Below are 72,089 nucleotides of genomic sequence, written 5' to 3'. Positions count from 1 at the left end.
AGGTGGATGAAGGGTAGGTGACTGGGGTGAATTCACAAGTTGCTAGGCAAATGAATGGATTGGAAGGATGGGTAGAAGGAAGATTAGATGTATGGGGGAATGGACGGGATGAGCTGGTGGATGGGAAGCTATGTGGAATGGATAGTTTGGAGGAAGTAAGGAAGGAGGAAGGAAAGAAAGAAGAATAGAAGAAGGGTGAAAAGGAAGGAATGGAAGGAGAAGATAGTTGGATAAATTTCAAATGGAAGCAACACAAATACATGACCCTAGTACCCATAAATCAAATACCAATTCAGTAAAACTAGAGTCATTGAGATGCAAACAGTGGCACAGTAAGTCCATTGTCTCTTGCCATGGCCAAGTCTTTGATAACTCATCCATATTTGTGTTTTCTACCTTTCATTCTCTCTCTCTCTCTCTCTCTCTCTCTCTCTCTCTCTCTCTCTCTCTCTCTCTCTCTGTCTCTGTCTCTCTCTTTGTCTCTCTCTGTCTCTCTCTCTGTGTTTTAAATAGCTATGACACAGAACTGAAATCACTTTCAGTAATTCCACTTTGTCATTACTGACTCAGTGTAAATAATGTTTCTTCATTCTTAATGTCAAAGTCCAATGGATGGAACATTTTTGTAATGTCTAAAAGTAAAATCCAAAACATAAACACCTACAATTCTCTCCCTTGGATTTATGATGTACAGTAATTTTTTTCCATTTTTGTTTTTGTGAGTCAGCAATCATCAGAAGAAAAAGAGAAAACTCTCCAACATTGTTCAATGTAGTAGTCATCATGATTTCAGCAACTACTAAGTGCAATCTCTCTCTCTCTCTTCCACCCACCCCCTGCACCCCCTCGCACGTGTGTGTGTGTGTTTGAAGATGGGAATTCAAAGAGACCTTGTAACTGTCTCAGCACTCCGAGCCAATAAGGAAAAAGAGAGATTCAAACACAGGACTCAAGCTTTTGTTTGGTCCACAAAATTAAAGAGGATTTATGGGTAGAAGAAAGAAAACAATTTCCAAGATCTTGCCTTTTCAGCAAGAGTTCAAGTCTACTTGCCAGGGTGTTGTAATTGTGGTATAGAATAGGCATGCCCACATTTCCTATGATTCAATCCTGCCGTGGATGTTTAAGAAGAGGAAACCATAATAGGTTTATAATTTCTGTTTCATATAAAACATATATGCAACCCCATAGGATGACATAGATTTTTATCACAATTTCAAGTAACAGAAATGTTGAGTGTGAAAACCATGAGTTACTAATTCCAGAAACAAAACTTTCTTTGCTGGTTCTGGATGCTGCTCACAAGCTGTTTCGCAGCCTACATACCCCACGCCTCCACCCCTGAGGTGTCTGCCTCTCCTTCCTCCCCCAGTCTAAGCCGTGAGCCCAGTGGCGTGCCCAAGGGAGTGGAGGGCAAGGAGACAAGAGTCAGAGCGCAGACCCCTTCCTGAAAAAGCATTTCAGAAAACTACAGACCATGAATCTCTGTGGTCTGCTCAAGCTGAGCTGCTGAGGCAGAGTAAAGAGAAAGTCAGACAGGATGTCAGCTCTACTTGTGTTCTGAGAATTATTGCTTGGCCACAGGTTTCTCTGGCTTGAAGCATAGCAGTGGGCATGATAGAAAGTGTAACTGTAGAAAGTGCAGTCAGTGTTGTTGGGGATGCTACCCAAGTGAAAGTTGGAGGGGCCTCAGCCTTAGCTAAGAGCCTACCTGGCCCATGGTCTACCTGTGGACCAGACCATGTGAGTGAGAGCATCCATAGTCTTTACACATCTCGTTTGGTACCTACAGCTTTGTCAATCTTGAGAAGGCACTGGCCTTGGTAAATGTGAGTTTCCCCCAAAGCAAATCCCATTCTCTGTTCCTTCGGACCTCGAGATGATAAACTTTTAGTCTATACATGCTTGTAGTCACCCTTGAGTTGTGGCCTTAGGCAGGCCTGACTTCTAAGGTTCTGAATCTGCCGGTTGCCAGCTACATGAACCTGAGAGAGCAATGACATCCCTTCATGTTATTCTCTTTCAAATTCTCATCCACATTCCCATGCTCTACTAGGTGTCTGCTAAACATTTCCACTTTGGTGTTTTCTCATCGCCCCTTATAGAAGAAGAAAATCCCACTTGTTTTCCAGCTCTTCAAACCCTTTACCATGGCTCTTCCTTTGTGTCCCTGCAACCAGCAGTTACTGAGAAGCATCTGGAAGTCTCAATACTGAGCCACACCCTAGGTCCTGTTTATTGTTCCTCCACAAAGTCTCTGCTCACAAGTTCACAGCATCATAATCCACTACACGATACTCCTTGAAAATAGCCTTCACACCACAGACACAAAAAAAGGTCTTTCTGACTCATTTCAGCTGAAACAAATGACGTGGTCATTTATACCATTGACGAGATACTGTGCACGGTCTTTTCATAGTGACAGATCCACTGTGTCCAGTCTGGTATGCTTCGTCATCTGAGTTCAACTTTCTAATTCAAGCACCTTCTCCCAGACTAGTTTGTCATTTGGCAGGGTGGTGGTGGCACACACCTTTACTCCCAGCACTCGGAGGCAAAGGCAGGCAGATCTCTGTGAGTTCAAGGCCAGCCCGGTCTACCTGAGCAAGTTCTAAGATAGGTATCAAAAATTACACAGAGAAACCCTGTCTTGAAAAACAACAACAACAACAACAAATCATTTCACTTAATGCATGTTTGTTTAATCAACACACGGCTGTGGCTCACTCGTCTGCCTACAAGAATGAAACCCTAGGTTAAATTCCCACCTGCTTTTCCACTCACACGACACACAGTCATATGATGGCCCCTTGGAGTTGTTATGAAGAATGTAGTGGGTGAACTAATAGCACAGCATCTTGCTGGGAGAAGGACGAAAAGGCAGACAGATTTTAGGTAAGGACACTCATGTACATAAACTTCTAGTAAAATACAACAGTTTTAACACCAGCATTTATTTTTTTTTTGTTCACCTGAGAAACTAAATCCCTCAAAAAGTTGTTTTAAGCATGAATGGTCATGCTTAATGAGATTATGGCACACGGGACACATAGACATATAGATAATGATTGATGGTAAAGAAAATCAGTTTAAAGGGCCCAGAGGAATATTCTGAACAAAGCCACTCTATGTTTCAGGGTTCCCAGGACCTGGTGTCCCACAGAAGCAAGGACTAAGCCATGAACACAGGAAAGCTGAAGCCCATAGATCCCTTCTGCCCAAGGCTTCAAAAAGCCCAGCAGCCAATCATAAGCAGAAGGCAGAGGAGCTAGAAACCTCAGCTCATCGGTCAGACACAGAGGACACAGGGCTGGAAACTGCCGTGCCGCTAAGATGTCACCAGGAATCTCAGAACCCAAGAAGTGGGGATGGAGACAGAAGAGTTAAAATCATGAGCAAATAAAATCAGAACGGCAATTAGGCCTCTCTCAGAAATGCTCTAAGTTACAAAATAGCTGGAGAAAGCCTTGAAAAATCCAAAGGAAATATTTAATCAACAGTCCATCACTTATATAAACTATCTACAAATATCATGGGAACATTTAGACATTTTCAGATATTTTATCTCCTAGACAACCCTTATTTTCAGGAAGTTGCTAAAAAAAAATCCCCCAGCTGAACAAAGAGCGAAGCTAGAACCAGGAAGACACAGAGGCTAAGAGCCGAGTCGTGAGCAGGAAAGCAGTGAACTCACAGGATGCCAAGAGAATGAAAAACACCAGCAGCAACGGAGTGGAGGGCTCCCGAAAAGACCTGCAGAGAAGAGAAACCAAAGCAAAATTAATAAGACCAACTTTAGTTATCATTTAGAACAGCCTCAGGAAACTCCAGGTTATAGGCTAAACCTTGCACATTGTTTGTACAATGTATCTTTAAATAAAGTTTTACTATGTTGATCTTACCCATCCAAGAGCATGGAAGATCCTTCCATTTTCTGATGTCCTCTTCAATTTCTTTCTTCAAAGCCTTAAAGTAGAGGGGTGGCTGAACTGTCCTTGCCCCACTATCACAGTGATGATTATCTTGAATATCAACATAGAGTCTTCGTCCAGCAACGGATGGAGATAGAGACAAAGTCCCTTATCAGAGCACCCAAGGTCCAGCTGAAGAGCAGAAGGAGGGAGAAGATGAGCAAGGAAGTCTGGACCGCGAGGGGCGCACCCACCCACTGAGACAGTGTGACTGATCTAATGGGAGCTCACCAAATCCAGCTGGACTGGGATTGAATGAGCATGCGATCAAACCGAACTCTCTGAATGTAGCTGACAATGGGGGCTGACTGAGAAACCATTGATAAAGGCACTGGGACTTGTTTCTACTGCATGTCCTGGCTTTTTGGGACCCTAGTCTATTTGGATGCAAAGCTTCCTAGACCTGGATGTGTGTGTGTGTGTGTGTGTGTGTGTGTGTGTGTGTGTGTGTGTGTGTGTGTCGGGGGAAGGGGTGCTTGGACTTCCTACAGGGCAGGATACCCTGCCCTCTCTTAAGTAGGGAGGGGGAGGGAGGGTGGGTGGGGGAGTGTGAAGGGAATGGGAGGAGGGGAGGCAGTGTACATTTTTGAATGGAAAAATAAATAAAAAAAGCACAATACATAAAAAAATAAAGTTTTATTGGTACATCACCATGTTTGTTTCTTCCTGGAATACAATTCAATTACATATTATTCATTACTTTTTCTCCTCCCAACAGTAAAATCAGTATAGCTGTAACTGACTGTCTGAACTAAAATAATTCTAGAACTATTTGCCAAATTAAGCTGAGATAGAAAGTTAAAATTAATGAGACCTTAAAAGGGAAAGGAGTCTCTCACTCTGGAGCCTAGTTGAAGTCTCTTGTCAACTGAGAGTCAATTATTCCAGAATAGGGAATATTCCAGCAAAATAAAAAGAATGCTCCTTTTATTTAAGGTATTTCCAAATAAGTGTATTAAAATAACAATGACCCAAGCGTAGAGTCTAGCATGTGTGACCATCCAGAGAGGTCAATAACAGTGACCCAAGCATAGGGTCTGAGCATGTGTGACCATCCAGAGAGGTCAATAACAGTGACCCAAGCATAGGGTCTGAGCATGTGTGACCATCCAGAGAGGTCAATAACAGTGACCCAAGCATAGGGTCTGAGCATGTGTGACCATCCAGAGAGGTCAATAACAGTGACCCAAGCATAGGGTCTGAGCATGTGTGACCATCCAGAGAGGTCAATAACAGTGACCCAAGCATAGGGTCTGAGCATGTGTAACCATCCAGAGAAACCTTATTCTTTGTCACTTGTGAACTTGTAATTTTCTGGAAATTTCAATTCCTTGTGAAGTCAGGTTTTCCCTGTCAGCTGAAGTCTATCCAGTGAGGAAGCACTCTGTAATTCCATCTATCTTTTCAGCAACCATTGAAGTTGTAGCTTCTGTAGCTTCCCAAATCTAACACATGGCTGTTCCTCATGCTCTTGGTGTGTGCTCTCCTGCTGCGCTTAGGTATGTGGACTCTCAGCTACATTAACTCCAATTCATTTAAAAAATGTTTTCTGTAAGAAAGTGAGGGCTCCTCGCTTGGCCCAGGATTCCAGCTCTTACTGGCAGCAGTGTGGAGCTGTGTCTTTGGCCTCTATCTACTTCTGTGAACAGTATGGTCCTTTACAAAGGAAAAAAACGTAAACCTCTTATTTAAAAGAAAAACAACATTAATTGATAAAATAATAGTTTTAAAGATAAGAAGAAAATTTTAAAAAATTAAAACCCCATCTTTGGATAAAGAAGGAGTTTTTAGCTTAATAAATAACTATGTAAAATTAGCCATAATATTCCACAAGGGTAAGTTGGTATATAATATTTATATTAAAGTCAAATCATGAATACTGATTCTTATTTATCCAAAATTTGTGAAATGAATATTTAGGGAAGATGGGAAATAAAAACACTCATAAAAGGACAGTTTTTCATCTTCTCTAGCTCAAGGATAAAGCTCACAAGTATTAGAGGTTATTTATCCAATGAACAGAACCAAGTAAGGTGGGAATTAATATAAACTAGTATTGTTTCCCTCCGAAATAATTTACATTCTTAACTATATATACATATTATTTGATAAAGTGACAATTAACTTTCAGAAATAGAGTCTCAAAAATAACAGTATAAAATGTTCCATGAATTCATATTGCCAATTTCTGTGAGAGAAAGAATAACGACGGCAGACACATTAAGACTTCTCTGTTGCTGTGAGAATCACCATGGACAAAGACAAAGTATGTAAGAAAGAATTTATTTTGGCTTCTGGTTGCACAGGGGTAAAAGTCTGCTATGGTAGGCAAAAATGACACTGAGTAGCAGACATGGTGACCAGAACAGAAAGCTGAGAACACACATCTTTAACTATGAGCATCAATGAGGGAGTGACCACTAAGGGAACAGGACCAGGCCTGAGCCAGCAACCTTAGAGGGAGCAGGCTTGAGCAAGTAACCTCTGAATGACCTCCAGGATTGCAGAGCAACCTCCAGGAGCAAACAAGCAACCTTCGAGAACACTGAGTGACCTCCAGGGTATTTGGAAACGTGGCTCCGACTGTACCACGTGAATCAACCATTTGAACCTTGGCTCCACTGGCACCTGGAACATTGATCACCAGAGACACAGACAGCCCCAACTGCACCAATCAGAGTAAAGGATGGGTAGACAAGGAAAGAACACACTCGACATTACAAACAGCAACGTGACATCAACAAAAACTAGTGGCTCTACAACAGCAAGACTTGAACACTCCAACATAGATGAAGCAGAAGAAAATGACATAAAAATAACTTTAGGAGAATGTTTGAATCCCTTAAAGAGGAAATGAAAAATTCCCTCAGAGAAATGGAGGAAAAGACAAACAAAAAATTGGAAGAAATTATCAAATCCCTCAAGGAAAATCAAGACAAAGAAATCAAACATTAAAAAATGATTCAATACTTGAAAACTGAAATAGAAACAATAAAGAAAACACATACCAAGGGAATTCTGGAAACAGAAAATATGGGAAACTGATCAGGAACTACAAATGCAAGCATAAACAGAAGAATACAAGAGATAGAAGAGAGAATCTCAAGTGTTGAAGATACAATAAAGGAAATAGACTCATTGGTCAAAGAAAACATGAATAAAAACTTAACACGAAATATCCAGAAAATATAGGACACCATGAAAAAAACCAAGCCTAAGAATAATAGGTATAAAGAAGGAGAAGTCCAACTCAAAAGCACAGAAATATATTCAACAAAATCGTAGAAGAAAACATTCCCAACCTAAAGAAAGATATGCATATGAAGACACAAGAAGCTTACAGAACACCAAATAGACTGGACAAAAAAAAGGGGGGAGTCCTCTCTCCACATAATAATCAAAACAGTAAAGATACAGAATAGAGAAAGAATATTAAGAGCTGCAAAGAAAAAAGGCCAAGTGACACATAAAAGCAGATCTTTCAGAAATACACCTGACTTCTCCAAGGAAACAAGCTCTTGGTCAGGGTTATACAGTCATTAAGAGACCACATAGGCCATCCCAAAGTACTATACCCAGCAAAACTTTTCATCATCATAGACAGACAAAACAAGATACTAGGGAACTAACAGATGTTATGACTCAAATGGACTTAACAGACATCCATAAAATATTCCATCCAAACATAAAAGAATATACCTTCTTCTCAGCACCTCATGGAACCTGCTCAAAAATTGACCACTTACTAGGTAACAAAGCAAACCTCAAAAGATAGAAAACAATTGTAATAACTCTATATATCTTATCAGATCACCATGGCTTAAAATTAGAATTCGACAGCAACATTAATTTCAGAAAACCCACAAACACATGAAAATTAAACAATGCTCACCTAAGTCACCAATGGGTAAAGGAAGAAATAAAGGAAGAAGTTACAGACTTCCAAATTAAATGAAAATGATCACATAACGTGCCCAAATTTATAGAACACAATAAAAGCAGTGTTAAGAGAAAAGTTCATAGCACTAAATGCCTACATAAAGAAGCTGGAAAAATCCCACACTAGGGAGTTAACAGATCACCTGAAAACTCAAAAACAAAAAGAAGCAAGCTTACCCAGGAGGTCTAGATGGCAGAAAATAATCAAATTGAGAGCTGAAATCAGCAAAATAGGAACAAAGAAAACAATACAAAGAACCAATGAGAAAAAGAGTTGGTTCTTTGAGAAAATCAGGAAAACAGACAAACCTTTTTTCAAACTAACCAAAAACCAGAGTGAGAATATCAAAATTAACAAGATCAGAAATGAAAAGAGGGACATAACAACAGACACAGAGGAAATCCAAAGAATCATCAGGTCATATTTGGAAAGCCTGTGCTCCACAAAATTGGAAAACTAAAAGAAAATGGAATTTTCTTGATAAATATTACTTACCCAAATAGATCAGATAAGCAAATTAAATAGACCTCTAACTTCTAAAGAAACAAAAACAATCATCAAAAGTCTTCCAACCAAAAAAATCCCAGGACCAGATGGTTGCAGCACAGAATTCTACAAGATTTTCAAAGAAGAATTAATATCAATATTCCACAAATTGTTCCACACAATAGAAACAGAAGGAGTATTGTCAAACTCTTTTTATGATGTTACAATTATCCTGATATCCAAACCACACAAAAACATTATTAAGAAAGAGAATTACATGGGCACATGAACATTGATGTAAAAATACTCAATAAAATACTGGAAAATCAAATTCAATAACACATCAGAATAATCATCCACTGTGACCAAGTAAGCTTCATCCCAGAGCTGCAGGGATGGTTTAACATATGGAAATATGTCAAAGTAATCCACCATATAAATGAACTGAAAAAAAGTCCACATGATCATCTCATTAGATGCCAAAAAATCCTTCAACAAAATTCAACATCCCTTTAGGATAGAGGTCTTGAAGAGAGCAGGGACATAAGGAACATTCATAAACATAATAAAGGCAACATGTAGCAAGCCAACAGCCAACATCAAACTAAATGGAGAGAAACTCAAAGCAGTTCCTCTGAAATCAAGAACAAGACAAGATTGTCTATCCACTCCCTCCATATCTATTCAATATAGTACTTAAGGTTCTAGCTAGAGAAATAAGACAACAAAAGGAGATCAAGAAGATATAAATCAAAAATGGAGAAGTCAGACTCTGTTTTCTGATGATGTGATAGTTTGCATACGTGACCCCCCAAAATCTACAGAGGAACTTCTACAACTTAAAAACAGCTTCAGTAATGCAGCAGGATACAAGATTAACTCAGAAAAATCAGTAGCCCTCATTTACACATTTGATAAATGGGCTGAGAAAGAAATCAGTGAAACAACATTTTTCACAATAGTCAAAAATAACAAAAAATATCTTGGAGTAATTCTAACTAAACAAGTGGAAGACCTGTATGACAAAAACTTTAAATCTTTGAAGAAGACACCAGATCTTCCCATGCTCTTGGATAGGTAGAATCAACATAATAAAAATGGCAATCTTACCAAAAGCAATCTACAGATTCAATGCAATGCCCATAAAATCCCAACAAAATTCTTCACAGACCTCGAAAGAACAATAGTCAACTTCATATGGAAAAGGAAAGAAACCCAAGATAGCTAAAGCAATACTGGAAAATAAAGGAACTTCTGGAGGCATCACAATTCCTGACTTCAAGCTTTACTACAGAGCTATAGTACTGAAAACAGCCTGGTATTGGCATAAAAATAGACAGGGGGGACCAATGGAACTGAATTGAAGACCTGGATACCAATCCACACACCTACAAACACCTGATTTTTTGACAAAGAAGCAAAAACTCTAAAATGGAAAAAAGAAAGCCTATTCAACAATTGGTGCTGGCACAACTGGATATCAACATGTAGAAGAATCAAAATAGATCCTTATCTATTGCCACACACAAATCTCAATTCCAAACCGATCAAAGATGTCAACATAAAACCAACCACACTGAACCTCATAGACGAGAAAGTGGAAAGTACACTTGAACTCATTGGCACAGGATCCCACTTTCCAAATATAAACCAGTAGCACAGACACTGAGAGAAACAATTAATAATTGGGACCTTCTGAAACTGAGAAGCTTCTGTAAAGCAAAGGACATGGCCAAGAAGACAAAACATCAGCCGACAGAATGAGAAAAGATTTTCACCAACCCCACATTTGACAAAGGGCTGATCTCCAAATTTATAAAGAACTCAAGAAATTGGTCATTGAAAGAACAAATAATACAATAAAACAAATGGGGTACAGAACTAAACAGAGAATTCTCAACAGAGAAATCTAAAATGCCTGAAAGGCACTTAAGGAAATGCTCAACATCCTTAGCCCCCAGAAAAATGCAAATCAAAACAACTCTGAGATTCCATCTTACACCTATAAGAATGGCCAAGATCAAAAACACTGATGACAATTTATGCTGGAGAGGATGTGGGGTAAAGAGAACACTCCTCCATTGCTTGGGGGAGTGCAAACTGGTACAGCCCCTTTTTATATCTATTGAGATAGGAGCGGCGGGGAATGAACTGTGTAGCACAGGTCTTACCAGAAAAGATTCAGCATGTCTGACCTGGCAGCTTGCTTCATAGCATGTGCCCCCGAGAGATGAGCTATGGCGTCTGTCTGAGGCGTCTTACCTCACTTCCTCTTCCTCCCAGCGTTCTGTTCTGTTTACTCCTCCCACCTATGTTTTAACCTATGAGGCCAAGCAGTTTCTTTATTACTTAACAAATGACCTTCCTCCGTCATTTCCCCTTTTTCTGTTTAAACAAAAAGGAAAGGCTTTAACTTTAACATAGCAAAATTACATATAACAAAACAGTTATCAAGTAAAAATTACAATATTTATATCTATTTTATCTTTATCATAACTAAAGAAAACTATAACTATCTATATATTCTTTAACTCCATCAAAGACTCCAGAAGGATATAATATTACCTAATTTAACAAGAAATAAGCAACTTCCAAACTCTAGAAATGACAGAGACATCTCGCTGCCTGGACAGTCACCCAAAGTTCCTCTGTACCGTTGGGGCATCCATCTTCGGCCTACAGGTCCAAGGTATCCAGCAGACATTTCCATGAAGCAGGAAAATTCAAAGGCAGTCACTATCTGCTTGTCCGGAAGAATATCTTGCAGACTCTTTCATGAATCAAGAACCCCGAAATATCATCTCACCTTTAGGCAAGTTCAGTAGTCCTCTCTCGGTGGGTTCTCTGTGTCCAGTTTATGTAATAGTCCAGGCAAGAGCAGTTTTCTTGCCCAAATGGCTATCAAACTCCATAACGATCCTCTTCGATGCCCATCTTCTTCTTGAAGTGGATTGGTGCTGCCAGGAGCAGACATGCTGAATCTTTCCCGGTAAGACCAGTGCTACACAGTTTATTAGAGATGGGTTAGTATGGTGATTTCTCAGAAAATTAGGAAACAATCTATCTCAAGACCCAGCAATATCACTTTTAGGTATATACCCAATCATACTATAAGGACATGTGCTCAACTGTGTTCATAGCAGCATTGTTTGTCATAGTCAGAACCTGGAAACAATTCAAATGCCTCTTGACCAAAGAATGTATAAAAAAAATGTGATACTTTTACACAATGTAGTACTACACAGCAGAAAAATAATGACATCTTGAAATTTGCAAGCAAATAGATGGATCTAGAAAACGTCATATTGAGTGAAGCAACTCAGATCCAGAAAGTCAAATATAATATGTACTTACTCATAAGTGGCTTTTAGACATAAAGTGAAGAAAACAAGCCTACAAATCACTGTCCCAGAGAACCTAAACAACAAAGAGGATCCTAAGAGAAACATACATAGATCTAAACTACATGAGACGTAGAAAAAGACAAGATCTCCTGAGTAAATTGGGAGTATGAGGGACCATGGAATAGGGTAGAAGGGGGTGGGGAGGAGGTAGGGGAGTGAAAAAAAATGTATAGCTTAATAAAAACAGTTTAAAAACAAAGAGCATCAAGCAGAGAGAGGAAGCTGGGAGTGGCACAAGGCTCTCAACTCTCACTCACTCACTTTCTCCAATAATGCCACATCTCCTAAAGCTCCTGGCATCCTGTGACTTCATTGCTTTCCTAATAACAACACCAGCTATGGAACAAGTTTCAAATATCTGAGCCTGCTGGGGACACTTTTTCAAAGCACCACACTAGAGGAACTACAGACTCACTTCCACCTTCAGAGAAGATGGCTCTAAGAAAATGAGACTTAAATGAGAATTTCAAAACTAACCGGCCTTGTTGAGAAAGGAACCATTCAAGTAGAGGGGCAAATGCATGCCTATGGAGTGGAGCATCAATCACTCGGAGTAAGGAAACTTCATGTGATTGACTGGCTCAAAGGGAAGTGTGAAGGTGAAAGGCAAAGAGTGCTGGTCCTCAGCCCAAAGTCAATCCTGTGTCTCTGCATGACTATATCAGTGGATTTATTTAAAAAAAAAATGCTTGCAAGGTCGTTAACAGCATTTGTAGCCTCTTCCTTTCATAGTCTTAGTTTAATTATTTGTTATGAAATATATCCTAGCAAATGCAACTTCAGGAAGAAAGAGTGTATTTTGGCTCACAATTTGAGGGTACAGTTCTTCATGACAAGGAAGTCCCGGAAGCAGACGTCTGAACTGGTCACATTGCATCCCCAGCCTGTGCTCAGTTGGCTTTTCACTTTACAGATAGTCTAGGACCCAAGGGCAAGAAATGGTGTTCACTTTAATGCGTCTTCTACCTCAGTTAACCTGACCAAATTAGTCCCTCACAGGCATATCCAGAGGTGTGTCTCCTAGGTAATTCTAGATCTTGTCAAGTTGGTAATATCAACCATAGCATAACATTTTTACATTTTAACAGAATCAAATACACAACCTAACAGGAGAATCTACCAGCCCATGAGACACAGCCAGTCTGTCTCTCTTTCCCAACACAACATATCAAACTCAACCGCAGCTGATGAACCATTCTCTCCATGTCCCTGACATCTTTTGGAAATGGTCACTCACTCCTGAGGAATGTCTTCTTCCATTTATGAGTGGTGGATCCTTTGGAAGCTGCTTTTTCAAGTAAATTCCAACTGTGTTGCTGTCCCACCTGCTCCTGTCACTTACCCCTCTTGGAGTGTTGCGTACAAGATTCCCTATAACCTCTCTTGTGTTGATTCTTGCGCCCTACAACAGCAGCAGTGAGCACCTACATCACCACCACTGGCTTTTTGTGTTGGAACTATTGAAGAGAAAGTATGTTTTATTGTACTGGGACTAGAGAACAATGGATTAATAACATAAGCAGTGGCCCTCAGTTGTTTTGGTCTGAAAATTCTTTTTGAAAACAAAGAATCCAAAGAACTTTTATACTTATGACTTTAGCTATGTCATATCAAGAAACTTTTAATATTTTGTAAACTGGTTTTAACATAACAATATTGATCCCATTATTATTATTATCTGGGCCCATATTACTATGACGCCCAGACGTGTGGCTAACTGAGTCCACAGAAAGCCTGAGAAAGCTTGGAAAAGAATAGAGTAAAGCATGTTTCTTATGGCAATTTCTTGGGTCTACTCTGCTTGCTAGAGGCAAGCAAACGCCTCATCTAAGAGAGGCTTCCTGACTCAGCTTTAGCTGCAAAGCCTGCAGCTCATTAAGAGGTCCTGCCACGAAACACTTAAATGGTGTTGACGAAAAGCTGAACGCATGCTTTTCGTTTTTAAGCCGTAGCAGGAAAAAAGCTGTGCCGTTTAAAAATGCCGGCTTTCTGGGCCATCCTGCCAGGGCAAACTCTGACTGTTTGAGGCAGGAGGGCCAGCTACCGAGAGAGGACTTGAGTGTTGTCTGTTGTAGCTTGCTGGCTGGCAGGGACCTTGAAATGCCACAGAGGTGTGGCTATAAACACGGCTACAGCCAGTACCTCAGCCATGAGGCTGGAAAGCTAAGGATCCAGCCATCAAAGCCACGGCTTTAGCCCTATGGAGATTGCTTGGTAAATTAAAGACTCATGTGATCAGAAAAAGAGAGATATACAGTAAAGAGAGATTCAAAGACAAAGAAAATTTCTAAATGGTTTAAAGTGTGTTAAAAATATATGCAAGCAGAAAGTTGAAGTTCTTAAAGCAAAAAACAAAAAAAAAGGAAGAGAGTTGTTGTGTGTACACACCTTTAATCCCAACACTTCGGAGGCAGAGGGAGATAGACCTCTGTGACTTCAAGGTGTGGTAGCACACGCCTTTAATCCCAGTGCCTAAAAGGCAGAGACAAACAGATCTCTGTGAGTTCCAGGTGTAGTAGCAAACACCTTTAATCCCAATGCCCGGGAGGCAGAGACAGGTGGATCTCTGAGAGTTCAAAGACAGCCTGGACTACAGAGTTGTTCCAGGTCAAAGATATACGCTCAAAAAGCAAAAAGTTAACCTAGGAATGTCACAGCTTAGATTCTTAAGCGCCTAGTGATTTAAAGGCACTAATCAAAAGTGCTCCTGGATAGCAAAAAATTGCAGATTCACAATAGGACAGATTCAGACCACTAAATGAGTCACACTGTTGGATGAATGTACATAGGCTTGGGAGAGAGAAGAAAAAGAATATAGAAAATAAAGTTAATGTTAAAAAAAAGGTAAAGTCTTTAAAGAGACAGAGTACAGATAGTTAAGAGATTAAGAGAAATAAAGAAAAATAAGCCATGTAAAAATGAAAAATTCACAAAGAGTCTGGATTATGTACATTGTGTTTTCTTTAAAATTTTTGACTGTGAAGGAGCTAAGTACAGAGAGACATTTCATTACATGGGCTGCCAAGCTAAACCAGAATGGATATAAGGGTATTACGATTTCAGAATTTGGGTCTAAGGATATGATGCTTTGGAGAGAGTCTTCTTTTGTTTTCACAGAGGATGAGACCCTGTTCATTTCTTCTATTCCGATTTGGTATGATGGACCACGTCCTCCTGAAGGTTTGCTGTGAACATCTTCAGAAAATTGCTTTGCTCAACTGCCAACTGAGATGAAACTAGCACACAGGTTATACCATGAAAGATCTAATTAACGACGCCCCCATTCAGCAGGAAGCAGTTTGGAGAGAAAAAACTGCGCCCATGTTCCCAAATATGGTTTATAAATCTTCTTTTACATTTAAAGGGGGATATGATATAGATATGAATAATTTGCATTAGTATAGATTTTGCTTTATTGATAGACATTTAAGGTCAATTTTGTTATATGTATAAATGTTTCTGATGTAACTTTTACTTGATAACTGTTTTGTTATATGTAATTTTGCTATGTTAAAGTTAAAGCCTTCCTTTTTTTGTTTAAACAGAAAAAGGGGAAGTGATGTGGGAGTGTCATATATCAATCTGTTGATTTCATTGGCTAAGCAATAAAGAAACTGCTAGGCCCATTTGATAGGCCCACCCTTAGGTGGGTGGAGTAAACAGAACAGAATGCCGGGAGGAAAAGGAAGTGAGGTCAGACTCCACAGCTCTCCTCTCCGGAGCAGAGGCTTCAGAGAGACGCCATGCTACCTGCTCCAGGGAAGACGCACGCTATGAAGCTCCGACCCAGGATGGACTTAGGCTAGAATCTTCCCGGTAAGACCGGTACTATACAGATGATAAGAAATGGGCTAGTCCAGGTGGGAGAGTTAGCCTAGAAGAGGCTAAGTAGAAATGGGCCAGAGCAGTGTTTAAATGAATACAGTGTCTGTGTAATTATTTCGGGTAAAGCTAGCCGGGCAGGGCAGGCGGCTGGGGTGTTTGGGGACGCAGCCCCGCCGCCGCCGCCCTTATTACTACATAGTAATAAGGGCCCATATTAAGATAAATATATCAAATTAAAAAACATTTTTTTAAAATTACTAAGAAAAGTGACATTGGTTTTACAATTATACAACCCTGTGGTGAGGTGACATCTGTTAATGCGAGGCAGGAGAATTCTTATATTCTGTGCCTCCAATCAGTCTCTTGCACACATCACACATCATCAAACATAAGAAAATGAGATGAACAAAGCCCAGAGCAGGTTGGAGCTGCAGTGGAAATAGATTCATCTCACTGGTGCTGTGAATTTAGTGGTTGCTGTGGTTTAGATGTAAACATCCCACATCCTCCATAGGCCCATGAGTGTGAATACTTGGCCTCTAGCTGGTGTTTTGGAATGTGTGGACCCTTGGAAAAGGGGAGTCCAGTGGATAAATGAGGTGCTGAGTGTCAGGCCTTGAGGCTTATATCAACCTAACTTCCATCCCTCTTGCCTCCTGCTTCACAGCAGGAGGAGGCGTCCCAGCTTTAAGCTGCTGCCACCAACAGACTGCCTGATGCTGTTCCTTCCCCTTTGTCCATCTTATGGGGAACCTCAGCCAATCACATTCTGTTTGGGGTGTTTTCCTTGGGCCAAAGAAAACATCCATGTGTGTTTGTCTCCTCCTCTTTGTTTTCCTGCGCTCTGCTGGAACCCTGCTTTGTAAGTTCCCCTTCTTCCCTTCATTAAAGCTGAATATTTTATATTGAAGCTAGTCTGGTTAATTCTAATTGCCAGACATTTATGCCCCTTCACTTTCCAAACCGTGAGCCAAAGCAAACCCTTCCTCTTTTAAGCTGCTTTTGTTCACAGTATCGAGGAACACAAGTATTACAGGGAGATTCCTGAGTCACGTGCTGAGAACCATGGACCCAACTACCATACAGCTAAATTCACTTACACAAACATTTTGTTTTGATATTCATTGTGAGTATGCCCCTTGGATCCACCATCCACCCCATTATCTCAATTCCACTGCATATGAATGAATATGAGCACATATGTGGCAGGCAGAAGTCAGCATTGGTACGTTCATCTGTCACTCTCCACACAAGATCGTGTGGTTAATCCAGGGCTCACGGACCTAGCTGGACTGTCTGGCTGACACGTCATTGAAGGCTTGCTATTTCTGCCTCCCAAGAGCACAAATGTCAGCTTGTGTTTATTTATTGGTTGATTGATGATTGATCAATTGATTTAATGTAGGCTCCAATAATTAAAGTCTGATTCTTCTACTTATGCAGAAAGCACTTAAACAACTGAGGTATTTTCCTGGCTGCTCTTCCAGAGGACCCGGCTTCAATTCTTAGCAAGGATTGTTTTTTCTTCTCACCAAAAATTATCTCAGTAAACTTCAAAATCAATGCGTCATTGTGTAGTCATGGCTGATACCCAGTCCCTATGAGACACTAAGCAAGGATATCTTTGTGTTGGCTTTCAAACTCTTTATTCTAAAGTTGTATTTAGAAACTAGTTCTCTAACTAGTGGGTTTGCCTAAGGCTTAGCTTTGCTTCTTCTTCCCCATTCTCCTGTCTCATCCCTACTTAATCCTTTAACCCTCAGGATCCTCACCTCTTATCATTCCCCATGTGCTCTACTGACTTTAAGCTGGGATTTTCAGCCAGGAGATTCCATGTGGCTTTTCCTTTGTGTTAGCCCTTCCATCACTCACCCCTCATTTACCTCACACTCCCATACTCTTTTCTAGTTAAGCTTTTCTTAGTATCCCATCTTGCCATATTCATTCCACCTATGATCTTCCATCTAGCTTCCCTTAACACGCTCCTACACCCCACAAAGACCTCTTCTGGTTTTCCTGACTCCGATTTCTGCTCTTAACATTAGAGGTAGAGAGCCAGAGTTGAGAACATTTGTCAGGCATTTGTCTTTCTTGGCCTGAGTCACCATATTCAATACTTTTTTCCAGTTCTATCCATTTCCTTTTGCATTTCATATTTTCATTTTTCTTTACATCTGAGTACTACCCCATTGTGCCTTTGTATCACATTTTCTTATCCTTTATAATTCTCACCCTATTTGTCTGCTGATGGACAGACATATATAGGTTGATTCAGTTTCAGGATATTGTGAACAGAGCAGCGATGAGCATGGATATATGTGTCTCTAATCATAGGCTATAAAATGAATAGAGCATCAAAGAGCATGGATGCATGTGTCTCTACCATAGGCTGTAAAGCCTACTGGATATGTTCCCTTGAACAGTATAGCTGGGTCACATGGCAGTTCCATATCTATGTTTCTCAAGGATGAAAGGGTAATCTTTCATTTTGATTTCCAAGTCACTATATTAGTTTATACTCCCACCAAGAGGGAGTAAGTGCTCCCCTTTCACCACACCCATTCAACATTAGGTGGTATTTGTATTCTTGATAATAGATAGCCCTTTTGACTGAAGTGAAAAAAAAATCGTAAAGAACTTTTAATTCGCATTTCCCTGATGGTTAATTAGAACTGACAAATACCTTTAAAAAAGAGACAGGATGCAGAATTAACATACAAAATTTAGTATCGTTTCTATATATCAATGACAGACTGAAAGAGGAATATAGGAATGAAGGAAACAACCCCATTAATAACCACCAAAAAAGAAATAAAAATGTCTAGAGAACAAACTTAACTGACAGGGGGAAAGACATCTATGATGAAAATTTTCAAACACTGAGGAAAAAATTAAGGAAGACATGGGAAGATAGAAAGACATCCCATGTTTATGAATTGGAAGAATTAACGTGGAAATGACCATTCTACCAAAATCAACCTGAAGATTCAGCCCATGTCCAATCAGAATCCCAATGTCATTCTTTACAGACATAAAAAAAATTAAGTATATGGAAGCACAAAAGACCAAGCCTAGCCTAACCCATCCTGAGCAAAAAGAACCCTGTTGGGATATCAGATCCTGCTATAGATACTAATAAAAACACAGGGAAAGTGAGATGGAACAGACACACAAATCAATGAGAGACTTGAGAACTCAGATATAAGTCCACACAATTAAAATTAACTGGTTTTTGGTAAAGATACCAAAATACACACTGGAAAAAGAGTATTTTCAGCAAGCTGTCTGGGAAAGCTGAATTTCAAAATGCACAAAACTGCAGCTAGATCTTTATTTCTCCTCCTATACAAAAATGCAGCTAGATCTTTATTTCTCCTCCTATACAAAACTCAATGTCAAGTGGATCAAGCACCTCAGATTAGACCTTATATAATGGAGGAGGGTCATTTGTCTATCTGTTGCTTTCATTGGTTAATTAATAAAGAAAACTGCTTGGCCTGATAGGGCAGAATTTAGATAGGCAGAGTAGACCAAACAGAATGCTGGGAAGAAGGTACTGAGGCAGACACTATAGCTCTCCTCTCCAAGATGGACACAGGTTTAGATCCTTCCTTGTAAGCCACCACCTTGTGGTGCTACACGGATTAATAGAAATGGGTTAATCAAGATATGAGAGTTAGCCAATAAGAGGCTAGAACTAATGGGCTGAGCAGTGTTTAAAAGAATATAATTTGTGTGTTGTTATTTCAGGTATAAAGTGGGCAGGCTGAACAACCAAGCTACCACCCAGGCCTAGAACCAGGACTATGAGTTAGCCCACTTTCCCTTACCGTCACCACCCACACAAGCTCTCCAGCTGGCTCACTCAATGTAATGGGCAGCAAGAAACTCAAGTAATATTTAATGCCAGAAAGTGTTCACAAGAGCTTTCCATTTTCTACATGGCCTGAATGTGGGTTTTTCTCTCTTCCCTCCCTCTCTTCTTCTTTTGTAAACCTTCCTTGGGCCCTCTCTTAGTCAAAAAAAAATAGTAAACTCCTTACACACAACTAAACAATATTCTGGCAACTCACCAATTTCTCACCACAACTCACTTGTATCACTCAAACAAGTAGAAGTCTGTGCTAAAACTTCACAGAAGTCATAGATTATATATAACAATGTTTCCATGACCCCCAAATCAGACTAAAAGATTAGCAGCCATGGTTCTTAAGAGATTTCTATTCTATTTCATTGAAGACAAACTTCCTCATGCTGAAAAGTTGACATAGGAGGGTGGCGGTATTTAATTTAATTTAATGATAGCACATTTGAGACCACAGCCAGCATTTCAAAGATAAAACAAGGCCTGCTGCTAATAAAATCACAGGAGAGATAGCTGAATCTCTCTGGTGGTTTTCTGATAACCAGCCCACACTTTTCTCCTGGGAATCTATCCAGCCCTGTTCTGTTTGATGTTCCTACATGGAGCTCAAAAATGTTCCAGGGGTAGGAAGGAGGAGGGTGCTGGAGAGATGACTCAGTGGTTAAGAGCACTTGCTGCTCTTCCAGAGCATCTGGGTTCAGTTCTCAGCCGTGTCAGGTGGATTATAGTCTTCTGTAACTCCAACTCCAGGGGATCTGATGCCTTTGGCGTTGTGTGTATATGGCCGCATGCAGGCGTACATCCTCCACATAACTGAAAATGATAAAAATTGAATTTTTATTTTATTTTTTTTTTGGTTTTTCGAGACAGGGTTTCTCTGTGGTTTTGGAGCCTGTCCTGGAACTAGCTCTTGTAGACCAGGCTGGTTTCGAACTCACAGAGATCCGCCTGCCTCTGCCTCCCAAGTGCTGGGATTAAAGGCATGCGCCACCACCGCCCGGAAAAATTGAATCTTTAAACAAAATGCTACATCTTGTACCAGAGACCAGCCGGACAGAGACCATTACTGAAAACCACAGCTGGTCAAAGTGCCCATGTGATGCCCAGCCCCACTGATCACCTTCAACACAACTCCTGCACCTAAGTTCAGGGACACTGAGAAAGAGGGGCAGAAAGATAGTGAGATCCAGAGAAACATGGTGTCTGCTGTGAGATTTCCTTTCCTAGAAATGTCAGGGAAGTGTTCATGCAGTCTCAGCAATGCAGCAGCCTAAACAAGGAAAACACCAACAGACAAGCAAACATGGAAGGGGGAAGTTCATGGGCTCAGCCCTACAGAAGAAATTATAGATAGGTAAGGAATTCTGAGGCGGGAGAAAATAGCCTTTCTCAGGAAAAGTCCACATTCCCCGATAAGTGGTCAGCCTAACACTTGCACAGGTGCGTACATGCAAAGAGGCCAGAGGCTATGGATTTGAGAAACAGCAAAATGGAGATGTGTAAAAGGAATTGGAGAGAGAAAGGACAAACTGATATAATTACATTTCAAAATATGAATAACATTTAAAATAGTATTTCAAAACAAAACTAGGCATGACTGCATGTACCTTTAATCTCAGCACTCAGGAGGCAAAGTCAGGTGAGTATCTGAGAGCTAGAGGCCAAGCCTAGTCTGTGTAGGAAGTTCCAGGTCAACCGCAGTTACTAAATGAGACTCTACCTCTACACATGCGTGGGTACCTATTTTAGTGACTCTTCTATTACTGTAATAAAATACTGTGTTCAAGGTAACTTATAAAAAAAGCATTTAATTTCAGTTCAGAGTATCGGGGGGTCAGAGTCTATAATTGTGGAGCTGAGAGTGTACGTCTTGATTCGAGGTAGAGGCAAAAAGAGACACTACGAATATCACAAGTCTTTTGGAATCTAAAAGCCTCCTCCAGCAAGGCCACACCTCCTAATCCTTACCAAACAGTTACAGTAACTGGGGACCAAGTATTCAGACTTATGAGTCTGTGGGTGTTGTTTTCATTCAAACCACAGCAGTGTCCATGATCCCTAACCAACCACAGTATCCTCGCAGTCCCAGACACAGCTTCGGTAGAACAGCTGGCACAGCAGCCCGAGCAGATCTTGTCATTTATCCCACTTACATTCTTTCCTGTTTACTGCTGAACTGGAATCACCCTGTCCTTCCAATCCATAATCCATACTGAGTATCTGAAGGATCCACCTACCGACTCTTCATAGCTAATCTTAAATCAAACAAACTTGGGCAACAATAAAAATAGAAGCAAACTTCCACTCAACAGGGGCAAACTAGAATCTCATATCAGACATGCAGACAATGAAACACATCTGATTGCCTAGGTATCATTACAAAACCCAAACTATTAAAGACCTAGACAGCACGCCCCACTCCCAATCCACTGGTGCTGTAGAAACGTTCTCCAGTGAGATTTAACTACATGAACCTCAGAGCACATAGCTTAAAAGAACTATCACAAGCTTCATCCCGGAATTCTTTCTTATTTGTGATTCATATTTCTAAATCTTTAAATAAGTTGGAGTAAGCATACAAACAAGAAAAGTAACAGGGACAGAGGTAGGGGCAAGAAGGAACTCTGCATAGGAAGGCAGGAGTCCTCAGAGGAAGTGAAGCGGGGAAGGAGAAAACAACTGGGAACTTTATCTTGGGAAACAAAAGAGAGCAATACTGAGGGAGGGGAAGGGAGAAAAGGGATGGAGGAGTAAGAATGAGTAAAAAGCCATGGGGAAACATTTTGTGTTTAAAATACATATATGTATGGATATATATGCTTATTTTACACACACACTATATATATGTATATGTGTGTGTATGTGTGTGTGTATATATATATATATATATATATATATATATATATATATAGAGAGAGAGAGAGAGAGAGAGAGAGAGAGAGAGTCAAGCTATGCCATTTGGGGTGCTAATGATCTTCACAAGAGCCAAAAAACACCTAACAAACACTTCATTGTTAGCCATGAGAAACATCCCTCGAAGCCATTCATCAGAGGACTCCAAGAGACTCCAGAAACGACACTGGTTTTTGCCTCTCAGAATTTGCAGTAAGACCGTATTGCTGAAGACACCACCTGCTTCAGGCACAGGACTTGGAGGAATTCCAGTTAGTCTGGAAGTCTGCTCCTGAAGATTAATTCTCATAATTGTTCAAGCCCTCAAGGAGAGAAGCAGTTCAAAGTCCTACCCAGCTAGAAAGCCTACAAACCACAGCAAAGAGCAGCGTTGCAAGTTATCCTCAGGGGCTCAACAGAAGCACTTATGTTTTGGGGGTTACCAACAAGGTCAATTCAATAGGACGTACACCGTGTCTGCTACCGTAACCCTAGATTCAACACCTGTGGCCGATGAAGTCCCCGACCCGAGAGGAGAACCCACTACTGTCACTTCCTGAAGCAGTGTAATTCTCAGCTGCATTTGGAGTGCTGTGCTCACCTATGAAGAGCTCAAAAGTAAACAAACAAACAAAATTTTTAAATTTAAAACAGAGTGCATGACTCACCACTGTCCACAGCATAAAGCCCTAACTCCCTTCCCTGGCATTATTGTACTCATGGGGGATGCCTTGTCTCTCTTCAGTTTGTCAACCTGCTTTTCCTCTCATGGTCCCTCTAGTACTCTTCTAGTACTACTGATTCCAAGTAGCGGATGGCAAAACATCCTGATGAAACACATATGCTGTCTCTCTGGTTCACACACCGATGGCTTTGACTGGCAATGCCCAGCGCTGCTCTCCTTTCTCTGGTCTGTCTTTCCACTGTTGGTAGCCGAGACCTATCTATCTGTCTGGCACAGTCCCAGTCACACGCTTGCGCCCTGACCAAGCCCTCCATATTCTCCTCATCTGTGGCGGTGTTAGATATTGCTTTGCCCCCAGTCATCTGCTAACATTGTCTACATCTGTCTCCCTATGGTTCCAGGATTCTGCTAGGAAGAATTAGGCCTTTAATGCCTGTGGAGATGCCTTCCCCTCCCTGGTAATCTATATATATCCCAGATACCAGTAGTGTTCATTGATGCTTTTGAGCACTTAACTGGATGATGAAATCAATCTGATCATAGCACCCTCCTTCCTAAATCCATCCATTTACTTCACTCAGACTGAAAATAAATCCTTTCCACTGTCACTGTCCACTTCCAGCCTCTTCTAGTACTACTTCCTCTTTGTCCCTGTATGGACAAACCTCCCCACCATGACTCAGGAACATGGAAACTTGCCCAGCCTCAAAACCATCAGATACATTTTTACATATTTTTAAAACTCACTTCCTCCCATTAAGTACATAACCTATAAATTTTGACATTTTCACTTTCAATACAAAAAGTCATATCCCCGAAAGACCCATTGGAGTAATGTCGGGAGCCAGATGTTGTAGACAAATGGGGTAAAATGTTCATAAACAGCTATAAACAGGAGAACAGGTGGGGTATAGAGACACCAGGAAGAGGAAGCTACCTCAATACAGCTACCGTGGCTAGTGATAACAGGAAGAGGACTGAAGCAGGAGGGGATACGTTTAATTCTAGCACTAAGGAGGCAGAATCTCTGTGGGTTTGAGTCTAGCCTGATCTACACAGCAAAGTCCCAAACATCTGTGAATACACAGTAAGTCCCTGTCTCAAAAACAAACAAATCAGTAGCATTCAGTACAGGATTTCACTCAAGTTGGAATGTCTCATAAGAAGGTATTCCCTTTCCTTCTCCAAAAAGAATAATAAAACTATAAAGAAAAGGTTAATAACTAGGGCACGGTGATTAAATGACCTAAAAAATACATAAAATCACTTAGTATAAGGCTCAGAACATGGTAAGAGCTCAATAAGTGCTATTATTATCATCAATATTATTATGTTATTTCCTAATTACTCTTTGCAAGGAGTAAACCTCAGTGTCTAGTTGGCTACATTTGGCATCACCAAGGAGATAAGATAACACTTCTGAGCATGGCACCAAGGGCGTTTCTAGAAAAGTTTAACTGAATAGTGAAGACCTGCCTTGTGTATAAGTGCTACCATCTCATGGGCCAGGAATCCTAAACAGAATTCAAGATGGAACGAGGACAGCATTCATCTGTGCTCCCTGGCTTCAGATGTGATGTGAGCCTCCTGCCGCCATGCCTTCCAGATGTCAGCCACAGTAAACCTTCCTCCCCTGAGTGATTTATGCCACAATGAGAAATGTATAAAATCACCTGATCTCCAAGTCTCTGTGCAAGTATTATTTCCACCCCATAAAGTTCTATGTCCACTATCAAAGGGGACCAGTTGCGCTTATATGTGTGTTGTGCATATATAATATCCTCTTTCCTTTTTTACACCAAATTAATCACACTACATCATTAAACAAAAGGCACAAAAGTAATACAAGTCTCTAAGGAAGAAAATCCCAAGAGGACTGTTCAGCAAGTGTATGAATTATTGGTCACCATTGTATCGAGTTATAGAAAATTGTTTTGGACTTAGTGCTCAGAAGACACTTAGACTGTGCCATGACAATCACCACGTTTACATTCATCTCCTCATTTCCCACTCTTTGGAGGCCTCTAAAGAGAGACAGTTAAGAAAATTAAGGCATCAAGAAGTCACATGAATAGAAATTCCAATTTTCAGAACCACAGGAGGGCCAGAGCCCACTGAAGCATATTTCAAATCATGAAGAGTCCTGGGATGGGGAAGAGAAATGCAAGAAAACATGCTATGGAGAAAAAAAACTTCTCTCCAAATTTGTGTGCTGAATGGCTTATCCCAATATGCTATCGTTCAGAGGTAAAGAATTTGGAGGCTCTTGGGCTTACATAATGTTGTGGCGGAGAGGTTCTTATGATTAGCCCATGCTCTCCCCTGTGAGCACAGCAGACAACATTTGTCTTCAAGACAGAAGTCCCCAGAAGTCAAGCATGCTAGCACAAGACAGGAGAGAAATAAATGTCCGATGTTTAATGGACATTTAATGGATGTTTAATCTGGTATTTTATTACAGCCACCTAAATAGGCTCATGGTTTCCTATTAAAAACTGGAGTGTGAGATTCTTTCTTTCAAGCATGTGGCCATGAGAACTTCAGTCTTATTAAAGAATTTCCTATTAGTTGTCAAGGCCAGTTCTTAAAGCATAAATTTTTTTTGGAGACGTGTTTCTCCATGTAATAGCTCTGTAGAACATGCTGGCCTCAAAATCACAGAGATCTGCCTGCCTCTGCCTCTCAAGTGCTGGGATTAAAGGCATGTGCCACCACGCCTAGCAAAACATAATTTTCAAAAAAAGTGAAAAATGCTTTATGATCACCACAGTATTTCTTCTTGCAGGATACACATACACACACGCACACACACATGCACATACACACGCACACATACACACATGCACATACATGCATGCACACATACACATGTGTGCACACATACATGCATGCACACACGTGCACATGTACACAAACACATACACACGTGTGTGCATGAACACACACGTACACGAACACATACACACATGTACACACATGCACACGGATAGACATACACACGCACATGCATGCACACATTACACATGCGCATACACACACATACATACACATGCACACACATCGTATTTCCCAGCCTCACTTGTACTTGGATTGGGGTCAGATTCAGTTCCATCCTATAGATTGCAGGCAGCAGTACAATAACTCCCAAAGGTGCCCCCGAGACTATTGCATTGTGATGTTCCACAGTCACCTTGCTGCAAGAGTTTGAACATTTATCTTGCCCTTATTCACTTGCCAAAGGCTTGGTTCCAGGTTGGTGCTGCTGGGAATTAATAGAACCCTTAGAGAGTGGAACCAAGTGAGAGGTCTTAAGGGCATCGGCGCATGCTCTAAACGGAGATTGTGATCCATTCCCTCCTCCTTCCTCTTTGGCCTCTTGACTATGAGAGCAGTTTGTTCTCCCATAGGTTCCCTGCCATTAGCATCTGAGCCTCCACTTGAGTCATAAAGAAATGGATCAACCATATCATGAGCTTGAATCGCTAAAACCATGGAACAAAACAACCCTTTGTGAAAGTCAGCGTCTTAAATAACTGGTTAGATTGGAAGGGAATTTACTAAAGCCTGCTCCCCACTTTCGAGGCTTCTAGAACTACCTGCCACAGATTACATTCACAGAAATGAGAAATAAATTGATAGCTTTGTAAGTCCCTGATCTTTAAAGGTTAGCAGTTTGTGGGTGCTTATCCTTGTACTGCCTTGACGCATTTGAAGACGTGTGTTAGCACATTAGAAAAAGAAAGAAAAGGATCAAAAGTTTCAGGCCCACCTTTTTCTCAGTTTAGAGAATGAGACTAGAAAGTCATATCCTCTCTAGCCCCAAATTACTCACCTGTGTTACTCACATATGAAGAGATGATTCCACACGGCTCCTGATTTCCCCATCTGTATCTGGAAGCTGAAGACAATGTTTCATTACAGCCGTCCGTCCCACACATAGGCAAGGCTCTCTATGGACTGGCGAATCATGTGTTTTCACTGAAACAAAAATAGTCCATCCCTAGAGGGGCCACCCATGTCCTGCAGTTTGACTAGAATAGTTCCACTTATACCTATGTGTATACATACATACATACATATGTATGAATGGCTGGTGTGTCTAGATGTGTGGCCTACGTGGGATGGTCTTCCAATGTGTCTAACACTTCAAGTCAACAAAAGAAAAGTACAAGTACATTCTGAAAAATGCAAAAAAAGTACCCACTTTGTACTTGGAGGGATCCCAGAGTTTCTCCAGTCCACAGCTTCCTGCCAACCCTAAGATGATTGCTATATTCCAATGAAAGCAACCAAGATTTGGGGTGACTGGACGCCTCCCCAGTGCAAAGACTACAAGCACCTGCCCCACCTGGGCTCTCCTCAAATGCTTGCTTTGAAATAGAAGGAGTAGAAGGAGACACGAGCTTGGCTCTATATTCTCTGGGTTCCTTTATGAGTGGTTTTTAAATACACACCAGCTTCTAACATTTCATCGAGGCAGGATTTCTCAGCAGGACCCTCCACCTAAGCTTTCTAACTTGGGTCCCCACAAAGTTGTGTCTCTAGCTCCATGACCTACAGGTAACAAGTACATTTGCACACTTGGGCATTTTTTAGCCTACCAGTGTGCCCTGCATTTCATAGCTGAAAGATCAATATTAGAAAAGGTAAAGTTGGGTCAAGATGTTTTTGTTCTCAGTAAAAATAATCACTGTGCAAAAGGCAATGGTGTAATCTCTGTGTTCGCCTGTTCCTCCCTGGGTTGGCCTTTCCCAGCCAGAAATCATGCCCCCTGCACAGCGAGTATAGCTGACCTGGCGGCCCTAACCATCTGGAGATAAATGGATTTTTACTTCAAAGTCACGACTGCTGAGCTTACCTATTTCCTAGAAACTGAAAGAAGAAAATGTAGCCCACTTAAAAGAGAAAAATGTCACTTCCTGATTCTGCATCAGAAACGAGTTCTGTGGGGCATGGGTGTCTACTCACAACTCCCTTGATGCTCCATGCGTCCAATACAGTGTACAACAAGACTGCTCAAATTAAATATTTCATTAATTGGGCCACAAAAGAGCTATTTTTGTAAAAACAACAGCAAAACGATTTCTACTAAGTGTCATTGTATAATCATATGGTTCCAGAACTGAGGTAGCTGAGGCAGGAGCATCATAAGTTTGAAACCAGCCTAAACTACAAGGTAAATCCTGTCTAATAATAGTAAATAATACTAATATGACTAATAATAAATAAAACGAATAAAAAACAACTCTCACACCTGAAACTTCCAAAATGTATGGCCCTCTTTGCCCTTCTACCTCCTCACTTCCCCCTCTCTGTAAATGACACTGGTTTGTCCAACTCTTCACAGTGGTTACCGGCATCCATTCTGTCAGTAGTGTGACAGTTTCGGGCTCTTCTCTTTAGAAAACATGCATGTTTGCTATGCAAAGGAAGGACTGCCATGGGGAGGAACAGCACGGGGGACATATATAAAAGCTGGCACTCGGGATTGTTGTAAAATTACCCAAACAGTGAACAAATATATTCATGAGGGAGTGACACACACTTGAAGTTTACCAAAATGAAGACAAGTTGTTGAATCTATAGAAATAATTGTTCTTCTTCTAAGTATTACTAGTAACCAGAGAAAGAATCATGCTATAAACCCTAACAGAGGAGAGATCGGTTGTAGTGATGCATGCAGTAGGATTTGCTGAAGGAGGTAGAGACAAGAGGATCATGAGTTCGAGGTCAGCTTGGGTTACACATTAAAAAAAATAACAAAAAGAGAAAAGCAAGAGTTTTATTATTTACTGGAAGTGATGGGTAAAAGAATGGAAATATTTGAACAGCAACTTAAAACATGTACATACAAGCAACATTCCCTGGACTGAGCAGATTGTATTTATATATTTAGGAGTGGGTGTGTGTGTATGTGTGTAGCAACAACTAGAGAAAAATGCCATGAGGTTGGAAGATTGATTGCCTAGTGTTTAAGAGCACTTGTTGCTCTTGCAGAGGACCTGGGTTTAATTCCCAATACCCACATATCAATTTATGACCATCTGTAACTCTAGTCTGAGTTAATCCCATGACTGCTTCTGACCTCCTCGGGTACCAGTTACATATGTGCTGTGAAGACATGCATTCAGGCAAAACACTTACCCACATAAATAATAAAATTTCTAAACATATTGTTTTAAAAGAGAGGTTATAAATTTGAATAAGGGCTTCAAAAATTAAAATAGAAAAATGTGGTGAACTTCAAGAACGAGAGATGCAAGAAAGAGCTTCTGATGTTACCAAGGCGGTGTCATGGAAGAGGTTGACAGGTGTTGGAATAAAGCATTGCATCTCTAAGAAGGGAGTGATTCAGTAGGATGGATCCAATGAGAAGTAGAGGGAGGCAAAGGAAGCCTTGCAAAATGATCCAGCTCGGATTCTGCAGGCAAAACAGATGCTGACAGATTTCAGTCCAGAAGGGGAAGGAGTTGGGTGGCTTGCTAAGAATGGTGGTGGATTCCTTCCTGTTAGTAATTTACAGCTAGTATAGAAGTCAAAAAGGTACTGCCCCCCCACAAGTGAACCCTAAAGAATGGTAGATCAGCAAGAGTTCCCCAAGTGTGCACACAGCTTCTGACCAACGTTAAGAGCACCATCCATGTTATCTTAAGGTACTTATTTAAATGAGCGTCATAGCAGCCTGCCCATAAGCCCCATGCAAAAGAAGGATGATTCTTTGTTATCTCCGTGATGTGATGATGCTCACCTCCCTCTTTGTCATCTCAATAATGTGATGATGTTTGACTTCCTCACTGTTATCTTGATGATATGATGATGCTTGCCTCCCTCAATGTGCCTTGATGGTGTCCTGCACATAGACTCCCCATGCTCAGTGAGGATGCCTCTTCCTATACTGTTACTTATCAGCAAGGAGAACCCTTTCCTCAACTTACCACACAAATGCAGTGTTAACAGAATTCTGAAGGACAATTACAAGCATTTGAATTTTCTATACCAACTAACTGGAAGAGGTCAGGGAATTAATATATTTTTAATCTCTTGTTTCTTTGTTTGGTTTTCTGACTTTTATCATTAGTTCTGTGTCACTGAACTAATAAAGAAAGTAAATTTCTTTGCTGAGGCAAGTTCTCACTGGGTACTCTGGACTAGTCCCAAACTCTGGGTGCTCCTGACCCTGTCATCCAGGTGCTAGGATTATAAGCACGTCCTGACAGGTCTGGCTAAAGCTACATTTGTTTTTAAAACATGCTTCATTGTTTCTACTGGTTAAAGTTGGTTGTTATTCTAATTCTTGGGAATGGCATGCTTTAAATAAACCTCAGTCATTTTTAAAAAATTATATATTTCAAAGTGTCTTTATAACCAGTAAACTGTGCATTTCTGCTTCTGAGATCCTCACTTTTCATGAGCAAAGGAGAGTGATGTCATCCACTATGCTCCCTTCTTTGCCCTGATGACCAAAAAGCTTATAGATACCTGACATACTCAAATGTATTTCTCAATTCATTAACCTTACTCCCTCCCTTTAAATTTCTGGCTTTATGTTGACCATTTTCATTATTACCCGTAAGTTTTAATCGTCAGAAAACTTCCACATGAAATCTATAAACAAAGGCATGGAAAGCTGAGAGTGTCTGTGATATGTGTCTCCCAGATGCTCTTCACCCTACCTTCTTCTCAGATGCTAAGTTCTTTCCAACAGTCATCTTTTGTATTCCACCAACACATATACGTAGCTTTTCCACAACAGCAGAACCCTCAAAAGAATCTTATTATCTGAAAGTATTGGTTAACAAGGTAAACTTTCACAAGGATTTATGAAGGAAGTTTAACCCTGTCTCCGTTATTCCCCCAAGCCTTCTTGACTGTTTTGCTTTGAGTATATTTTAGCATTCTAAATCAGTAGCCAGCAAACTCTATAAGGTGCTAAATAGTAAAGATTGTAGATTGTAAAGACTATGATGTTCTTATTGTGTTGACTGAGGTTTTTGTCCAACCAGGTCCCTCAGCTGTCCAGTCCCAATGAAACACACAGAGGTCTACATTAATTATAAACTGATTGATGTAGTAACTCAGGCTTCTTATTAAGTCTTATAACTTATATTAGCCCATAACACTTGTCTGTATTAGCCATGTGGCTTGGTATCTTTTTTGGCGAGGCAGTCACATCTTGCTTGCTCTGTGTCTGGCTTCCTCTTTGTCTAGGTGATGACTGCAGACTTAAACTTCCATCTTTCCAGAATTCTTGTTCCCTGCCTCTACATTCTGCCTGGTTTCCCCGCCTATACTTCCAGTCTGGCTACTGGCCAATCAGCATTTATTATAAATACAACTGACAGGGTATAGACCATTGTCCCACAGCATTACTACAGCTACTTATCTCTACCATTGTACATAAACAATGCCCATGACTATTTCAATAAAACTTTATTGAATAAAATAGGTCACTGCCAGATTTAAATATGGGTCATATTTCATTGACCATGCTCCTATCCTGTCACTATTTCACTCACAATGACTCTTAGAAAATTGCCAAGTCTATTGTCCAAGTTCTTGAAGTTACCCCCAAATGACTGAAGACTCTCAAGTCCTCCTCCAAAAGTAGTTTAGTTCTGGGCTTTGTTGCTTTAAACATACCTTAGGTGAATTCATCCCCTATATACTACATATTTTTAAAGTCTTTATTACATAAAGATATTTCAAACAAACTATAGATAAAAAATCAACTCCATTTTGTTCTAGATATAGCTCCATCTTCATGAGCAACAGTAGGTTTAGATCCCACAGCTGTAACTGAGGTTAGACAGATGGCTCACCAAGGTACCGGAATAACAGTTCTCATACCAGCACTTCCCAACTATATGACTCTGTAGACTAACTTTATTATTCACTTTTCACAGCTACATAGTAGTATAGAATACCACTATATTATACCTGCCCAAAGCTGACCTTAGAGGCTCTTTCTTACTCATTATCTCCCTGTTTGTCAAACGTTCCCAGGATACTCTGAGGTGCTTTCCCAAACATGTATTCCCCAATGTCAACTCAAGCAATTGCTTCGGTAGCTCTAGAGCTTTTAAACTTTACTCTTTCCCTAATGATGCTGATGCCAATGGTGCTGAGCTAGAGAACACCCCTTAAGTGTCCCTAAGTATGATGGAGTTCCCAAACTGCATGCTACAAGGAAGCAATGAAAGGTGGGAAGCCACAGCTGTGTCCTTCCTACTCTTTCAAAACAAATGTTTACTCATCAAAGGATGAGAGATTAGCTTGTTTAGCACAGTGTCAGGTGCGGGAAGCAACTGGTACCTTAGCAGCTACTGATACACTAGCAGGACACCACTGGAGAGTCTCACTAGAGCATGCTAGAATGGGAGTACAGCTGGGGGATCCGTATGGAAGGTGGGACAGAGGAAACAGTTGAAAAGCAAAAGAGACAGAAATGTCATCACACAGTTCTTTTGTATACCCAATTTTCTAGAACGTTCTTGTTCCATAAACAACAAGTCAAGACAACTATTGATTAAAAGTTGACTCTTTATAGACCCAGCCCTAAATCATGCAGATAGGATAGAGAGAATGAGAAAGTACATAGTGGCTTGGAGTCTCTGTTATCTCACAAGGTAGGGAAAATTTATACACATTCACACACTTGTAAATAAGTAGAGTTAGGTAAGTAATTAAATAATTAGGTCACATGGCCTGGACTTGGGTATCTAGAGAGTATGATGGTGGACTGCTGAGCTATAGGCAAAATTTACACGAGGAGATGAAGCCAGATGGCCAGAGATCAGAGACTAGAAATACAGAGCCAGAGAAGGTAAGAAAACATTCATCGAAACCTGCGTGGCTCCAGCATAATGTCAGCAGACAACTGGAGAGCAAGAAGATGGGGGAAGAAACCTGTCTCTCTCCCTCCCCCTGTGAACCAAGTCACTCCATTTGAGAAAGAGTTGTGTGTGCTGTGAGTGTTCATGTGAATGTTACAGGTACATGTGCAGTTGTGCACATGTATTGTGCAGGTACACCATGGAGGTTACAGGTCAGCTTCCAATGTTATTCCTTAGGAACCACTGCTCTTGCTTTTGGACACAGGGTCTCGCGGTATCCTGAAACTCACTGGTTAGGCTGGGTGGACTAGTCAGCAAATTCCAGGGATCTATTTATCCTTGTCTCACCAGCTGTGCAAATATAAACCCATTCCACTGTGCCCAGCTTTTATACATGGGTTTTGGAGAATACACTTGGCTTTCATGCTTGATCAATGGGTGAGTTCCCAACCCTTCAAGTCACTTCATTTCAGTGTTTCCATTTCCTTCTTTGAGAAATGAGTAATTTGAGCTAAGCAATCAAAAGGCTCCATGTTTTGTTTATCTTGTAAGGACTCTGGGTCTGATACAGCAAGCAATCAGCTAGCATCAGCCTTTCTGCCTGCCCCTCCTCTGCTCCTACCAGCAAGTTCTGCTTTTATTTTTTCATTTTACATTTCCTGAGCAGTTTTACTCCAAGAAGGATTTGAAAATCACTCAACAAAGAACTCTATGGGATCCTTCAATTTGCATATCGTGTGGCTTAAGTAGAAATTGAAAGGAATCTGTTAGCACAGGGAACCGACTCCTAGGTAATGGACCAAATTCTACAGGTGCAAAGCACAGGGTAGTTGAGAACGAAGGAGCAGGGAATAGAGAGCCGTAGAAATTTCGTGAGCAGAGGAGTGCACCAGCAAAAGAAGTGAAATTTGGCCCACAATCTGAAAATCTCAACTGTTGAGAGGGTTCTAAGAACAAAGGGTGATTTTCCCCCTTGTCAGCCTTCCCTCCCAGGACATTGTACAGTATGCAAAACTGTAAGCAGAAGACAAACATTTTTTTCCACTGCCTCCTCAACCCCACAGGCCTTCAGGAAGACCTGAACTTTAAGCAAAGCCCTTTTATTTTTTAACACCCACAACTTCCATTCAGCAATCAGAAGTTTTCCATTTTGATCAAAGGGGCTAAACAGAGAGAGCCAAGGGAGCAGCCAGTTCTCAGCAGCCTTGGGCACATTGCCACCCACTCCTTGTCCGTACCCAGCAAAGGACGGGGCCTTCTCCCCAAGTCAACCAAGTGTACCCCCCAAAAATACTAGCTTACTTCATCCTACAAAAACCATCAGGCAAACTAGTGTAGACGTATATTTCTTCCAAACCTAAACTCAGCTGGGACCACAGGGGTTCAGCCTCCTTGACAGTCAAATGTCTCCAGTTGTAATGACTCTGGCTGCCAAGAAACCTGTTCACCAGTTCATCTCTCATTGCCTCTTCTACCGCTGTGGATTTTGATTTCATGAACCCACCAGAAGGGTCTCTAGATCATCTTCCAAGTCTAAGATGCCTTGAAAATGCTCAAAGAGAGATTCCCAGGGAGCCAGAAAGTTCCAACCCAAGGCTGGCTTTGGCCATGGCATTTCTTTGGGGCTTCTGGTATCTCCCATGGCTCAGAAAGGTGACTACAATCAAAAGGGAGGGATGCTGTCAACACCCAGGGAAATAGAAAATGAGGTTCCTGAAGGCCACATCTGGAGGCAGCTATGAAACAGTGATAAGTACTTTAAGAGGTATTCTGAAGTAAAAATGGTTCATATCCACAGATGGGCTCCAGTTCTATGTCCCAGGGACTCTATTTATTATATTAAATTCCAGACATGGCCCAGAGGGCAACTTGGGCTGTTTAACAGGAATTGTTCAACAGCAGCTGCCAAGCCAATTCCCATTCAGGAAGCACTCTTACATCATCTTGTTTGATCTTCTCAATGACTGTAAGGCAGAGGGGGTTAAAGCAAGGGCTATTGTGACTTATCCCAGGACCAAAGCTAAGCAGAGGAAAGGTTAGGATGGGGTACGAGTCTTTCAGCCAGTAGCAGAAGATTCCTGCAGGCTTTCGAGACAATGCTGGTTTGGACACCAAGTTCTTCCATTATATTAGCACTGGTAGGTTTTATGCTTGTCGGGCCTCTGTTTTCCATTCTGTAAAGAAGAAATGTTACCTGCCTCTGAGGCTGGTGAGGAGTGTGAAGTCAGCCACTGTACCAAATTCCCAAGACTGTACCTGAACCAGAATGCTGAATTCTAGTAACATCCATGCATGAATTCATCACAAATACCTAAAGCACTATTTTTACCCCAGCACACCCCACAAACACCTCACACATATGCACATACATTGCACACCGCTCAACCTCCCTGTCCTGACACCTCACTAATTTTTTCCTCTTATATGAACTTGTGGCAAGCCAGCTCCATCAACAAATTTAACAGACCCCAAAATCACACTGCAAGAGTTTTAGGAGTTTTAGTTCAAAAGCTAATTGTTTCCAAATTCTTATTCTCTCACCGTTTTTTGAAACTATCCCCAAATGTCCTACAGCCACAAGCTTGTCACCAGGTACGTGAGTGTCTACACTGTGGGCTCTTCTTTCTCAAGAAAGGGTGTGCTTCCAGTTTCCAGCAGGCCGTGACTGTCAGGGAGCCCTAGCAGTCACTGCAGGATTGTAGTCTCCCAGGGACCCAGCAAAGAGACTAATCTGGAAGCGTTTCGGGGCCACCAGCGTGTAGAATGCAGTGTGCAGGATACCCACGGGAAGGCGTTCTGTGGCTGAGCCTAGAGGAAACAGAAGTGGTTGGTGCGCACAAATGCGGAACTGTCCTCTTCCTACCGCCCTCTGACATCAGCCGTCATCTCTCGCTACAATTTCTCTGCACTCCAATTAATCCCGGGCAATGAAAAATGAACCTCTCCCCCACCCTTGCATCCACCCTTCGCTTCACGCCCCCAGAGAAGAGTTCCTCTGTCCGGCAACTGGTGAAGGCTTTTTTCCAAATCACATGATCCAGGATGCAGGGGGAAAATCCTTCTTGGAACAGAGCTGAGGGCAGAATCGAATCAGATGAGGAGAGATAAGGTGTGATGTGGGGCAGACTATATAAAGCATGGAGCCAGGGCTGCAGCAAGCAGGCAGCTGTGGGGCCCTGTCCCCTGCCCCAGCCATGCAGATGCCACCCGACTCGGTGGCCAGCGCTTGGAGAAGCACGAGGTCCTGGAGAACCACAAGCCACAGCTACTTCTACCTCAGCACCGTCGCGCTGGTGGGCCTTGTTGTGGCAATGGCAATCATACTGGTTCTGGTAGTCCAGAAGAAGGTGAGTAAACTTGTTTTTGCTTCTCTTTCCTTATTTATAATCTGTGCTTCTCTAGGAGAGAGAATAGAGAAATTGGGAGCAAAAAACTTAAAAATGCAAATAAAAAAACTATGCATATATACAGACTTCGTAACAGAGAAAGGGGAGCGAGAAACAGGAACGAGTCCCTCACACTAAGTTGTAACCCTTTAGAGGAATGTAACTGGACTTGAGCTCAAAATTTTCCAGACGTGTTTGAGCCAAAAGAGCAGAGAGGAACCACTGGCCTTGAGAACGGACGCTGGAAGCCCAGCTGAGGCAGAGCCTCACAGTAGGCAGAGAGAAGTCACCTCTGTAAGACGCTCAGCCTGCTTCTAGGGTTATGTCCCCAATCTATGCTCCCAGGACTTCCCAGACCTCTCTACTGCCGAGAGTTTGTTGTTACTGTTGGTTTTGTTTGTGTTTGTTTTTAGTTTTTTGTGTTTTAGCTAAGTTTCAGAAACTGTGGTATAGAAAAAACAAAGGAAGAGAAGCCAAGGCTCCCTCCAGAGCTCTGGGTACTTTAGTGTTAAAACCCACAAAAGAAATCAAAAGCTTCCGCACAAGTCACCAGCTTTGAGGAGCCTTGGGTGTTGAGAGAAACAGAGCGGAGGAACAGAAAATAGCGATGTTTTTTCACCCGTGCCCCCTGAGATGCTCACACAACATGCAGGACCACCCTGACTTGGGAGATTTACTTTGTTTAAAATGGGGGAGGGAAGTAAGACAAAAGAACTGAAGGCAAAAGCCAAATTGTAGAAAATTAGAAACTCAGCCTCTAGAAAATATTGTACCATCAACATGCACAACTCACAAGCTTGGGTGAGAGCCAGTCATGGGGATTTGGGGACTGTATGAATGGTACCCACGTAGACAACTCCCTGGCCAAGTGTGAATGCGTTTGGTACTATTTCGTAATTCTCACTCATCATCATATTATAATCTCCTAGACTTTTTTCTGGCTTCTCTTTTTTTGTCTTGGACGAAAGGCTCAGCAACTTTCTAGCTGTTAAGAGAGAACTCGGGCCTTGGTGTCATCAAGTACTGACATTTAAAGGAAGTGTTGAGGTTACTCTTCCGCGGGAGTGTAAGAATGGTGTTGTTGACATTTGATTTGGCTGCCAGGGCTAGTGGGGCTCATCACCTGCTAAGAATGACTCTCTAGACAAACCTTTGGGCACCTTCTGGACACACTTGCCACTGTCAGTGTGGTTTGGCCACAGAAATGTGCTGTTGTAAAGCAGTGGTCAGAAAAGACAGACTGGGTGCCTTGAGAAGTTCCTCAGCTGAAGGATGCAGGCAGAACTTCTGGGTGTGAGGGAGAAAGCAAGATGGGGAGGGGTGATGATGGTGATGTGAGAACCAGAGGGAACTCTGGTAGAGTCAGTATGTGTTCCAGTCTGCTGTGGAAATGATTCCTCCTGTGGATGCTGGACGGGCTTTTCTCTGCCCTGCTGCTGCAATACAGAAAACGAAGCCCAGGCAGGGGACAGGGCTTGAAGTCAGCTGCCCTGAGAAAGAGGCACGGGGGAACTGCTTAATTGCTTTTGATTGTTCCATGGGAAGGCTGCTCCCTCTGCTTGCACTGGCAGTGGCAGAAGAGTGGAAGGTCTTGGTTCCCATTTCTCTCTCTGAAGTTTATCCTCGATTTGACTTACCTCTGTGCCTGGGTATGGAAAGATGTACTTCACAGTCTGAGTCTATGTTCTGGTGTGCAGTGATTTCCCAAATGGCAAGTACTTCGTCACAGGCTAGGGCTTTCCATCTTAACTCTTATGGCATAGAGAATCTAATGCTTTGTGTATATCATTCCTAGTATATTAACTGTGATGGGACCTGGGGAAATGTGAGGTCCCCAGGCCTGGGCTCTCAGGGAGACATCCAGTAGGAAGAAGGATGGGGACTTTGGAAACAGGTGGACTTGGCATCTGAAGAAGCTCAGAGGTGAATCTGTCAAAGAAACCAAGGAGAGGGTCCAAAGAGTTCAGACTCAGATCCTAGTATTAAACACGGGTGGGTGATGGCCACACAGCATTCTCTGTGAGAATAGAATCGCTTTGCTGACATACACAGAACCACCTGAGAGCACCAGTGAAGGGGTCTTTACCCACAGACTGAAGAAGAAATCGGTGTCTGGTCAGAGTGAGAAATAGGAACACTTTTCAAGGAATGAATGAAGTGAGGGAGAGCCCTGCCCCAGGACAAAAGCCGAGTCTGAGAAAGGAGATGGAGAAGGGTCAGTTAACCATGTCATGCATGAGACTTGGCTAGAGGACCAAGTAGCTCCAAGTGAAAGCTCCAAAGGAGAGAGAAAAGGGAAACAGAGGCATCAATCTTAGTGTTTACCGAGTATCTGCTTTGTACAGGACACTGCTACAGACACCGAGTATACAGCTTTAGCCAACACCTTTAGCAAATTTCTGTCCTTGCACTGCTTATACAGTTTTCTCGTGATGTTTTTAAAGCCTCCTGCAATATCCGTACTTATTTACCTTTAACAAAACATTTATTATGAAATACATTCACATTGCTTGGGGAAACTAACTAACAGTTAAGGGGAAAGAAATTAAATGTTTCTCACACCTTGTCCTAACAACAACCTGTATTTGCAGAGACGGCTACCATGGACAAATCCTGTGCACTCTTACATAAATATGAGAATCTACAAATACCCAACATACACATATCATTCTATTCACCTGGGGGGTATCTTAGAGATACCTCCATGTCTATGTGCAGAGCATGCTTTGTGCCACTGTAGAACCACATCTCATTCTGTTGTGCCGATGCTTCGTGATTTAGCTGTGCCTTGGAGGGGGCTGTTCCATTTCCCTCTAGGACTTTTTGCCCTCTGTGCATTTTTTCCCAAACTATTACTTATAAATAAAGGCCTAGGAATGGGAATAGAATATATATTTTGTTACCTAAATAAATATTGTCTATCAGCCTCCACACAGGTAGTACTACATTGAGGAAAGGGAAGTCTATCGTAAAAGACACATCTCTTTACATCATTATAGAAAGAAAGAAAGAAAGAAAGAAAGAAAGAAAGAAAGAAAGAAAGAAAGAAAAACTGAGTAATTCGAGTGTATGGATACTTTCCCCATAACCTTGGAAAGACTCCAGAGTCAAGATGAACTGTCAACCCACAGAGTAGAGCAAAAGAAAAACTACAGTAGAGCATCTCTTATCCCCCGGGAAAGAGTGAATCCCTGTCACTTTACAGACAGGTGTTTACATGTGAATAAAAGCTCTGGACCCTTGTCCTTATTCATTTCTTTGCTTCCGAAACCAGGAGGCTGGGCTTCTCTAGACCAAGGCAAACACACACACACCGTCCAGAGTGGTACAGCAAGGTCTCAGGTTGTCTGCTTTCCACATATTGTACACCATCTCTAGAAAGAGAAAGCAAGTAAGCCTACCTTTCTCTTTTGAGAGAGAATGGGTGAGTCTGGGTCGAGAATGAAGTCGAGCACTAACTAACATGGGTGTGGTGATAATCGGGAGAGCTGGGATAGGACTGGGGCTGTTTAGCAGCTTGTTGTTCGAAGGTAGATAGTGAAAGTGCCTGGGACACGTTTTAAGTGACTCCCTGAATTTGGATTCATTCTATTTAAGAATTTGTTTAACTAATTGAGCTTTTCCCATTGCTGAGAATTTTCTAAGGGTTTTGAGGGGAAGACTCACATGGACTCTTCAGTTTGAGAAAATGAAGCCCATGAACTTGAGCTTCAGGAGGAATGTTCTGGAAGAAAAGAAGAGTAGTGACCTCTGCTTAGGATAGGGTGGGTTTTGTGCAGTAACTAGAATGTAAGCTGAACCTGAGGAAATTTAGAAATGGTCTTTGGAGAATGTTCAAAACTGGTATGATAAAGCCCACGTAGGCTTCCACCTAACCGATCAAGTACCCATCACTTCCATGCTGCCCCTCTGAGCATCAGAAAGCAAGCTGTAGGCAGTGCGGATTCACTCGCCTGTATTCTCTGTCCATCTTTATTCACACTGTTCCTAGAGCAGAGAAAGTTCACGCTAACTCGGCAATTTTGCCTAATGGCATACAATCAAATACAGTCCATATTTCATCCCCATGTCTTCTGTGGCTGTTTTTTTTTATTGTTATTTGGAGAGTCTAGAATTCAACCTAGGCTCACACACTGCCTTATGTGTGATAACTACTTATGTTTAAATCTGAAACATTGTGATTTAATGGGTAGCCCTACTGGGTTGGGCATCACATACCTGTGGTCCTAGCTATTCTCAAAGCTAAGGCAAGAAGGTCACAAAGTTCAAATCTTCTTGGGCAATTTATTTTTTTTTATAAATTTATTTATTTATTAAAGATTTCTGTCTCTTCCCTGCCACCCAATTCCCTCCCCCTCCCCCAATCAAGTGCCCCTCCCTAGTCAGCCCAAAGAGCAATCAGGGTTCCCTGCCCTGTGGGAAGTCCAAGGAACCCCCACATCCATCCAGGTCTAGTAAGGTGAGCATCCAAACTGCCTAGGCTCCCACAAAGCCATTACATGCAGTAGGATCAGAAACTTCTTGGGCAATTTAATGAGACTCTGTATCAAAATAAAAATGTTTAAAGGCCTAGGGATATAATTCAGTGCTACAGTCCTTGCCTAGTATAGGCAACAAGGCTTGAGTTCAATCTCCAATACCACAAGAAAAATAAAATAAACAAGCAAATCAATAAATAAATTATCCTGAGAGCTTCTAAGAAATACAGACTTGGTTTGAGAAATGGCCCATTGGTTAAATCCCTTGCCACCAAGCACAAGGACCTAAATTTGCATGTCCAACATTTAGGTACACAATCATAAACCCAATGTTCCTAGAACAAGATAGGAGCTAGAGACAGCAGAATCACAGTAGCTTCTCAACCAGTTAGTAGGTAGTAAATGCAGTAGTGACCAACAAAGAAACAAATACGGCAAAAGCTAAGAACTGATACTCAAGGCTGTCCTTTAACCACCTCAAGTACATCACTGCATATACATACTCACACTCAGACTCATGAATATTAACAGTACACACCCACACAATAATGCACACACAGAAAGGGATTAAGATTCCCTAGCTCCATACCAGAGCTACTGAGTCAAACCTTCATTTTAAGAATCTTCCCAGAACATCTTTAAAAACAAGAAAATTTGGCAAGCCCTGAGCTAACCATCATCACACCTACCCTCAAGTGTTGGTTTTGCAACCAACACTTGTCTATTCTGCAAGAGATGGGCCAATTATGTAGTAGAACAACATACGTTCTGGGTCTGCCTGAGGTTTATCCATGCTTGGTCTTGTTATAGCATAGCTAGGGGCATATGTCTGGTTATATATGGCTATATGTTTAGTCCCATCATTAAGGGACAGCTAGCCACATCTGATTTGTGAAGCACTCTTTCTTGGGAATTACATTTCTTGTGAGTGTAATCTATGAGGTGGTGTTCTGAAGACATGTCTTCCACTCAGCAGTCTGGCATTTTCTGATGATTCCTCCCTGAATCCTTTACCATCCTAAGGTCTGATGATGGAAGATTATTAGATACTGTCATCCCTTCCACTCACTCGCTATGTTATATAACGATGAGCTCTCTGTTAGCAGGATGAAAGCAGGTAGAGGTGGGACCCAGCTAGTCAGGCAAGGAGTGGAGGCATGCATGCCTCAGAGAAAGACAAACTGGATTGTATGAGTTACTGCAGTATGAACAATGGCCGTACTCCAGAGCAGACAAAGACAAAGCAGGAAGTGGAACTAGACAACAAAATACATTGATAGATGAAGCCAGGGGCACAAAGTACCAATTCTATCTTCAGAGCAGGAAGATTTTCTAATCTTAATCCAAGTTCAACTCCTTGGAGCCACCTTTCAAGATCATAAGTATCATACTTGGCTATTGTGTCGTGTCTTAAAGTCAGTAACGCTTACAGAGTGGGCCACGGCTCAGACATGCTGACATAGCCAGGAGACTGACTAGACCTATGTAGTACCTCAGAGCTTACCCCAGATGCTCACAGGGTGGGCCACGGCTCAGACATGCTGACACAGCCAGGAGACTGACTAGACCTCAGAGTCTACACGCTGCATCAGAATGCCTAGTTTCATGAATGTCTCACAGGATGGTAAGTCTTGGCAAGTAGGAGAAATGCTGATTAAGTCACTGTGGTAGCAATTTCAGACCTGCCAAACCACAAGTTCCCAAGACAAACACTTTCCTTGGCAGTCTTCGATAACTGTCATTCAGTCTCCCCTTGGGTTTTGGGAAAACATACTGCTTTTTTGTCTGCCTGAATCTAGAGAGGCAACGCTGCATGTCATTGGCCTTCACAGCCAGTATGACCAAGTTTCTCATCTCTGTGATCTTTTGTGATCCTTAAGTCACTCGCTATGTCTTAGACAAGTTGGAATTCTGGGAATCTAGTTAAAGGCCATACAACAAGGCCCAGAGAGGATTTGGCTCCCAGACCAACCTACGTATAGTAGAGATGTTCATGTGCTGTGAGCCAGAGACCCACCTTAGACGACAACAAAACCGAAAGGCAGAGGGTCTGGAATTCACTCTAGAACATCCACACGTTGGTAGCCTTTGGTAACTTTCAGTAACAAAGGATTTGGTTTGATAAGCAAATTTGGGAAGCCAGGAACTTGTACACATTTGTTCCGTGAGCTTCCAGGGAATTATGACAAATTAAACACATTCTAAGGCTACAGCCACTGTTTTCAAACAATTGCTAATAATTTACATCCTGGTGTGACCCCAACAACCTAGAGCAGGAATCACTGGCCCTCTCATCACAGCAATGAAAGGAGAGAAGAAAGCAGTGCTAGGCTAATGATTAAGGTGGGGTCATTTCACCTGGGGACAAACTAAGCACAACCATTCTTTCCTTACACAGAAAGAACTCCACGACTGTTGGAATGCCCATCAGATGCCCACAGAGGCTAAAAGAAAAGACGAAATCTTTAAGAAAATGTATAAGGGGCTGGTAACCATGGTGACTGTTTTTCCCGAGTTACTCTATTGGGCTGAGACGACAGCCAGGGGGTATTCATTTGTTTGCATGTAGGTCAAGTCTGTGCCCTACCTCACCCGAAGCCAAGTCACTAAGCAGGATAGCTCTCCTTTCCCTCAGTCAAGGTCTTGAATTCCTGGGCAAGGTTTATTAAAACAGTTTCCAGACTGCACTCAGCATAGTGCCTGGGGTCTAAACAATCTCTGACAAAATCTAACAATAATTGTCATGTCTGATGAAGTGAGCGGTCATCATACCCTCAGGCTTTGCTTCTCCATCCTCCAATACAAGGACCGCTTGCAAAATAGGGAGAAAAGAACAATGAACTGTTCTGTCCTCAGCCAGAAGGAAACTCGCTGGAGAAGTTCAGCCCAGCATTGGCCCTTGACTTGGCATCCTTCCTTACAAAATCAGCTTGAGGTTCTGAAAGATGTCTGGGCCTGTCTCTCACATTAACTCTGGAATCACATCAACTATAGGTAGCTAGAGGAAGCTGTAAAGACCTTGTGTTCTTCAACATAGGAATAGTCATACTTCTGTCCTGAATTCCCTGGACCCTGGATAAAGGATTAAGCTACACAAACCCTTGCCAATATTTTTGGCATCTCCCTGCCTACAGAGAAAGAAGAAACTCTCAGTTAACAGGCAAAAGCAAGGCCTTCCCTTCCGTGACTGCACCGCCATCACATACAATTGATCCTCCTCCCAGATACACTGCTTATACCCTTGATGTTCAAAGCTGATGCTGTTCTGGAGACCAGGAGTATCAGCATCACCTGGGAACCAGTGAGAAATCATGGCAAGCCAAGCTCTAACCAAACTTGCTGAATAAGAATTTACAGATCAATCCACATACAGGCATCCTCCTGGAGACTAACTTTCATTGGGCGATGAAAGCAGACAGAGACAGAGACCCAAATTGGAACACCAGACTGAAATCCCAAGGTCCAAATCAGGAGCAGAAAGAGAGAGAGCACGAGCAAGGAACTCAGGACCGCAAGGGGTGCACCCACACACTGAGACAATGGGGATGTTCTATCGGGAACTCACCAAGGCCAGCTGGACTAGGTCTGAAAAAGCATCGGATAAAACCGGACTAGCTGAACATAGCGGACAATGAGGACTACTGAGAACTCAAGAATAATGGCAATGGGTTTCTGATCCTACTGCACGTACTGGCTTTGTGGGAGCCTAAGCAGTTTGGATGCTCACCTTACTAGACCTGGCAGGAGGTGGGAGGTCCTTGGACTTCCCACAGGGCAGGGAACCTGGACTGCTCTTTGGGCTGATGAGGGAGGGGGACTTGATTGGGGGAGGAAGAGGGCTATGGAAGGCGGTGGAGAGGAGGAGACAGAGATCTTTAATAAATAAATAAATTTAAAAAAAATGAAATTCTCTTTTTAAGCACTCTGGTCCTTTCATAGCTCTGCCACAACTCACAGTTATGATTCCATGTTTTCCAGTAGGCCTTCAATGGCTGTGTTTATAAACTAGGTCCACAGCGTGTCTATATGACACAGTGCACACCGCAGGTCACCCAAAGCTGAGTAAATGATTCGCTAGCATCTCTGCCCCTGGGGTGGCTCTGCTGGTGTCTTTTCTCCTACCAGTCACTCTAGGTACCTAGTTGGATACAGGGCACTCGGTGCATTCAGTCACGTCAGGCTTCATCTAAGTGGAGACTCCTCTCTTCGTGTGTTTGAACTTCATGTCAATCGAAAGTCACGCTTGGTATTGAGTCAGCTGCTTGATAAGTTTTGAAATGTTGCCTGTCGTCTGACAGAGACAACATAAAGGGGAATTTTGTGATGTCAGGTTTTCCTAAGAAGCATATGGGTGATCGTGCAATCACAGACGTAAAACAGTATTATCCTCGTTCAGAACTCTCAGGGGAAAAAACACAATCAGAAAACAAAAAGGGGGAAGGGATCTTCAAAGTCAATTTCCCGTCCCTTCCCCTGAAAAACTGAGGCCCAAATTTATAGACTGTCTCCAGATCAGTGTGACACTCGGACTTGTATTCCCAAGGCCTCCCAGGCTGAGCACCGCCTTTTGGACTAGAGAAAAGACCTACTTCTCAGATAACAGTGTCCACAGAACGAGAATGACGGGGTTCCTGGGGACAGAAATTAAAATGGTACCCCCAGATGGTCATCAGCCCTTACCTGGCAAGTCCCATGGAGTCAGAGGCCATCTTCCAGCTTGGTAGAGATGAGGATGCTATTTTTCCCATGTGAATACTCATTCTTTCTATTCTGCATTGTTGTCTCAGAGAAGTGCACTAGAGGTGACTGTGACCTAGATGTCCAAAGGCAAATGTGACATTCCATTCCTTTATGGAAGATCTCTTTCATGCCCTCCTAGACTAACATTAGGTAAAAAGTGAGGGACGTTGGAAAGCTAGTCTCTGAGGAATCTGTTTTAAACTAGTGCCCCTCCATCTCTGTGGGCCACCTTCTCAGAACACTGTAGCTACCTTTCTCTTTAAGCCTCTCTGACCCCCAGCATAGTTTCCTCTCTAGCAGACAATGTTCCCATCAACCTCTTACCCATTTTACATAAAGTCTATGTAGACATTTATGATTATTATAGAAAGAATCATATGCAATACAATGTGAATGAATATACTTCTGTTCGTGCTACATATTTATAAATTGTTGTTCATTATAGCTGGACATAAACTTGCAGTAAATCCATGAGGTCAGAGAACCAGTTTATTACCATATCATCACAATCGTTGGAATATAAACACTAATTAATACAGAATTTCCAAAAACCTTCTAAGTAGAAAGATATTTTCCATGTATATTCACAACACTTAGAGATGAAACAAATATGGAAAGAAAAAAAGTGCATATATTTATTGACTTTATTTAATCTCATGTTGACTTAAGGGGAAAACCAGTCGCATGTGAGGAGAGGAAGAAAGCTCTCGACTGGGCGGTGGAAGCTTCACTTGTGGGCCTGAGTTCCGTGAACTTGCTGTGTACCCCTGGTCGAGCTATCTTGTCCTGTTTCTTGTTTGTGAGATATGGATGTTGACCCTGCTGCTCTCTTTCCTTCCAGGACTCTACTCCCAGAACAACTGAGAAGGTTCCCCTGAAAGGAGGTAAGAGCTCAGATTTAGGATGAATCATTCAGATGCCATCACAAGACGCAGTGCCTGCTTATCTACAAGAAATGCCATCACTGTACGCAATAGGAGTGGGGCGGATGGAGGTGGGGGCTGGGTGAGATGATGCTTCTGACTTATCTGGGTAATTCCTGATCACTGTGCCTAGCCACACAACCTCCCACCTGCCTAACAAAACTCACCATTGGTGCAGCCAGGCTGTGGACTCTGGCAGGGACACAAGGCAACCTTGTATTTAGAGCTAGAAACGCGTTGAAATTTTTTTATTGAAAAATTGAAAAAAAATTTAATATAACTGTATGTCCCACAAGGAAGTCTATTACACTTCCCTTAAACAGAAATTACTGTGCTTATCTCTCTGTGGTTCTAGAGGAGCCAATCAGAGCAAGCTCACAATTGCTTGGCATCACAAGCAGCATATAGATAGTCATGGTCAAATAACTGGCGATAGCCAAAATGCCTAACGAAGTTGAAGACCTGTGAAAACAGACTCATTCCCTCTACATTAGCAGCCACAGAAGCTACTGATTAGCATATTGTCCCTACTAGTCCCTAAGGGCATACATGCAGAGTTCAGATAATACTGAATATTAAACTCAAGATCATCTATCTAATGTCATAGCTCAGAGAAAGACAAATCAGACTTAGAGAGAGAAAGTGTCTTGCTCAATATCATAAGGGCTACACAAAAATGTCTATGTCTCCCAGTTTCTCTACATTCAAAACATCAGTCCCCACCTAAATTCCAGCCACAATATCCAAGACCTGGGTAGCGAGCATAGATAATTACCCACAGAACTAAGAGAGGAAAGGGAAGCAGACAGGATAGGTATGAAGTCCCCAGACACCAGGTAGAGATCCTGGGCATCCTTGAGACCAGAGGACGTAGAGAAACAGATGCAGGTCTTACACCAAGAGCACTGCAGTTATTGTTTCTTTCCTTCGGGGCATCCTACTGGAGACTTAGAAAGTGTGGGCAAGGAGCCCTGGACAGACAAGCATTCTGAATATTTTCAGACAAATAAATAACCTTAGCTTGATGAACAATATCTCAATATTGGCCAAAGTCACTTAGTCCCTAGAATGTGATATCATTTCCCATGCCTGAGGTAAAGAGCAGAGACCACAGACATTGTCTCCAGAGAGCCAGACTGTAAATATTCCAGGCTCTGCACATCTTCTCATCTTGACTGAAATCAGTCCTGCAGTTTGCCGTGATTAGGAGAGACAAACAATTGTGCAGGCCTGCCTGCATTCCCTCTAGAACTCATTTACAGAAAGAGCAGTGGTTGGATTTGACCCAGGGACCAGAATAGCAGACAGTATATGTGTGTGCGTGTGCGTGTGCGTGTGTGTGTGTGTGTGTGTGTGTGTGTGTGTGTGTGTGTGTGCGTGCGTGCGTGTAATATATATATATATATATTTGTGGTACAGGAAGTATATACAGTTAGACACTCTGCTAACTTATTACATATGTTCCCATGGAGCTTTTCAAGAAATGATCATCACCGATTAAAGATAACCCCCCTAGTCTATGCTTCCATTGTCCTCTGCCACCTCCACTTAGATATTTCTCAGTAAGACTGGAAGTTTCCACCTGGTGAGGGACAGGAGCCACCTCCCTTGGAAATAGTGTCAATGACAAAGATAGCCCTGATTAGGCATCAGGACCCCAGCCACAGTGAAGACATGTTTTTCGTTTGTGGACACTCCAATCATAGGTTACCAAGTACAAAATTCCACTCCAATTAGCAGGTTATAGTTAGTACCAGATCACATGGAATAGGAAATAGAAAACAAGGCTTTTCTCTTGCCAATTAGTCAGTTACACTTAAGGTGAAAACATTCTTCCTTGGAACTCACACCCTCCTGTGTTTTGGCGAAAATGTCCCTCCCTTCAAGGTAGGAAATTAATATTGATAGATACCAGTTGTTTCCTCTGTTACTGATTTTGTTCTAATGATAATAATAAGCAAAATGTCTTCTCCATGTTGCTCCCCAGATTTTTATTTGAGGGAGATATTTCTTTAGTTAATGAGATGGGAAATTTGGGGAACCGTGGGTCTGACCCTTTACAAGTTCCTTCCTTCCCTGGCTCATGATTCAGAGCAGCAGAGGAAAAACTAAAAATGACAAAATCTAGCTTCTGATTCAGTGTTTCTACAACCAGGTTCCGTTCATCAAGGCTGATGATACGCTCCCTTTTCCCTACTTCCTTTGGGTAGGTCAAAGTCAGCCCCAGGAGCTAAGAGTACAGCATGAGGTTATGCCAGAGACACAGTTTGACTGTGAGAACCCAAGGCTCCCTCTGAGGAACGAGCACCCTGCTCCACGCTGCCCCTGAGGCCCACCTCTAATGCACATCTTGCCTTAGCTCTGCAAACTGTGGCCATGGTAGCAAGGGGAGGGAGAAAGAATAACATCTGAGGGCAAAACCTGGCTCCCCACACCAGCAGGGTAGGTCTCTTTAGGAACATCTTTTCTCCTCTCCAAACATCACTACTAAATATTCTAAAGTATTTGACATTGGGGCTGGGAAGAGTGCTCGCTGCACAGACTTGTAGGTAAGTAAAGTGCCTACTGTAGCATGTGAAAGCTCCATCAGATCCCGTCGTCCGCAGAAAACCCAGGAGCACCTGTGTATACTTACAACCAGCACTGAGAAGGTAGAGGCAGGAAGATCTTTGGGGTTCACTAACCAGCCAGTCTAGCCAAATCAGAAGGCTTCAGGTTCAATGATAGACCTTGTCTTAAAAAATAAGACAGCAAGCAATTGAGAAAGATATCCAGTGTTGACCTCTGACCTCTACACACATATACATACAGGAATACACACACACACACACACACACACACACACGCAGTAGCAGAGTTCTTTGACACTTCCTGCAACTAAAACCCTCTTGTCCTGTATACAAAGACAGAAGGAAACAGCCTGACACTTGTCTGAAGAAAATCTGAAGCCACAGCCTCTTTCACCACCAAGCTGGGCTTCAGCATAAACAAGAAGCAAACTGCCTTCTTTGTAAAGGAAAGAGGAGGAGAAAAAAAGGGGGACACTGTTAGGAGGCATCCCAAGCAGGGAAGACCTACGTTCCACAGTTTCTGGAAAGAAATCCTTGGGGTGTCATGAGCTTTGTCCCAAGGACAGAAGCCACGAGGATGGGGAGCCCTCAGTCATGACAGCTGTTGTAAATCTCCCAGCTCCAGGAAACCAGCAGTGACCGGAGCCTGGGATGCAGGCTCTGCAGACATACCGAAATACCCTGGCACAGGATATCCTTAGCAACAGGGAAACCACAGAAAACCACACCCGTGTTGGTAATGAGTCCTACCACAAACTTGCCATTCCTGGCCAGGATAGGCCCCAGGCAACTGCCAACCCAAACTCACCCCACTTGAGACTTGTGGGGCATTCTGAGGACTCAGATGGATTCGTGGCCAAACAGAAGCCCTGGGAGGCAAACCGTTCCCATATTCTTCTCACTGGGTTTAGTTCCTGCTGCAGGGAGCCTACCATAAACGTGAAGTGAACCAAAGTTATATCTCCATTTTCCTCTGCGTTGAACCTCAGAGCATCCGTCTGGTATGCTTTGCTCTCCCACAGTCCATGAAATGACCCTACCTTCTCCACATACTAAGGCTCCTGTATCGCTGCCCCACTTCATAGTCAAATGTTCTGCTTCCACAGAATTTAGAATCTTTTATGTTCCTTGTGAGCTGGGCTTATTAGTCTGGATCTCAGATCACAGCCCCCTTTACCTGGATTTCCCAGGAGTCCCAGCAGAGCCTTGCTTCTTTGTATGGCAATGTCTGCAGAAAGATTTGAGATATGCAGAAAAACTGACATGGCGGCAAGGGACAGCACAGCGTCTCCCGGCGGGTGACACTGTGAAACCTCTGAGACTCTGCCCTGTAGGGCAGAAGCTATTCCAGCCACTAGGAACTTCTCAAAAGATAGCATACTCTGTCATTAAGTTCTGGAACACAGGGGGCCACTGCGGCTTCTGTGTAGATTTGAGGTCGTGTGACCTGGGTTGATTCCATCCCTGTCGGTAGAAAAAGATATCTTTTCCCTGCAAAGGCTGTGTGGTTCATGGGACCCAGAAGTCCTGAAAGCCTGAAGGAAACTCAGACATTAAATGCAAGTTCTGGGGATCCCTTCTGCTTACTATCCAGTCTGGCTTGAATTCTGCCTCCAGCTGAAAATGGACCCCAATGACAAAGAACTAGACCAGAACATGGCATTCTTACAGTCCTGGCTTGGAACGTGAAGCAACTCTGTTTCCTCCCAGAGTGTTGTGTTTCCCACTTCTGAGGTTTTATCTCATGGCTAAACCATACCGCTGAAGCATGGGACAGGTGGATTTTGCTTCCAATATAAAATCCGTGAATTGAATAGCTATCCTAGGATTGTTTGACCATTTCATTATGTTGGCTTTTTTTACATGTTTTGGTAAACTGCCTCCCCAGCCTCTGCGACTCAAAGGGAAACACAAAGGGACTACATGGGGAGGGCCCTGTGAGAAAGCCATCCCGAGGTGAGGAAACTGAGCACCCAAGCTGACCAGGCTCTCCCCAGGACACCACTGACCCGGGCAGTCTATGGCAACGTGCCATACGGAAACAATAAGGACAAAGATGACAGAGTGGCAGCCTTCCTTTCCCTCACAATCCCTTCCTCTCAAGAAAGTAAGAGAAGGGCCCAGCTCCACTCTGAGGGATGGAGCTGTATTCAGAAGGCCTGAGTTTCCACTTTGTTACTTTGTTCCCCTTTGCTGGACACTTTCCCTCAGCTGGTAGGGCGGGTGGGGGCAGTGGTAAATTGCCTTTTAGCCAGTTACTGCACTGGCCACAAGGAGACTATCTGTCCTCCATTCAGTCCGAACACTCTCCCTAAAATCCACTCTGACAGCCACTTTCTCTTACTCAAGGCAGAGCTAACAGGAATAGGTCAAAAGTACCCAGGAAGTGAGCCCTTCAGACTGAAGTGCAATGGGGTTCTGGAGAGTCTCCGAGGTTTTAAAGTCACGCCTCCTAATCCTCACACCCAAAAAGAATGAGGGGGGAGGGGAAAAGAGGTAGGGCAGGGGAGAGGAGAGAACAGGAAGAAGGTGGAAAAGCTGAAATTTGATGCTAAAATTGGCAGATACTATTTGCAAATCTCTAACCCAGCGGCTATGTCTCCGTGTCCTATTATCCTAAAGAGAGCAAAGGAGGGGGAAGGAGGAGGAAGAAGGGCAGATAGTCCTAGACTTCAAACTGGTTGCTTTTTATACTCAGTTCAAGCCCCAGATACAACATCTGTGATCCTGAATCCCTGCCAGCAGGTAGCCCAGGCCCCAGGCCAGAGAAGAGGAACCAACTGCTTGGTATTGTTTGTGTGGTATATCAGTGTGAGCTAGATAGCAGGGCCAGTGGTGTACCCATGGCATTCAATCCTCTGGCCAGCTGCTGAGGTGTATATTATTTTCACCTTGGAGAAGAAAGAACAGTTCAAAGAGGCCCACATGCTTGTGCTATGCCATACAGCTGGCATGTACCCAGGATGGGATTCAGACCCATGTCTGAGCCAAAGTCTAACTTTCTCAGAGTGTTTCTGTGCTTCCTCATTGCAAATAAGCTGAGCACTGTAAGGGCTCTTTAGAATGTTAGAAGAACTTGAGGGTGTTCCTTAAACACCAGGCCCCAACAATGCCAATTCAACCTGCCTTCACTGTACATGAACTCCAGATAAGTACTCCTCGAGTCGATTATATTTACCGCACATACCACAACAGTTTGGGATTTAAAAGGCTTCCAGCTCCCAAAAACCTTCACAGGATTTATGCGAATTCCAACTTGATTTCAACCTTTTTTTTAACCATTGTTTTCTCTGTGTTCAATAATAAGCGTTCTATTTATCTGGGGTTTCCCAAGTGCTGTCCTGAATCCAGAGCCATCAGCCACGCGCCCTTTACAAATGGATTCTTACTTGCTCTTTATGTCTGTATCATAAATGCTCTTGGCCTGGTGGTAATAAGGAAATGGTTAGGTTTAAGGCCTGTGAAATGACTTACCCCCTTTACCCCCACCCCAACTTGACTCCACCAGTTTAAGGGTTTGCTTTGGTCCCAAATGCTCCTGGAGTGGAGATTCCTCTAGATGTCGCTGTTGGGACTTTCCTGAGTGCTCTCCAAGGGAGCTGAAACTAAAATACAGGACTCTCTGTTTCTTCAAAGATTAAAATATTTCCAAGAAGTCCTTATACTTCCCTAAAAGTATCAGAAAGCCTCGAACAGTTGTTTGCAGAACCTAGAAAGTCTAATCTGACAGGCAATCGCATGGGTTTCATTTTAATGCCGTCTCGTTAGCCAGTCCTCTCTAGCGTGCAGTGCCACAGAGCTGCGCCGAGGTAACAAGAGACAGGAAGAGAGGGACCTCACATTTGCAGTGTCTCTGAAAGCCATGTGCTGGGCCGGCTGCCATTTGTAATCTTGATGTGTGTCACATCAGCCCCAGATCTGTGTTGTTACTGTCCTAACTTTGCTGGTACCGAGGCTGAAATCCGGGAAAGGGAAAGATGGAGCTAGAGCTTACAGTGGAATCACATGTGCTCTGAGAAGCGCTGTCTGCCTGGTCCCAACAGGAGAGGCTCTGCAGAGCATAAGCTGACTGTCATTTAGATCACATATCATCTGACTAGAAAGCCCAGTTACCCTGACCTTTGACTTGGCCCGGTTCTGAACACAGACTTGAAGTTGTCTTCTGCCATTCTCCCACACTGCAGGATAGGGAAGGCTCCAGGGCTGCTTTCCCAGCCCCTCCCTCCAGCTGTGTCTGAGACTTCAGCTGCACTGTGTGGAATGGCTGCAGACTCGTTTCTTCCTCTAACATCCCTGCTCCACATGAAGACAGAGCCCAGCACTAGGAGTGAGGACAGCAAGTGTTCTGAGCCCAGCGCTGGTGATCTTTCACCTGTTGTGAGGTCCCCAAACTCCGCAACTCTGGGCTCAATCTTCCCACTCATAAAATCCATCATCTCCACTCCCTTGGCCCTTTGGACACAGCATTATAAATTCTCCAGGACAGGGTCTAGTTTTAAGTTTGCCACAATCCTTACCATCCAGTGCACGGTCCATTCCACTACCTTCAGCAATCTCCATCCCTACCCCCTTCTCTCCCCTCCTCTCTGGGGAAGGAGACACTGGGGTATGGTTGACATACCTTTCTCTCCAGTTTTCCAAAGCAAAAGATTAGTCCGTCATCCCTCTAGAAGTCAGAACTTGTCAACAAAAAACACAAAGCACCAACTCCATCTATCTGAACGCTTTGATTCCCAAGACATTTATGGAGTCCCCAATGGTCTAAAGACAGATTGGCCAGCCAAAGAATCTGCAGTTTTAGACTCCCATCCTGTCTCTGTCATAACTCACTCTGTGACCTAGGACTAGCCTGCAATGGGGGCAACACTGGGAGCATGGAAGGGATGTGCTTGCCAACTTTGGACAGGGGCTCTTGAAGGCAGCTTCTCTTTCAAAAACCATACTAAATTCTTACAGAAGAAGAATGGTCATAACTTAGATTGCCACCGAGGTGAATTTTTTTCTCTTCTGTCCCCTGGGGCTCTGAAAATCTGAACATGTGCAGACATGGTCTCCTACATGGGGTTAGAGCAGCAGGCACAAACATTAGAGCCAGAACTGAAGTCCTGGCCCCAGTTCCCAGCCTCCCGCCACCCCACATCGATACCAGCACTGCAGAGATACAGCAGGTCTGTCTGTTAGAATCATCTAGAGAGGCATTTCCAGATCTCAGTCTACAGTGCTCTCCATCTAGATAGGAACATAAAATCGGAAAGAGAAACTCCCAGAATCCCAACACCCAACCCATCAGTTTAGCCTCCACATCCAGATAGTTCTCATATTCTATTTCTCAAACTAAGCCCCTCTAGACTCATATTCACTGGGAAAGCAGAGAACAGAGATTCACAGTCTTGGCAGCCAATCCTCAAAGCTCTAGGGCCCCTGCGGGGTTCCTGCTGCATGAAGTCCCCTCTAGAAGTCTTCATATCCACTGTAGAATGTCTTATCATTGAGTCACAGGCTGATGAAACTTGAGCTACATGGCTGGTACCCCACATAACACTGTGTAGGTCATAACAAGAGTCCTGTGATTTTCAAAGCATCCTACCCAGTCCTTGATCAGCCCTGGATGACCAAATATTCAAGCTTGCATCTCTCTGACTTGGGTTATAACTTAGGGTGTACTTGGTGTAGGTCTATCCACCACTATGTGTGAGACAACGCGTCAGAGGGGTGTTAGTCACTGGCTGAGGGCTTTTTAATCCTTCAGAAACCACTGAGATCTTTGGCATTTGGGCCTCACCAAGCATCTGTTTCTCTACTTCTCTGACAATATGTCCAGGTGTGAAAGAACAGACAGTTGCCTCTGAGGTCTTCCTAAGCTCAACAGTGTGACTCCCTTGATAACCAGCTCCAGCAACACCATTCTTAGAAGGAGAAGCCCATGTTTCTCCTTTAGCATGAATTGATTCTTTAAGAAAAGTTTAAAAATGCCTGCCATTTGACTTCAGGAAATGCAAAATAAGATTGCTTTTTTCCATCGTTGGGTTTCTCAGAATTACAGCTGAGGTTACCCCACTATACACGTGAAGACCAAAGGGGGGAAAAACAGAAAGAAAAAAAAGCCTGCATGTGTGAAAGGCAAGCCTGGGCTTGTACTGCCACCATCAATTTGTAGATGCTCAGCTCTTGCAAATGTCACCACAAGCCACCTGATGCGAAGGGGCCTTTGGACAAGAGAGATAAAGCCTGTATTTTCTGTGACTTCCTGACTCTGGTCAAGGGCGCGAGTCCTACTTTCCCAACTAACTGGTGGAACTGTGAGAGTGGGATCAGCGTTCTTCCTGTGTGGGTGGGGGACGAGTCAAGCATCCCTGCTCACCACCTATGTTCCAAGTACTGACTGAGTTGGTACCTACCAAAGGAGATAAGAAATGACCCCAGCAGCAAATGCTTATGAAGGGTCTTCTAGCCTGAGCAGCAAGAGAGACTAAACAGCAGTCTCTGCCAGGGTTGTTTCAAAGGACTTGACGGAGGAAGGAATTCCAGGGGCAGGAACGGGAGGTCTTCAGACAGAAGCATATCTATGTGGTTGTTTGGGGAACCAGCAAGCCTCCAAATTCCAATGGGTGGGAGAAAATGTGTTTGGGCATTAGAGTCTCATTGGCTGAGTTTTAATCTCCAGCCTACCAGCAACTAGCTGTGCTGCTAAGAATAAACAAGTTAACCTTTAAAGCCTAGAGTTTCTTATATCCATGATGGAAACTATAAACTGTCTTTCACAGGACAATTGTGAAAATGAAATGAAATCATGGCTGTAACGTGTTCACCAAAGTACCACAAAAAATAGTCAACATTAGTTATAATGCTGGTAGTGATGGTGACCTTGTTTACTATTAAGGCACAGAGTAAAGGGGGATGAGGGATGGTACAGGCTGCAACTAGAGAGATAGGGAGGAGTCAGAACCCAAGAAGTCATGAATACCACTCGTGGAGCTGTAGGTAACAGAAATCAGAGAGTGGTTACCAGCAAAGAGAATCAGATTTGCATCTCTCTGTTTCCTTCTGGTTGATGTTCCACAACCTCCAAGATTACAGTGGACAACAAGGTCACAATCTGCAGTCACAATCCATTCAAATATCACACTTTGGGATCAGGGTTCTAATTATACACACCCATGTCTGTGTGCAGGGCGGCAGCAGGCCTCACAAGAAAACTGCTTAGATGATGAGCATGGATAGGACCTAGAGAATGAAGGCTGGCCATCAGCCCTTGTGGGGCCAGATGCTCCTGTGGGGCAGGAGTAGATGGGGAAGAACACTGCCCCCACCTCTGCTGGGGCTTCCTCTGGTAGTGAACTTGCTTGGACAGCAGAGGGAACTCTTCGCTCAACTTTGAACCGCTCTCAGGTTCCAGGGATTTTCTCAAATCTGGGCAGAGAAAACAAAGGGATGGGCAGGGTGCTCATAATATTCAGAGACAGGATAAGAAAGCACAGCAGGGCACAGGCCCTAGTGCATGAGCTTATGCCTGTTAGTCTCTAATGGCTGGACTGAGTGGTTATCTCTGATGACATCATCAAAAAGACATCAGCATCAGTTTACAGACAGGAACGCCAGGGCCCAAAGAAGAGATTTGCTCAAAATAAATCGAATTCATAAGTCATTACAAAAAATGTATAACTTGGTTCTTATCATACAAAATAGCTTGTTATAACAAGAAAGAGCTATCATCCTTAATGAAGACATTAAAAATACTTATATTTCTCAGATGCTGTAATGACACAAATACTGTGTTTGCCTCAACCAAAGAAGCCCCAGATGGGAGGCTTCCTGTAAAATGCCAGTATTGCTCTGTCCTCTTAAAATTGAAAGGGATTTTTTTTTATCTTTGTTGTTTAGCAGGGTTGCCTAAAGAAAGAATTCCATCTTCTAGAATGAGACAGATGTAGGGAATCCTCACATTTCCACCTGTTTACTTAGACTTAAGAATGTCCTTGAGTGTCTTCATAAAAGTTGATCCTGGCTTAGTCTGAGAACCAGATTAGCTGATGCAGGTAAAAGCTGCACATCTAGTGTCCACACGGCAGGCTGGGTAGCAATACCTCAATCAGTGTTGCTGTTGGGAAGACCAGTGTTTGGGCTGGAGGACATGAGGTTCCAGCCTCCCTCCACCTATTAGAGGTACCCAATAACACCTTTCATGAGGACTGTCAGAAATGGTGCCCAGTACACCATGGCAACTCGGATCATATTTGTTTAACTTCCATAATCTTCTGTAACAACCCAAGTAGCAATAATAAATAAAAAATAAACTCCAGAAATGTGAAAATCTTAAGCCTTTTAACAGAAAAATGAAAACCAAAGCTTGGAGTTGTTTTCATTTAATCCCACAAACAGGGTAGTAAATGGCCGTCTCCGAGGGTCACGGCAAAGGATATGGTTGCCTGCAGTCCTCAGAGAAGCACAAGATGATTCACACCTGATCTTGTTTGTAGGAAACTGCTCGGAAGACCTCTTATGTACCCTGAAAAGAACTCCCTTCAAGAAGTCATGGGCCTACCTTAAAGGTCAGTAACCAAAGACAGAAAAATCTAACCCTGCAAAGGCCATGCCCTGTGCCAATTTCTACCCCAGAAGACGCAGTTCGAGTCCTCTAGCTAAACCTGGCCCACTCATGTGCTCTTAGCTAACATCATACTTTTCATAAATTGAATTTGAATGTCTTAGATGAAAAAGATGAGAGTATTTCTCTCCAAAGCTACAAGATTCTTCTTTCCTTAGCCCCATTTGCTGAAAACAACAACAAAAGATTTAGTTGTAGGTTTAGAAATGGCACAATTAAAATAAATAGATAACCATGAGCTTGGAGGAAACCGTGTTAGGAATAGTATAGTGAGTGGATATGGCCACAGACAGATGGACAGACTTTCAAAAGCTCCCTCAGCAGGTGGGAGCCACTGCATCACCCATCTGTGCCTCCTACCTGGCCTTTGAAGACTCTTTTGTCCCTCACCTCCATCACCTCTCCCTTCTCCCAATACCCCACAGCTGTGCCCCTGTCTTCTCAGTCTTTTCCCCAGTGTGAAGAAAGAACAGCCTCCATCTCTACCTTTCCCAAGTTCTTCTCAGGGGAACTACAAAATTGTCTGCTCCTCAAACTGACAGCTTAATGAGCCCCTTAGAACAGGGCCTGTTTGCACATTGCGGCGTCCTTCAGGTGAGAATCCCTTGTAAATGAGCAAGTAAGAGGCACTTAGAGCATGAAAGAGATGACCAAGATTCTCTGAACAGCCATTTTGCAGTCAGATTGGTTCATGCCTTTCAGTTGAATTGCAGCAAGAGAGAGCGTTGAATCAACTTAAACTAGCACACCAGCTTCCCAGGTCTGGACACACCTTTACCAGTCAGTGTTAATTTTCATTTGTTAGGACTCAGAGAATTGGCTTTCACACAAACATTTTAGCTTAGAGGCTCTGTTGATTCTCTGCCTTTCTAACAGTCTTATGTGGCAGGCCTCTCACTGTGCACGTGAGCAGCCTGTGCAAGGATGCTTGACTGCCCTTTAAGGAAAGGATACATTAAAAACTTCAGACAAACTTAAAAGGTGTATCTTATTTTTTGTTAGCATATGTCAATTGCCTGCCATAACGGGTTTCATTGTTGACAGTTTCGTGCATGTACAAATCATACTGTGATTTTATCTTAAACGCAAAAGTTAACAGATTCTCCTGGAATACTCAATACTGAAACTGAACAATATTGAGTGTCACCTCTCTGACATCATCTTCAATGACTATCAAACCAGTAGTCAACACTAAATGCTCATTCATGACAAATGACACAATAGCATAGACCTTGTTGCAAACTACAGTCCAGGTAGGCAAGGTCTAAAAGAGAAAGGAGCCAGGGAAGTGAATTTGGGGTAAAAGCCAAGCATGGTTCCTCATGTTTACAATGCCAGGACTGCCAAGGCAAGGACAAGGGATCCGTGGGGCGCATTGGCTGACCAGCCTAATCTATTTGGCAAGATTCTGGCCAATGAAAGTCTGTGTCAAAAACACAAGGCAATGGGCTAGAAAGATGGCTCAGCAGTTAAGAGCACTTGCTGCTCTTCAAGAAGACCCAAGTTCGGTTCCCAGCACTCACATCAGATGTCTCAAAACTACCTGCTTTGAGTTCCATCTCCAGAGTATCTTATGCCCACCTCTGGTCTCCAAAAGCACACACACACACACACACACACACACACACACACTGCATATACTCATATACATACACACAAATACAAATATATCTTTAGGGAAAAAAACAGAAACAAGTTACATAGTGTGTTAAGACTGATACCCAAGGTTGTCCTCTGGGCTAAATACACACTTGTACATGTGTGTACCTGCACTTAAAGACATTCATGGATCTAATACAAACACATATATACATATACACATAGACACTGAAAAAAAAGTAAAAAGAAAATATCAACAATCATATGTGATAGAAAATAATTAAAACCATCTGCAGGTGCTGCCTTCCTTTAGGAAACCCTCCTGCTAGGTCTTTCCTTTTCCTGCACTCTGTTGTATGTGATACAGCCCTCCAGCTTTGAGCATTAAACAAAAAACAATGACAGGTGGTGTTCTTTCTGTGCCTTCCTAAATAGAAACAATGAGCTATGAAAGAATATTCTAGAAAGAGTACTTCAGAAGATGTTAAATGTGTGGTACAGTGGGCAGTGTTCTAGACAACACAGTTGTTTAGTGGGGACCTTGAACAACAGCTTTCCAGCCTGTACATAACATTTGAGTAATAATTCTGCTTCTACCGTCCCAGTGTCAAAACAGCTCAACAGTACCAAACTGTCATGGAACCAAGATGGCCACATTCATGGAGTCGGATACCAGGATGGAAGCCTGGTAGTCCAGTTCCCGGGCTGGTACTTCATTATCTGTCAACTGCAATTCTTCGTGCAATGCTCCAATCATTCTGTGGACCTGACATTGCAGCTTCTTGTCAATACCACGGTCAAGAAACAGGCACTGGTAACAGTGTGCAAGTCTGGAATTCAAACCGAGAACATCTACCAGAATCTCTCTCAGTTCTTGCTGTATTACTTACAGGTCAACTCCACCATATCAGTGGTGGTGGATAACTTCCAGTATGTGGACACAAACACTTTTCCTCTTGAGAATGTGCTGTCCATCTTCTTATATAGTAGTTCAGACTGAATAGTCTCTCTTGGCCTTCAGGGAGAAAAGTCTGCCAGACAGCTCTTCATCTGTCCAAATGTGGGCAGCAAGAGAGTGTTAGTGCAACCGAAACTAAGTGTGTGAATTAGTGTACTCTCCTTCTGTCCTTGGGAAATACACAGCCATGAAACGTGAAGTCTCTTTCAGATGGAGAGGAAGGAAGGTATATAGCGTGTGGACAGATACTCACATGGGTTCTAGAAAAAGCTGGGTAGCCCCAGTCTAACCACTAATTCATTGTTTGATCTTGAACCTTTTTCCTCCCCCCTGAAACTCAGGGTCTGAATCTGAAAGGCTTGAGGGTGGATTTGTGTCTCTCCAGTGTTTCCTTCATCTCAGAAGATGAAACTTGTGAACTGAGGTTCCAGATAGAGTTCTGGAAGGTCCCAAACAGAGACAGGCCCCACATGTCACAATGAAACTGATACCGCCAGGAGTATCTGTCTGCTCACCATCTCAGCAGGTCCCAGGGACTTCCATGATGCTTTGTAGAATGATACTCTATGAGCTTGGAATGCCAAGGTGATGCTCTGTCTTTTCTAGGGAAGACCTGCTGACATCTCCTGGGATGTACATATAGCATTCCCTGCTTCAAACACCTGTTAGTCCATTCTTCGTGTGGCTTTTAAGTCCCCAAGAAAGTTGTTGACAGACAATGAGGATTGTGAAAAAGGGGATCCCCTCAGGACAACAAACAGCAAGAGCCCCTCCTGACCTGAATGGCCACTTAGTTCCCCAGTCTGGTCAGGCTTAAGATTTCTGCACCATTGTGGGGGACAGACTTTGACAAATCATTTGAATTGATGTGGGAGCCCCTAGGAGGTGGTACACTTTAGCAAAGAAAGCAAGTCCTGCCTGTCCTGTATGAAAGGATAGAGAAATATGAATTTCTCTGAAATAAAAGAGGAGAAAGTTTTTAACAGAAAGCCTAGGAAAGAGTTAAAATTATAAGAAGAAAACTCAGCTGTTTGACGTGTGAGTGGAACACAAGAAAACAAAGCAGAAAGGAAGGCAGCGTACAATTCTCCTCCTTGCTCCCATCTGCAGGTATTGGAAAAGGAATTGCATTGTATAGGTCAAAAAGAATCAAGTGTTGTGGACACAGTGCTGGAGAATAAGGGGACCTGCAGTGTCTGTGCTGACTCAAATGTGGGGCAAGTAAATCTTAGCTTAAGTCAACTAGAAAGAACCTTGTAGAAAAGGCACATGTAACCTACGTGAAAACTAAACAAATGTTCTACCCTCTCAGATTCTGAGTCAAGAAAGATTCCATTTTTGTTTTTCATAGACTATCCTCTGGGCAGAGGTACCTGACCTTTGCACTATGGTTTGATCTGTTTCTAATTGTAATCTCTATAAAGGTTCAGGAAGGAGGGCACTTCAATTAAAAGAAAAAGTGAAATGTGGCAAAATGAAAATAAATAATAGATAATAATTATTATGTCAGCCGGAATGGAAACAGGGAGTGTACAATCCAGGGATTATGAAACTTTGAGGAGACTGCCTGGCACATCTGCAATAATTATATTTTTCATTGATATGACAGAGTACCTGCTAGACACAACTGAAGAAAAAGATTATTTTGTCTTACACTTCAGGAGAGGACACAGTCCCCTCAGCTGGAAGACATGGCAGCAGGAGTGTGGGGAGCTGGTCACATTGGATCCACAGTCAGGAAGTAGAGAGAGATGGACACCAGTACCCATCGCTTGTCCTCCTTTTCTCGGTTTATTCAGTCAGGGATTCTTCAGGGTACAGCTGCCCGCATTCAGGATGGGTCTCCAATCCCCAGTTGAATCTCTCTAGAGACATTCCCACATAAACAACCAGATGTGTGTCTCCTAAGAGACTTCAAATCCTGTCAACTTGACAATTATTGTCATCACGCATATGTACGTAAGCATGCTTTTCTTTTTTTCTTTTGTTTTGTTTTGGCTCGGTTTGGTATTTTTTTTCTTGTGTTTCGAGACAAGGTTTCTCTGTAGCTTTGGAGCCTATCCTGAAACTAGCTCTTGTAGACCAAGCTGGCCTCAAACTCACAGTGATCTGCCTGCCTCTGCCTCCCAAGTGCTGGGATTAAAGCCCGTGAGCACATTTTTCTAACTGGATACTTAGGCTACCTAATACATATGCTTATTTAACAAAAATTCAGTGATTTTCCGCACTATGCACTCATATGCTCCTCTTATTCTCTACCCACAGCATGTACACACACACACACACACACACACACACATGCCCAGCCTCATCCCGCCCTCGAGGAATGGCTCCCAGCCTCCTGACTCCTGCTCTGCTCTTCTCACCATCCTTTATTGGGCCCCCGTAGCCTTGGTGAAGTTTCAGGTCATATCTTTCAAGCCCTGCATCCAGGGAATCCTCCATCCCCTTTCTCTACCCCAGCCATCTCCAACTTCTGTAGATTGGTCCATGACCAAGTCACAGAAGAGGGTTGGAGCTGTTAAAGTTAAACCGTAGATGTTTGTGATCAAGCCAATAGCATTTCTTGATTGAAATAATAAGGCTTATTGTTTAATTTGTACCTATTCACATGTATAGGTGTACATGAAAATGTACAGGTATGTTCGTATATGCACATGTATGTTTGCATATGCTTTTCCAGTCATGTTTTGTATAACATCTGCTTAGCCTGCTTAGGGGGAGGAAGCCTGACTCCTGTTTGAGCATTGCAAAGCTTGTATATTATTATATATTTATTTTTAATTAAGAAGATAAGTGAAAATAATATTTCTCCCAGACTTCATCAGCTTATTTAATAATTATTAATATTTCACCATATTTACATCTGCTTCTTTGAAAATAAGAAAAATGCAGCTAGAGCTTCACCCTACTCTCCCCTCCCCCACGCTCTCTCAAGGGAGTCATAACTGCTGTCTAGAAGTCTGTGCTTGCCTTTCATTTACATAAATTTACATTTATTTTCTAATAAGGATATATAGTACAATTTTGTGTGATTATAAATTTTTTAATAAAAGATATACTTTATGTAGCATTTTGTGACTTGTAATTTTTCATGTAACAGTAAAATTTTGAGGTTTACCCTGACACACATAAATCTAGTTCATTCACTTAAATGTGAGATATTTATTTCCTTGTTTCAATATACCTTTGCCCATTCTCATAAGAAAAACATTTATTTCCAAGGCTTTACTATTTATTGCAGTGTGTGTGTGAGTGTGTGTGTGTGTGTGTGTGTGTGTGTGTGTGTGTGTAGCTCCCACCTCTCACTCTCATTTCTCCGTACAAAGGAAAATGGTGATTCACATAGCTACTAGTTTACCTTGGCTAGGAGAACATAAACACCCTGGAGAAATGGATCTCAGTCCGGGGAATCTGAAATGCCCCTTCCATCATGAGAACTGCCCCTGTCTGTAAACGCATTTGGCACTCCTGTCCTGAGCAGCAGCTTACAGCAAGTCCCATGCAAGGCACCCGTGTGTGACCCACCATGGTGGCGTGCATTTACACTCTATCTCTCCAATGCAGTCTGGGTCCTTTCTGGATGCCGTTCTTTTTCTGAGAAGTACCAGCATGCATAAGGATAAAGAAAAGTCCCAGAAAGAGGTTCTTCTCCAAGAACAACTAGATTCCTGGTGTCTGGTCCAGGTCACTTTTTCCTCATCTTCCCCAGTATCTCATGGGGTGACAATCCACTTTTCTGTCTTTGAGTCAGCTTTCTCCAAGCTCTTGTAAAAATACATCCCTAACTTGCTTTTATCATTAAATCCAGTCACATGCCTTCAGTAGCCATTGGCGTCTACCCAATGGTTCTCTCCTGAGACTTTATACTGAATACTAGCATGCACCAGCCAGTACAGTGCTTTTTCCAGAACTGATCTTTCCAAACCAGAAGAAGTATCTCACATTGCCAGCTAGGACCAAGATTAAAAAGAACAAACAAAATAACAAATTAACCCTTGTATTTACCATCTTGACTGTATGATAATCTCATTAGTCACACACTATGTTTTGTAAACCACTATGTTAGTAAGCAATCCAGACGTTTCAAAGCTAAAATATACTTCCCTCACTCCAGAGGAGCAAGGACTCCAATGTGATTGAGTCCGGGACAGGCAGGACTTGGGAATGTTTGTCCCCTGAATCAGCAAGCACAGCTGTGGAGAGGCACTTGGATTTCCTCTACATCTATAGTGGCAGAAGTCCCAGTGTTCAGTTACAAGCAAAATATATCATGATGGGGGGCTGGATAGAGCAGGGAGAACATCCATTCTGATAATGCAATGCTGTCCACAGCAGTGCAGCAGCTTCCTGGTTGCGTTGGTGTCCAGGTCATGACAGTGTTATGGTTCTGGAAGGGCCAGGCTCCTGGTTGCGGATTATTGAGGAGGTGACTGTTACTGCGGGATCTCACGTTCTGGGGGCGACCGTAAAGTTGTCCCTGCAAAGGCCCATTCTGTTTCGTCAGTCCATTTAAAGCACTGTGATCAATCCATTGTTGGCCTTGGTAATGTCTCTAGAATGAAGTCTGTTCACTCCCATGATTCCTTTGGGTACACTCTCAATACGTTCAAGCTTGCTGCACTCAGCCACTGTCCTCTTCCTGGTGGTCTTTCCTATCCAGTCGGCATCTGACCAATCCTCCAGTATCTCATTTCAACCACCGTCAACTCACTCACACTATCCAAAATCCTTCCTAACTCACATCCTTGGCGGTCCTTACAAACCCCTCCCCAGATAGCTTTCATACGTGAGCATAGTGATATCATTCATCCACCTGGTTGGCCATTTTCCATACCCGCATTCGTTTCTTCCTCAAAGCAGCCTTAGGAGAAGACAACATTACCCCTGTGCTCCCGATAATGACAGAGTCCAAGCCACTGAGTGCATCGTCAACATCTCCCAGCCAGCAGAGGGTAGAGTTTAACTCGGGAGTCACATGGATCTCTCCTTTATACCTGCCCCTCCTCCTGTTGCCTTTACACAAATCACTTTTAATTCCTTCCCATCTTCCCATTCCTCCAGCCTTCCATATTTTCCCTGTCACTATTCACATGGAAGCTTCCTTCCCATTCTCCTTTTCAACGCTCTCTTTCTTTTCCATGCTTCCTCCTGCAGGCACCTTCTGGCTCTTCTGCTGCTCTCCCAACCCCAGTGGCTGCACTCTTCTCTGCATCCTTTGGTTATCTCTACAGACATCACCACCGACTTCCAATCCCAGAATGCACTAGGACTGCACAGTCAGCATAGTTCCTGGGATGTGGCAGACTATTTATTAAATATTTTATAAATGAATATTGAAGAAAGTCATTTAAAGTAAAAGTCCATTTTATGGAAAGGACATTGCATAAGACTTCCTGTTTCCATATCAACACTTAAAAATAACCCAAAACATAAAGATGTAACTTGAGTGTACTGTGTGCTCCCTTTCTTATGAATGATTTTTCAACACTCCAGGGAGGCCCTTTAAATAAGGATACAGAAGATAGCATTCCCCTGTGCTTTCCAGGAATTTGAAAGGGGGAAAGACCATCTTTCCTTGCCTTACTGGATGGCTCTTCTAGGCAAACTGTAGTGTATATGCTGTGGAATGATGCACTCCCTTCTTCTTACTCTGAGTGAGATTTGCTGTTTTTATCATATTGATATCAGAAATAATTAGTGAGGGGACTAACTTTAGGGAGTTTTTATTAACTTTTGGTATACCTCTGAATCAAACAAAAGTTGTGGGGGTTTTTTTTGATCCTAAAATCTCAGACTCTATACAAGAGCAATAATTATATTACTTATATAATTATATAAGTCTATATATAATCATATAAAATATAGTTATATTAAATTATAATTTCTAAGGTTAGACTTAAGCATCAGAATTACTTTACTTTCCCAAATTTTAAAACAAATTTAAAAGTTAATAGTTTTGAGTATGGGAATAAAGAGAGTTTATAGGGAGTGGGTCAATCAAAACTAAGGATGCGTGTAAGAGCCTTTAGAGACCTGCTCCATATTTGTAAAATAATTACAAAATATAATTTTAAAGGCTATTGAACAGAGATACCCTGTATGGGAGGACAATGCTGCTCCCAGAAGATATGAGTTAATACATAAAAATCTCAGTGTTCAGCATGAGACACCTCTCTATTGGGTCAGGGAGGCCCCCGCAGTCTCCAAAACAACACGGTCTCTTGTCGTTGCTCTTAGTTTTCCATCATAACTGTATGATAAGATCCAATGAAGACTCCACTCTTGCTGGCTACAGAATACAGAGGAATCGATCTCAAATTGGCCAGGAAACTTCCTCTACACTAGCTAGCTCTCATAGTGCCAAAAGGTGCCATATTTACCAATGAAGAGAAAAGACATCAGCGATCTTACCTAGTTGTGGACCCTGCAAGCTATAATACTTGTCTACTAGACAAGATATGCCCAGTGGTGCAATGGTGGCATGACTGTCATTGGTGTGACAAACTGTCTTCTGGTTGATTTTGAGTTCTGCTCCCCAGGATAGTGTAAGTCCTGGTCTCTGGCCTCCATCTATGGAGGCCCCGCCCCCATTGCTGCCAAACCTTGACCCCTCCCTGAGGAGTGTCAAAGCTGCCCACCAAGCCCTGGCCCTCTCCCGGAGGAGGGTCAAGGCAGCCCTCCAATACCTTGACCCCTCCCCTGGAGGAGGGTCAAAGCAGCCCACCAAACCTTGACCACTCCCCCAGTCTATTTAAACTGCTCCTCAGAGAGTCCCTTCGTGGTCTTCCCCGACCACCACCACCACCAGATAGAACTCCTGCCTGTTGCCATAAACATAGTCAAAAGTCCATGGCTAAGAGGTCTTTGGCCCTAAGGAAGATCCCACTGGTGTTAATTGGCTGAATGATCAGTTTGCAAATTACTCTCTAAATCCTTATATCTAAATCTAAATCCTACCATAAATCTGTGTTACACTCAACCGGTCAGAGAAACTGCTTTTTGCAGTGGGCACCAGTCATAAGCAGTCTGCAATAAGTGACTATAGGAGCTCAGCCCTATATGGGAGAATTATAAACTCTCACCAGCACTTAGCAGCCGAGGAGGCAGAAAAGCCGTAAGAGCTAGAGGATGGTGGGGGAATGATGTGGAATACCATCTTCTAGATACAACATGGCCGTTGTGCTTATGAACGCACAGAAACCATGCTTAGCGTATAAAACCTGCACAGATCAAGCCAATCAAATCTCCAACATGATGGGGCATGGACTCACGAGGTCATACTCATAGCTGAAGATACGTTGTCCATTGATGGGGAAATAAGAATCGTTTTTTCTTTGGGGAGAGTAGCGACTAGGAGATCACCCATGCATCACTGTGCAGTCCCCAAGCCCATGTGCACACAGATGCCACTCTCTGGACTGGGTGAGATATTAGAGATGGAGACATGGAGAGGGACAGGAAGATGAAGAGAGAGAGAGGAGGACATGAAACTGGGTTGGGGAGAGTTGGAGAGGGATTCAGGAACCATCAGGATATGTTTGACTCATGGATGGAATTTTCAAAGAACAGATAAAACATCAGTTCAAAAGAGTCAGTGGACTTGGAGGACACAGAGTTGGGTGGATTAGAGAAGGGAATGATTCTGGAATGAGTTGAAAAAGAGGTAAATACATCCCTGACTTCAAACTCTACTACAGAGCTACAGTATTGAAAACAGCTTGGTATTGGCATAAAAACAGAGAAGTTGACCAATGGATTTGAATAGAAGACCCTGACATTAACCCACAAACCTATGAACACCTCATTTTCGATAAAGGAGCTAAAAGTATACAATGGAAGAAAGAAAGCATCTTCAACAAATTGTGCTGGCAAAACTGGATGTCAACCTGTAGAAGAATGAAAATAGATCCATATCTATCACCATGCACAAAACTCAAGTCCAAATGGATTAAAGACCTTAATATCAGTCTGAACACACTGAACCTGATAGAAGAGAAAGTGGGAAGTACTCTACAACACATGGGCACAGGAGACCACTTCCTACGTATAACCCCAGCAGCACAGACATTAAGGACCTCATTGAATAAATGGGACCTCCTGAGACTGAGAAGCTTCTGTAAAGCAAAGGACACTGTCACTAAGACACAAAGGCAACCTACTGACTGGGAGAAGATCTTCACCAACCCCGCAACTGACAAAGGTCTGATCTCCAAAATATATAGAGAACTCAAGAAACTAGACCGTAAAAGGCTAATCAACCCAATTATAAAATGGGGCACTGAGCTGAACAGAGAATTCTCAACAGAAGAAGTTCAAATGGCCAAGAGACACTTAAGGTCATGTTCAACTTCAATAGTGATCAGGGAAATGCAAATCAAGACAACTTTAAGACACCATCTTACACCTGTCAGAATGACTAAAATCAAAAACACCAATGATAGCCTTTGCTGGAGAGGTGGTGGAGAAAGGGGTACACTCATCCATTGCTGGTGGGAATGCAAACTTGTGCAACCACTTTGGAAAGCAGTGTGGTGGTTTCTCAGGAAATTCGGGATCAACTTACCCCTGGACCCAGCAATACCACTCTTGGGAATATACCCAAGAGAGGCCTTATCATACAACAAAAGTATATGCTCTACTATGTTCATAGCAGCATTGTTTGTAATAGCCAGAACCTGGAAACAACCTAGATGCCCTTCAGTGGAAGAACGGATGAAGAAAGTATGGAATATATACATATTAGAGTACTACTCAGCAGTAAAAAACAATGACTTCTTGAATTTTGCATGCAAATGGATGGAAATAGAAAACACTATCCTGAGTGATGTAAGCCAGACCCAAAAAGAGGAGCATGGGATGTACTCACTCATATTTGGTTTCTAGCCATAAACAAAGGACATTGAGCCTATAATTAGTGATCCTAGAGAAGCTAAATAAGGAGAACCCAAAGAAAAACATATAGGCATCCTCTTGAATATTAACCTTCATCAAGCGATGAAAGGAGACAGAGACCCAAATTGGAGCACAGGACAGAAATCTTAAGGTCCAAATCAGGAGCAGAAGGAGAGAGAGCACGAGCAAGGAACTCAGGACCACAAGGGGTGCACCCACACACTGAGACAATCAGGATGGTCTATTGGGAACTCACCAAGACCAGCTGGCCTGGGTCTGAAAAAGCATGGGATAAAACTGGACTCGCTGAACATAGCGGACAATGAGGACTACTGAGAACTCAAGAACAATGGCAATGGGTTTCTGATCCTACTGCATGTACTGGCTTTGTGGGAGCCTAGGCAGTTTGGATGCTCACCTTACTAGACCTGGCAGGAGGTGGGTGGTCCTTGGACTTCTCACAGGGCAGGGAACCCTGATTGCTCTTTGGGCTGATGAGGGAGGGGGACTTGATTGGGGGAGGGGAAGGGAATTGGGTGGCGGGGAAGAGACAGAAATCTTTAATAAATACATAAATTTATAAAAAAGAGAAAAGAAACTACACCCATCAAAAAAAGAAAAAGAAGTAAATATGATGAAGACATGCTGTACAAAATTCTCAAAAAAAATTAATAAAAATTTTAATTAAACATTTCTGCATGGGAGAGCTTGCAGTGTGTGGTGTCTTGTGCCACATGTGTTTTGTTCTGTCTGTTGCATGTTTCAGGAATGAAGGTGAAACAGTGAAGAAGTGGAGTTATTGTACGCACTCCAGGTGCCCAGACCTAGAAAGAAACAACTGTGCTTCCCACTCCTCTTCCTGACTCCAGTACCTGAGTACAAACTCATTTCTTGGGGCTAATATTGGCAATTAATAACTAAGGAGCACCATTTTCCTTTGTTTGTGTAGCTGCTGGTAGGTTGCACGTGAACATTCAGACAAAACTAATTGAATTCGGTGGGTCATTAAAACAAGAAGAGATAAAGGTGGGTGGAGCATAATATGAGCCAGATACATTGTATTTATTCTGCAACTGGTAAAGAATAATTAAAAATATTTTAAATTAAAAGTGTAAATGTGTGCTAAATTAAATAAAACATTAAAGTTAGTGGTTCAAATTTTTACCATTTAAATTATGTCCTGGTATTTGGCATTGCCAGATTTGTATAAAATGTAGCATTTCTTATAGAGATGAAACATAATGTGGAATTTTGTTAAGGATCATGGGCTATCCCCAAATACCAAGATGTCTGAAGGACACTGGCTTCCCTAGTAAAGAAGACTGATTAGAATCCACTGTGTCCCCTATTCTATCTGCCTTCTGAAAATAGAGTCTCCCTTCCCTTTGTGCATCTAGGCAAATGTGAGAGTCTAAACTTTAGAGAACACATCACGGAGACAACATTATGTTACTATTCATTGGTAATTGCCATCAGGCTTTAAACCTTGCATTTTAGCCTGATTTCTCCATTGAGACTCTTGGGGAGGAGCTGGAGCTAGGATAAGAGTCTGGCCATTGTGCTAAAATCTTTGGCCACCATCCAGAGGAATCAGGGAAGGTTGCACTTTCCCTGAGGCAGAGAAAGGAGAGAAGACACATAGTGGCCAGTGGGAAAGACAGTCCTTAGAGTCTCAGCACACTCAAGTGTGAGTCCTGATTCAAGTGATGGCTAGCTTTCTGACCTGGTCAAGTCTCAAAGAGACCCCATTCCTCTGCTTTAAAATGAGAAGAGTCCTTCCCCAATCATTGGGAGAATATGTATACTAAGCCTGAACAGTATGCAACTGGGGAGTGTGTTTGTGGATGTCGTCTCTGAAAGACCTTAGCTTGTGGGGAGCAGAGCAAAAGAAAATGAGTCAACTCGGGTTTGAAAGAAGTAGAGGTTTATTATGTTTCGTTCTGCATCTGGAGCAAACAGATCCATGAAGCAGACACTCAAAGGGCGAGTCTTTCCACAATCCCCACAAAACAGAGAGCTCCTCGTACGGAGGCAGAGCGCCCAGGGCTCTCTCTTTAAGTATCCTCTTGAAGCAACTCCAGACACATCGCAGGTGCGCCACTTGTCCATACAGAAATGAAAACAGAATCCATCTCTGAGACAGCACAGAAACAGGTGTCTAGCACAGACGGGACTCTGAAGATTAGAATGAGGGAATGACCAACCCAGGTTTTTGACTAAAGTATCTCAGGACACATGAAGCTGAAGGTCAGTCTTCCTCCAAAAGATCCCCAGCCTAAGTAATTAACCATTCCATTCCCATGGCCAGGACCGCAGATGTCGCAACTGTCCTCTTTTGTCTCTCTGCTTTCCTTCTGCTAGCAGTCCTCATGCAGTGCAATTAAGGAACCAGCACCCAAATGCTGAAGGAGACCTGGTTCCTGGCGCTGCTGCACTCTCACGCCCCTCTGATGTCAGTCACGGTGCATAGACTTAGTCCACTCAGGCACATAAGCATGATGGGTAATTCTTACTGAATCTTTGATCACCGGGTTCCAAGCGGTGAGCCGAAACCTTCAGAAACTGGAGTCCTTTCACCCTCCCGCTAGTCACACGAGATATATTGGAGAAACACGGGTTAGAAGAAATGTAAAAGCTTGTCCCAGCATAGGCAACTTTTTAGTTGTAGAACCAGATGTAAACATTCTCCATCTGGCTCCAGAATCTCATCCAGCCTCAGTGTGCTGCAAGCAGACAGGAGGCCACTTGACCTTGTGCGAGCATCATCCACAAGGATTTTGCCCACCTCTACCCCTTCCGCTTGGTTAACTTGACTTCTTTGATAAAATTTCAAATTAGACGTCATTTTCAAGAACCACTGTCAGGTTAGATTGGACCTACAACAGGAGCGTGCCGGCCTCACCACCAGCCACTCACACTTGACACCCCGTGTGTGTGTGTCTTTGCTCTGTCAGCTGTCTAAACGCAGACCCTCTCATGTCTGCAAAGTGGACATTCTTCCTTCAGTTACTCCGGCCTGATCCTCTGCCCTTCA

At 42.7% G+C, this 72,089-nt stretch overlaps 1 protein-coding gene and 1 long non-coding RNA gene across 3 annotated transcripts; one reads left to right on the top strand and one right to left on the bottom strand.

Moving 5' to 3' along the window:
* Positions 1-18,454: 18,454 nt before the first annotated feature.
* Positions 18,455-35,672, bottom strand: LOC142833954 (uncharacterized). Its single transcript, XR_012907475.1, has 3 exons — positions 35,443-35,672; positions 26,901-27,046; positions 18,455-20,304 (listed from the first exon to the last, which is right to left on the bottom strand). It is a non-coding gene; the product is annotated as an uncharacterized LOC142833954 (long non-coding RNA).
* Positions 35,673-35,783: 111 nt separating this feature from the next.
* Positions 35,784-63,221, top strand: Tnfsf8 (TNF superfamily member 8). Of its 2 annotated transcripts, XM_075945905.1 has the most exons (4): positions 35,784-36,248; positions 46,347-46,389; positions 57,476-57,547; positions 59,808-63,221. In XM_075945905.1, the coding sequence occupies exons 1-4, from the start codon at positions 36,039-36,041 to the stop codon at positions 60,200-60,202; spliced, it is 720 nt and encodes a 239-aa protein (XP_075802020.1). In that variant the 5' UTR covers positions 35,784-36,038; the 3' UTR covers positions 60,203-63,221. The 2 variants fall into 2 exon arrangements, with proteins under 2 accessions (XP_075802020.1, XP_075802021.1); XM_075945906.1 differs by lacking the exon at positions 57,476-57,547.
* Positions 63,222-72,089: the final 8,868 nt, after the last annotated feature.

This window comes from Microtus pennsylvanicus, chromosome 13 (assembly GCF_037038515.1).
Source record: "Microtus pennsylvanicus isolate mMicPen1 chromosome 13, mMicPen1.hap1, whole genome shotgun sequence".
Taxonomy (NCBI): domain Eukaryota; kingdom Metazoa; phylum Chordata; class Mammalia; order Rodentia; family Cricetidae; genus Microtus; species Microtus pennsylvanicus.
This window is presented reverse-complemented; position numbering and strand designations above follow the sequence as displayed.

Bases quoted from the DNA above. Each gene is read 5' to 3' on its own strand.
- Tnfsf8 (XM_075945905.1), top strand. From the start codon at position 36,039: ATGGAGCCAGGGCTGCAGCAAGCAGGCAGCTGTGGGGCCCTGTCCCCT. The intron at 36,249-46,346 runs GTGAGTAAACTT...CTTTCCTTCCAG, and splicing joins TTCTGGTAGTCCAGAAGAAG to GACTCTACTCCCAGAACAAC. The intron at 46,390-57,475 runs GTAAGAGCTCAG...TCTTGTTTGTAG, and splicing joins GAAGGTTCCCCTGAAAGGAG to GAAACTGCTCGGAAGACCTC.